At 45.4% G+C, this 56,416-nt stretch overlaps 3 protein-coding genes and 1 long non-coding RNA gene across 7 annotated transcripts in view; 1 reads left to right on the top strand and 3 right to left on the bottom strand.

Moving 5' to 3' along the window:
- Nucleotides 1-3,170: 3,170 nt before the first annotated feature.
- LOC104340225 (arylamine N-acetyltransferase, pineal gland isozyme NAT-3) lies at nucleotides 3,171-6,619 on the bottom strand. The gene is made up of 2 exons (XM_086469556.1): nucleotides 6,583-6,619; nucleotides 3,171-5,274 (listed from the first exon to the last, which is right to left on the bottom strand). The coding sequence occupies exon 2, from the start codon at nucleotides 5,265-5,267 to the stop codon at nucleotides 4,395-4,397; it is 873 nt and encodes a 290-aa protein (XP_086325682.1). The 5' UTR covers nucleotides 5,268-5,274; nucleotides 6,583-6,619; the 3' UTR covers nucleotides 3,171-4,394.
- A 7,620-nt stretch (nucleotides 6,620-14,239) lies between these two features.
- On the bottom strand, nucleotides 14,240-17,980 carry LOC104340115 (arylamine N-acetyltransferase, pineal gland isozyme NAT-3). Its single transcript, XM_086469558.1, has 2 exons — nucleotides 17,816-17,980; nucleotides 14,240-16,507 (listed from the first exon to the last, which is right to left on the bottom strand). Exon 2 carries the CDS (start codon nucleotides 16,498-16,500, stop codon nucleotides 15,628-15,630), a length of 873 nt encoding a protein of 290 aa, XP_086325684.1. The 5' UTR covers nucleotides 16,501-16,507; nucleotides 17,816-17,980; the 3' UTR covers nucleotides 14,240-15,627.
- Nucleotides 16,675-40,852, top strand: LOC147415019 (uncharacterized). Of its 4 annotated transcripts, none has more exons than XR_015183745.1 (7): nucleotides 16,675-17,320; nucleotides 18,468-18,618; nucleotides 18,893-19,120; nucleotides 20,248-21,224; nucleotides 32,678-32,810; nucleotides 33,441-33,634; nucleotides 38,665-40,852. It is a non-coding gene; the product is annotated as an uncharacterized LOC147415019 (long non-coding RNA). The 4 variants fall into 4 exon arrangements; XR_015183746.1 differs by lacking the exon at nucleotides 38,665-40,852 and having other exon boundaries at nucleotides 20,248-20,460; nucleotides 20,933-21,224; nucleotides 33,441-36,686; XR_015183744.1 differs by lacking the exon at nucleotides 38,665-40,852 and having other exon boundaries at nucleotides 20,248-21,221; nucleotides 33,441-36,686.
- Nucleotides 40,853-55,297: 14,445 nt separating this feature from the next.
- The window catches only part of HSD17B2 (hydroxysteroid 17-beta dehydrogenase 2), a 10,684-nt gene continuing 9,565 nt past the window's right edge, over nucleotides 55,298-56,416 (bottom strand). Inside the window, exon 5 of the mRNA XM_009948100.1 lies at nucleotides 55,298-55,656. Within this exon, the coding sequence (XP_009946402.1) occupies nucleotides 55,298-55,656 (359 nt within the window). The remainder of the gene's footprint in view (nucleotides 55,657-56,416) is intronic.

The following is a 56,416-nucleotide window of genomic DNA, read 5'->3' as shown; positions in this document are numbered from 1 at the left end:
GGCAGCCCGTGCCTCAGTTTCCCCTGCTGCCCCTTCTCTGGCCTCATCAAGTAAAAGCCGGTGTAGAGACGTCCTCGTGGTGGCTGACCAAATGGGCTCTCATCTCAATGAATACTTAGAGAGGCTTAAGGACAGTAACGCTGCAGTACAACATCTCTGGTGTGAAGGAGCGTTCATGTAAACCATCCCTCGCATTCCTGGAGGCAGCTTTTCTTCTTCTCACAACTGCTCCCACCGCAATAGCAACGGGGCTGCAGCAGCGAGCAAGCCCTCGCCTCGATGACTGTTTGTGTTCCAAAACCACCTGCCAAATATCTTAAGTGTCAGTCCAGACCTCAGCCTTGTTTACTTCTGCTCCTGCAGCAGCCGAGCTTTGTTCAGCATTCGTGCAGCTTGGTGGGTAGCGGCACTTAGGCGTGAGTTCTGACTGTCTGCGAGTGTCCCTGGGGATCACGGTCTCCTTTCATAATTAGGCTGGATAGCAGGAACAGTTACCTCATGAGAGGCTTCCAAGGCCGGATCCCCTTGCACACGCCTATACCTTTAGTTTGCTTTTACACTACACTGTGAGTCAGTAGCTGGGTTTTTAATATTCTCTGGCTCAGCAGAAAGGGGTTAATTAAGTCTCGAGCACTTGATCTTTGTGCTCCGGCAACCTCCTTGTCCTGCAACGCATGCTGTCCGCTGTCGGCCCTGGGGTTGCTGTAATTTCTATTTTGCTAATATGCCGATAGAGCTAAGCACATGCTATGCAGACCCACAGGGGTGGGCTTTTCCGAACAGGCTGACCCGCAGCTGCAGGACGAAGTTAAAGATCAGACACTGGAGTGCTTACCTCTCAGCCAGCGAGCTCAGGCTTTCTGCCCTGCTTTGCTCCAAAGTTCCCAGGGACAGTTGTACTGGGAACTGCTGCTCTTAAAGGTCCAGGCTGCCTTTACTGCCTGGCAGGGACGGTGTTATCCTCCAGCCGAGCAGGAAAAGAGGGGAAAGACTTTCTTCTTTCATAACATTTTATATTCTGATGATTTTCTTGGTTTTCCTGTCTTGGCAGAAGCATAGAAAGCCCTATTGTGCAATTCATTGTGTTAGGGGCTGTACAGAGAGCCCGAAAAGGATCTAGTCCCCAAATTGCTTACAAAACTGGGTAGATTTTAACCTCCCACATTACTGTTTGAGAACTGAAGCCCTTCAGGAATGCAAAGGAGACGTACACTATGGGTATCGGAAGCAACTTTTGTAGGTGGTTTTAGCCCCATCCTCACCCCCACAGGTCATGGTGCAAAGTTTGATACCGATTTTACATTGTTGACACTCCGTGTTCTGGATCCCTGTAGGAAGCAACTTATGATAGAGAGATAGCAATCCAAGCCAAGAAGTCACTGATTTATTGGTGGGGGATGGCAGACGTTGAATTAATCACACAGCGCTGAGCTATTTGTCGTGGCTGATACCCGACCACAAAAGCGACAAAGTCAGATTTGCCAAGTCATTTAGCTGTCCAGAAGCTTTTGGGTTCAAAGAGAAGCCCTGTCCTCTGGCAGCGAGGGTGCTGCTCCTGGAGAGGGCTGCGCTCCCTGAGTCTGCTATGCCTTTAAGGATTTGCCTCCAAAGTTAGTGATAAGGAAAAACAAAACTAGTGCAATCTGAAGAGCCTCTCTCTTTTTTTTTTTTTCTTCTAACACAGACATTGAGAGAGATCAATTAGTCACTGCTTCTGCTTCCAGTGTTGGTCCAGCCAATGGGGTGGGTGTGTCTCTGGTGCCTAGGAGCGCTCTTCTGTGTTTTCTTCTTTCTTCATATTTTGTGTGTCACTTCTCTGCCCTGTTATATTTGCCATATCAGTACAATGCACCCCACTATTTAGTTTCAGTTTTCCCCCCTCCTCAGATGCTGTGTATCTTGATCTGGATGGAGGGACAAGTTCTAATCTTCATTACCTTTGCAAAGGCCATTCATCAGATGCGATGGCCCTGTTGTCCTGAAAAGTGTGATCACACAAAAACCCGCCCAAGTTTGCACCCTGAGTTTGATCGGTTCTTGCTTCGCCCATCTCTGTTTAGAGTCACAGCACTCTTGGGATGGACAGCACATGCTCAGAGAGGGATGGGCAATGGTGAGTAGGGAGTTTCAATCAACTCCTGGTCGTGATCTCCCGCTGCCCCGTTTACTTTTTATCCAGTTACTGCAGATTTTGCTGATATCATGCCTCTTTCATAATCAGCCATCTCTCGGGCCTTCAGAGGCAGGATGTTCTCTTCTTCTCAGTCTGTCAGTGTTTCCTCACAGATGCTGTCACTGGTGAGGCGTGCACTGTTTATGCCAAGGAACCCGACCTCTACAATAGGACTATTTGTTAACCCGAGAAACAAACCAGTAGGCCCAGAGCAGAACCGCCCTGTCTCCACAGGGCTCCCTCCTCCAGCACATCCTGCTCTGTTCCAGCCCACAAGAGATAAGAAAGTGTTGGCCCTACCAGTGCCTTGAGCACAAGGTCTGCGTTACGCAGATCCTGCATCATCCACCCCGTGACTACAGTTTCGTTTTGAGGCTACATTGTGAGTGTTCCAGACACTTCTCAGGAAGGATGGGAGGGCCTCCCCTCCTCCCTCTCCCTTATCCCATCAGGATGCATTTGTTTGGGGGTGTTACAAGTCGGCTCCTACAGAGTTGTACTGGGAACTGCTGCTCTTAAAGGTCCAGGCTGCCTTTACTGCCTGGCAGGGAGGGCATTATCCTCCAGCCGAGCAGGAAAAGAGGGGAAAGACTTTCTTCTTTCATAACATTTTATATTCTGATGATTTTCTTGGTTTTCCTGTGTTGACAGAAGCATAGAAAGCCCTATTGTGCAACTCATTGTGTTAGGGGCTGTACAGAGAGCCCAAAAAGGATCCAGTCCCCAAATTGCATACGAAACTGAGTAGATTTTAACCTCCCACGTTATTGCATCATGCTCTAGAAGGGAGTAGTGCACACACATATAGATGCGTTTGACTCACGTTGGGAAGATGGGGATTTGGGGAACTCACTGTGTCTCTATGAAATAGAGACATACATTTTGAATGTGCAGAACAGCAGCAGCTTTTGTTAACTATAAATTGCTAGTTATAGAAAGCTGCACATCTTGCATAACAAATAGAAAAGGGTCAGGGAGTTATTGTATTTTTAAAAGCCTTGGCTGCAAAATAGTAGCACCTACAAATGATCAGGACAACAGCGGTGATTAATGAAATTTCTTACTTTGGGAAGACAGGTTGTCATTTGGGGAAAAAACAGCTGAGTACTTCTACCTCACTATTCCTGATTTTTTTATTTAATTGTAATTCACTTATGTAATTTACTTAATTATAAGTGCATATAAGTTGTAATGCTTCCATGATTTGTACATAAAGGAACATCAGGCATCATCTCAAAGGGCAAAGTGATTATATTTGAGTAATTTCTCATACTAAAAATCTTAGCCTTTAGGTATCTCATTAAGATTCATCGCTTCTCCTTGTATCAATATAATTAGTATCATTGCAAACACATCGTCAGTAGAACAGATCTGTTTCAGAAAAATACCTCCATGCATGTGTTTGAGTTCAGCCTCAACAGTTGGTGGGCAGTAACACTCGGAGAAGAGCAGTGCTCTTCTGGGAGGAGCGTGTACCCCCAGCAGTCCACTGCTGGGTGGGAGCAGGCAAAATGCACGGGAGATGCTTTCAGTTCAAAGCAATACTGCTGATATTGGTTATGTCACTGAGAGAAAGGGAGTTGTGTAAAGTCTGAAACGAGACAGAATTGTCCACTAATATTTCTCACCATCAGTTTTAGGCCATAAATAGCCAGTCGGTAAGTATCCGCAGAGTGCGGCACAGGCGTGGGATGCCCGACTGCTGCCTGCGAGGGTGCTGTGAATGCAGCAGCAAAAGGGACAGGCTTGTGGCTTACTGTAGCAAACTCAGCACTGGATGTCTTTGTTTTCTGGCTATTACATTCCGAAAATAATATGGTATTCGTTTAAGAGGCGGGTATGATTTTCCCCAGGTGGCATCGCAGAGTAATAAAGAGAGAGGCATACAGCTCCATCGCTCTGCCCTGGTGCTCTGGGTGTATTATTTGGGAAAGCTTTTAAGAGATGAAAGGAATAGGGAATGGGCAGAGTCTGCTTCCAGCTAAGCACAAATTGAAGGGGAGTGATTTGGTTGAGCTAGGAAGAAATTATTTGTGCCCAAACCAGAAGGAGATGCAGGAGCAGTTGTGAAAATCAATTTCTTTTCCAGATGCATGCTAATATGTTCTACCTTAGGCTGGTGTAGATGGAAAGAGAAAGCTTAACTTTTAGATGTTTGTCAGAAGTAGGGGGAAGGATTGCACGTAATGGCACTGGATTGAATTCTAATTCAGGCATTGAGTTAAGACAGAGGTAACCTGTTTTTATTGATGGGTACAAATTTCTTGTCTAGTGTAATATTGAATTTCTCTTTTAATGTTTTCTCCATTTCTTCATCTGCAATGATTGTGGTTTCCACCAGATCCATATTGTCCTTATAGTTGTACTTTATCTCAGAGAGTTTCCACCCCACTAGAGACCAGACACCGTCGGTGGTCTGCAGGCTGCAGATAGACTTTAGCACAAACACAGAGTCCGGCGCTGTCTGCAGCTGGGCATTGCAGACTCTGAACTCTTCAATGTCTCGTGGCTGAAGGGTAAAGACATAAATCCGACGGCAAATTTGTCTTTCCATGTCACTGCAAGTGGCAACGCTTGGATTGGGAACCCACTCCTTTCTTCTCACCTTCTCGAAGTACCAGACCCCGCTGTCCTCCAAGAAGCGAAAGACCCCGGGAGTCTGTGGCTGGTCTGTCCCTGAAATCAGCTCCATTGGCTCCCACATCTGGCAGTCCCTCCCAAACCCACCATCCACAATGTAGGATTTGTCGCCAAGCACCACTTGTAGCAGAAGATGATTAATTTCATCTGCATATGCATCATACTCTGGGACATAAACTTTTGATCCCAGAAATATGATGTCATAGCCAAGGGTTTTCAGGACCCACGATAAAAGGTAGTTGTTTTCCATGCACCAGCCCCCACGTTTCTTCCTCACTATCTTGTTGTAAGTCACTTCCAGGTCCAGCTCAATACTTTCCCCACAGTGGATGCTGAGGTTTTCAAAAGGGACCGCTCGGATGTGGTGCTGGAATATATCAGTCAAGGTAGCCAGGTCTGGGTTATTGTAGGAGCCCTGGTAAGAAATTCTGGCAAAATACTCCTTGATGTCCATCCTGCCTCTGAGAGAAGAGTGGAAAAAAATGACAGGTTGTGTCAGAAGTGACAGAAGGATCTTCCCCATCCCTTAGAATGGGGCACTCCTCAGCATGGGCAGCCTGCTCAGAAGAGGAGTGGGATTTGACTAATGGCCCGATCAAAGGCAGCTGAGCGCGAGTATTAGAGCCGAGGGAAGCCAATGGGACATTGCTGATGAGCACAAATGTTATTTTTAATTGTTTCTTTGACAGCTGTGACGAGAGGCTCCAGCTGTGCTAAGCACATTTCAGTAGAGGGTTCCTGCCCAGAAAGGCTACAAAACTCCGTAGGAAGGAACAAAACCATAGCAGCACTGTTTCCCTGCTAGAAATGATAGGAACTGAGACTCTCCAGATCTGAACTGCTTTACTTGTGGTTTGACTCAGCAAAGCAGACACAGAAAACAAACCCTCCCACTCTTGCAGAGCAATCCAGAGCCTCCCCTGCAGCCAAATCTGAAATAACTCTGCCCTGACGTGGTATTTCCTTCGTTATTTAGGCAGTCTGGCACGAGCTGGTCTCACCTGCTCCTGCTTGCCGTGCTGGCGGTAGCAGACACGGCCTGGAGTGCAAAGGCCATGGGAGGTTTTTTGCTGCATCTGCAGTGAGCCTCCTCCTCGCAGCACAGCTTAGCTCTGCAGCTCTGCTAATCGCAGCCCTACGCCAGCAGCAGGAGGAAACCAAGGCTGGAGCCAAAACTACAAGTTCCAGGAGGCCTCAGGTTTTCTGCCATCATTTTTAGGATGCATTTGCTCCTTCAGCTCATCGTCTCCCCAGTGGCAGGTGGCTGCCCACGGGTAAGGGACCAGGCATCGTCCTCCTGAGCACAGTAGAAGGGCTCAGTGGAGGCTGTGTTTCATGAGCACAGTGCTGGAAAGCAGCTCAAGCCAACTGTTCCATCAGCATTAAATTCTCACTGTGACCAGTATCACCAGAATGAGCTCTTTCTCCCTTTCTTTCACTTTGCCACAGCAGGCAAAACACGTATCGTAACTTTGACTTAAAGGGAAGACGTTGGTGTGGGGTTTTGCTGTCTGTCTGTCCGTCTCCTGCGGGTGTTTTAAGTCCTTTCAACTGTGGTATCTGAAATAAGTCAGATGGCACGAGTGCTCGATCTGCTTGAGGCTGATAACTGTGTAAATAAACCAGCGTATCTGTTACACCGAGCGGCTGAGCGTTCCCCGCTCTGCCATTACAGCATTTTCTGCTGTGTTTTGTCTTTAAATAGACGTAACTTCCTGGTTAGGTAGCGCACAGCTACCGGCATTCGGGGTTTAGAAAAACAGGCTTACCTGGAAGATCAGTTCAACACCAGTGGATCTCCGGGGGGCAGGGGGGTGGTTTTAGGCTAAAGCAAGTGGCTTGCCTGGCTGTCCTTGACCTAGCACAGACAGGGCTTGAGGACTGTTCTCCAGCTCCTCTTCAGGGGAATGTGTTTTCCCTTAACTTGCTTTCACCCGCCTCTGTCAGACTAAAGGCGAAAAAAAAAACAAAACTAAACCAGATGGGTGGAGCACTAGAGCGGTAGTGAGCAAGGCAAACCAGCAGCACTGAGCACTGACTCAACCCCCATGCAAAGCCTGATTGTTAGTAGAGCAGAGGCTGCTTTGTGTTTTCACTCATTTCGTGCTTTCTGAGGTGCTAGCTTGAGCTGTGATGAAAAGGGCACTTTGTTTCAGTAGCTAGCTGAACGCACTTGGGTAATATTTTTTTCCCCCAGGTATTAGGTTACTATTTGTTTGGAAGCGTGGGGAAGAAATCTCGCATGCATTCCACCTGAGGAGGCTTTTGCTCTGTTTCTGAAAAGCAGCAAGATTTCTCACAGTAATTTGCACCTGCAACCCCCTTGCCCCACTCAGCACCCACAAGAACTTCAGCGCTGCCTTGGCTCAATTTGCTCTCCTTGATTTACGTGTATTTTTTGTCACAGTAAATGTCATGGAATGTAAGCAAGCACTGGGACAGCGGTGTGCCTTCTGTGGTCTTTGCTCACAAGTAGCACCTGAGGATGTCGTGGTGAAGATGCTATTGCCCAAGTGATTCTTTCCTGTTAGTTCCCCAAGAGTAGTTCCAGTCCTTCACGTTTATTATCAATGGCAAGTTTCATTCAAACACCGATTTATTGGAATAATTAGCAGAGATAATAGATTAGGTCAATAAGAGATGTTTGTGGTAACCCATTACACAGCTCTACTCCCATATCAAAATTTGGCCTCTTATCAGCCCATCAGCAGCCGGTGTTTGACCCTGCGAGAACTGATGCCCAAGCTCAGAGGCACTGAAGGGAAGGGCTTCCATGCCCTAGTCGGGCTCCTCTGGGCAGATCCAACTTGGTAAAATGAGACAGTTCATATTCCTGTGTGGATCTTGCTGAATGTGGAATAATCCCTTCTCTTTCCACAGGCTAAGAGCCCCTCATTTGACAAAGAGAATCCAAAAGCCGAGCAGGCAGACCCGCAGTCCTGGTAAGAACGATACCGAAAGGAGCCCATGGAGCCATTGCTGTGCAGCGGGCATGCTGTGCAACGGGCAACAGACCCAGCCATGCTGCTTGCCCACAGTCATTTGGGACCACAGATACAGTCCCAGAAGAGGACACTTGCTGTGCTCCCTCAGGCAAACGTGTGAAGTGGTTGAGGATCTTTTCCAGGTAACTTTGGGGTCCCGTTAAGACACAATGTTTTCTAACCCATTTCTCCTGGCATTTGATGCTCAGCTTTTCTCAACTCCTCTCTCTATAGCATAGCTCTGATATTGAGCATTTTCTTCCCATGTCTTTCCAATTCTCACCCCAACTCACTATCCTATGCATTTATTCCTGCATCACTCTCTTTTTTCTTCCCATCCTCCACGTTTTGCTACTCAAACCATTCAAACCTCTAGCTTCCATTCTCTCCAGGCGTGCCCAAGGCCATGAGAGGGCAAAGCTCACTCAATGAAGGCTAAAGATAAGAAAAGGATGATCTTGACTCGGGAGCCTTGCCAGAGTCTGTTTGAATTTCAGATGTGTGCCACGTCAATGGGGCTAATTTCAGGCTTGCTGGGGCAATAAACTGCAATCACGGCTCCTGGGTATTGTGGGCATGATGTGCCTGCACCCATCCCCAAAAACAGCAAAAGGCAAAGACCAGCTGGGGCCAGCTGGGATGAAGGTGCAAGCAGGAATGTCCTTGGAAAGGATATTGCTGTCCACACAGACACTGTAACACTGTTTCCCAACCTTGGCAGGACCCAAAGCTGGTTGAGCGTTTTCCAGAAGACCCTCAATGTAATCACACTTGCTTTTATTTATCTATAAATTTAAACTGCCAACAGCATTTATTTTTTTACAGATAACCTTCTCTCATCCTAACTCTCTGGAGAGTCTGCATCAAATACCCCTCCCTCCCTGCTTTAACAGAGTATGATACGCTACAATATTTGCCTGAGGTAATAAAAGCATAGGCTGCCCTGTTTGGGGTAATAGTCAAGTGTCTGCTCACTGTTAAACATCTCCCCTCTATAATGACCTCTGTGATGGGCTATATAACAAGCACGGTATATTATATTATATTATATTATATTATATTATATTATATTATATTATATTATATGGATTCTTAATATACAAACTATATGGCATTCTACATAACTGTCTGGTTTTGGTGAGGAGGAGAGAAAAGAGATTTTTAAAGTAATAAAACAATTGAGGTTTTTTAAATGGTGTTAGTATAAAAACATCAATTCTCACACAAGCTCAGACTCTCCCATCCTGCTGAGCTCTGAGTGGCTGGAAAATGAAACGCTGCACACCCTGTGCTGAGTGGCTGGCGCTAGCCTTTCATTTCCAACGGGACTTTAGTAGATGTAGGCTGCCCTAATACAAGACTGGTGAATAGTATTCACAGGCTATAAACAAATTCATAATGACCAAACTCCCTCCTGCTTTATATTCATTTTTATTCAGAAAAACATTTTAAAGCTGAATAAAAACTTTTTTTCTTTTTGGTTAACAATTGTTGTTGAGCTAATTTAATGTAAAAAATTATGCTTAATAGAATCTGGTATAAAAAGTCACCTTCTTTTGTGCAGGCCACAGCTGTCCCCAAATATTCATTGACCGCGCTGACTTTTCCTGTTCAGTGTGCAATGAAGCCATCTGAAGCAATGTTAGGATGAAAACATCGTGGTTTATGGTCAAGTCAGTGCTCTGGGCCTATTGAAAAATGTCAGTGTGGTCTTGTCTCAAATCTTAGCAGTTCTCTGTATCCTGCCTTTCAACAAGAAACATTTCTTTCTCTTACTTCATCTCCCCAGCCAGAAGTCTAAGTTGCTCATCCTTAATGCTGACTCTCTGGAGAAAGAGGAATTTGTTAAATTGAAGCAAGCAGTGGCCGTTCTGTCATGGACACAAGAGGCTTTTTTTTTTTTCCTTTTCCTTTTTTTAACCACTCAGTGAAGCAAGACATGAAACTCAATTCTATAAAGAAAGAGCCTGTGTGTCTGCTGTATTTTGCATGTGATATATGAAGTATAATGCATATATCAAGAGCACCTCGTTAGGTATTCAAGATGGATAGCACATGGAAAGAGAAATACACTTTTAACCTAGTAAGGGGACCTCATACAGGTGGAAAGCCTGTGATTCATGGTCTGTGAGAGTTTTTCAGAGCTAATTAAATGCTACTGGTTCAATTACTTAAAACCTGATCATATATTATTGCGAGCTGAAAAGAAGTTAATGATGGCAAGGCGTTTTTCTTCCCATGGAAGATGTGACCTGAGCTAGGAAATGATTTATTGTTGGTCATCACAAGAAAAACTCCGAATATATCCCATTATTCTTTCTTGCTTATTAGTAGGAAAATGATTTCCCTCTATCCGAACACATTTCTTCAATGGAGAGAGAATTTCTGCCCAGGTGTGCCGGGTAGTTGAGGGGGGGGAAAGTGTGTTCTAGTGAAGCACCAGCAACCAGGAGGTGTCACTGCAATTGCACGCCCTGTGAGACGGGAGCGGAGAAGGTTCCAGTGGTGTCACGTGAAGGAGCTTTTGGGTGACTTTGATAACGACGAGTGGCTCAGATGAGCTCCGTGTGAAGTCGTTCCTTGGCAAGGCTCTGTGCAGAGAGCTCTCTCGCATTGCTGAGTCCTGTCAGTCCGTGGGGGTAATTTGGTGCAGTTGAAGGGCGGTCGGCCATACCTTGGTCCTTAACGTCATGTCATTTCTGAGGGGTGGCTGGAAGCGTGAGTGGCACGGCACGTGGGTAAGAGCGTGAGTGAACTCTGAACAGCTTCCTAGAAAATCCGTGGGTTTGGAATCTGGGAGGGGGGAAGGGTGGTGCTTCTGTGTCCTAAACGTGCCCCACGGCAACTGTGAAGTAATGCTAGGTTTTAGTTTATTGTCTTCAAATCTGGGGGCTCTGCTGTTCACCTTTAGCTGGTGGCTAGGTGAGCTGTTGAAATGCTACAGTAAGACCAAGAACAATTTTTTAGCGTAATCTCTTCATCATGGAGAGTTTGTAAGTGCACCTTTAAAAGCAGCATTTGTAGTGCCTTATTACGAGCAAGACTGAACTAATAATCAGCCCTACATGACTTTTTAAATGTGCTTTAAGTGCCCAAAGTTACAAGCAAGCATTTTATGATGGGATCTTCTCAAATACCCATCTATATTTCCAACCTCATAAATACACAGATTTATAAATACAGGTATGTATTTTAAGTCTGGCTCTAGCTCCCTAGCCAGGCTAGAAACATTGTGCTGTATGAAGTCTGTGCTTGAACTGCTCTTGACAGATGTCAGTGTAGTGGCGAAATATTCATAATGCGAGCCTACATTAATTCAAGCTTTCTTGGCTCTGACACAGGCTCAAATGCGGATGCATTTTCATGTGCAGCTTCCTAAGTTGTACAACCTTCCCGTGTGGTCGTGTTTCTGGATGAAAAGCATTTCTTCTTTCAGAACAAAAGCACGTTGGCATAGGTAGTAAGCATTTTTGTTACAGAAAGCGGCTACTTGCAAAATTTAATTGGTAATGAGTTACCAGACACCAGAAGTGTTTGTGCGTGTTACACTAAGGTACCTGTTCAAGTGAACAAAGCAAAGTGTGTGTTGTAGTTCGTGCTCAGTGACAGCTCACGGTGTGGAGTTTAAGCAAGTCTCCTGTCGGGTGAAATTCGTCCCTCCCTTTGACAGGCTGACAGTGTTTATTTCTGTAATAACTGCTGATGTATGAAACTTAGCAGTTTTGCATAGCCAGATAGAAACACCTTTTCTCTGTGACATTGTTGAGATGAGCGTCTGTGACCAGGAGGGCCCCAAAAGACACCCTTGGGCTGGTGGGTCTGATACGCTTGAAATTTGGTTTCAAGCAAAAACCAATCAGTCCCTGCGCTGGGCCAGCAGCAGAAGACCTGATGCCCTCCCTATAACCTCCCGAGTCTGGGTGTCCCCCTCGCCCCAGCGAGAGTGCGTCGTGTAACCAGCTCCCCTCTTCCAGCCATCAGCAACCTCCCCATTGAGGGCAGGGCCTCCACGGGGTGCTGGCAATGAGGCTGTGGGAAAAGATATTGTGGGAAATTGGCAGCCCGTGCCTCAGTTTCCCCTGCTGCCCCTTCTCTGACCTCATCAAGTAAAAGCCGGTGTAGAGACGTCCTCGTGGTGGCTGACCAAATGGGCTCTCATCTCAATGAATACTTAGAGAGGCTTAAGGACAATAACGCTGCAGTACAACATCTCTGGTGTGAAGGAGCGTTCATGTAAACCATCCCTCGCATTCCTGGAGGCAGCTTTTCTTCTTCTCACAACTGCTCCCACCGCAATAGCAACGGGGCTGCAGCAGCGAGCAAGCCCTCGCCTCAATGACTGTTTGTGTTCCAAAACCACCTGCCAAATATCTTAAGTGTCAGTCCAGACCTCAGCCTTGTTTACTTCTGCTCCTGCAGCAGCCGAGCTTTGTTCAGCATTCGTGCAGCTTGGTGGGTAGCGGCACTTAGGCGTGAGTTCTGACTGTCTGCGAGTGTCCCTGGGGATCACGGTCTCCTTTCATAATTAGGCTGGATAGCAGGAACAGTTACCTCATGAGAGGCTTCCAAGGCCGGATCCCCTTGCACACGCCTATACCTTTAGTTTGCTTTTACGCTACACTGTGAGTCAGTAGCTGGGTGTTTAATATTCTCTGGCTCAGCAGAAAGGGGTTAATTAAGTCTCGAGCACTTGATCTTTGTGCTCCGGCAACCTCCTTGTCCTGCAACGCATGCTGTCCGCTGTCGGCCCTGAGGTTGCTGTAATTTCTATTTTGCTAATATGCCGACAGAGCTAAGCACATGCTATGCAGACCCACAGGGGTGGGCTTTTCCGAACAGGCTGACCCGCAGCTGCAGGACGAAGTTAAAGATCAGACACTGGAGCGCTTACCTCTCAGCCAGCGAGCTCAGGCTTTCTGCCCTGCTTTGCTCCAAAGTTCCCAGGGACAGTTGTACTGGGAACTGCTGCTCTTAAAGGTCCAGGCTGCCTTTACTGCCTGGCAGGGACGGTGTTATCCTCCAGCCGAGCAGGAAAAGAGGGGAAAGACTTTCTTCTTTCATAACATTTTATATTCTGATGATTTTCTTGGTTTTCCTGTCTTGGCAGAAGCATAGAAAGCCCTATTGTGCAATTCATTGTGTTAGGGGCTGTACAGAGAGCCCGAAAAGGATCTAGTCCCCAAATTGCTTACAAAACTGGGTAGATTTTGACCTCCCACATTACTGATTGAGAACTGAAGCCCTTCAGGAATGCAAAGGAGACGTACACTATGGGTATCGGAAGCAACTTTTGTAGGTGGTTTTAGCCCCATCCTCACCCCCACAGGTCATGGTGCAAAGTTTGATACCGATTTTACATTGTTGACACTCCGTGTTCTGGATCCCTGTAGGAAGCAACTTATGATAGAGAGATAGCAATCCAAGCCAAGAAGTCACTGATTTATTGGTGGGGGATGGCAGACGTTGAATTAATCACACAGCGCTGAGCTATTTGTCGTGGCTGATACCCGACCACAAAAGCGACAAAGTCAGATTTGCCAAGTCATTTAGCTGTCCAGAAGCTTTTGGGTTCAAAGAGAAGCCCTGTCCTCTGGCAGCGAGGGTGCTGCTCCTGGAGAGGGCTGCGCTCCCTGAGTCTGCTATGCCTTTAAGGATTTGCCTCCAAAGTTAGTGATAAGGAAAAAGGAAACTAGTGTAATCTGAGGAGCCTTTTTTTTTTCCTCTTCCGACACAGAGCTTCATTTGATTGCTCAGCAATGAAGCCTGCCTCCTTGGGTGTGCTGAGCAGGAGGGACAGAAGGGCTGAGCTGTGCCGTGAAACGGGCAGCAGCCAGAGCAGGGATGGGGCCCGTGCTCAAGGAAATGGGTCAGCTGGAAGGAAAGTGTTTTTTCGCTATTATTGTTTGCCCTTCTCATGCTGAATCTCTGGGGCAATGGACATAAAGCCCTACTCCTTCCCCTGAGCCTATGAAATAGCCCAAAGCACAAGAAACACCCAGGCACCATGAGAGGAACAGGCACAGCCCTTTCGAGGTATTTCCCATGTCTCTTCCCACAAACGATGGAGCTTATGGCTCTGCATGGGCCTTCTTCTGCCCCACACATCTGCGAGGCCGAGCTGGGCTTTTACCGCTCTCCCAATACTCTGCCCCAGCTGCCAGGCTGCTACAAGGATAAACCCTCCGAGTTTAGCTCCTTTACCTCTTCCACTAACGTGGGGACCAAAGAAGGGTACAGCTTGCACATAAACCAGATGCTGGGACAGTTTCTTCTGACCATCTGTGTTGCAAGCTGCTGGTCCCCACTATAAGCAGCCCCTTTTTCTTCTGCAATCCCTTACTGGGTCAGTCATTAACATTTCATTTCCGTATAGGATGGGGGAGCATCGCGCTCTATAAGGGAGTATTGCACACACATATAAATGCGTTTGACTCACGTTGGGAAGATGGGGATTTGGGGAACTCACTGTGTCTCTATGAAATAGAGACATACATTTTGAATGTGCAGAACAGCAGCAGCTTTTGTTAACTATAAATTGCTAGTTATAGAAAGCTGCACATCTTGCATAACAAATAGAAAAGGGTCAGGGAGTTATTGTATTTTTAAAAGCCTTGGCTGCAAAATAGTAGCACCTTCAAATGATCAGGAGAACTGCAGTGATTAATGAAATTTCTTACTTTGGGAAGATATGTTGTTGTTCGGGGAAAAAACAGCTGAGTACGTCTACTTCACTATTCCTGATTTTTTTTATTTAATTGTAATTCACTTATGTAATTTATTAATTATAAGTGCATATAAGTTGTAATGCTTCCATGATTTGTACATAAAGGAACATCAGGCATCATCTCAAAGGGCAAAGTGATTATATTTGAGTAATTTCTCATACTAAAAATCTTAGCCTTTAGGTATCTCATTAAGATTCATCGCTTCTCCTTGTATCAATATAATTAGTATCATTGCAAACATATCGTCAGTAGAACAGATCTGTTTCAGAAAAATACCTCCGTGCATGTGTTTGAGTTCAGCCGCAACAGTTGGTGGGCAGTAACACTTGGAGAAGAGCAGTGCTCTTCTGGGAGGAGCGTGTACCCCCAGCAGTCCACTGCTGGGTGGGAGCAGGCAAAATGCATGGGAGATGCTTTCAGTTCAAAGCAATACTGCTGATATTGGTTATGTCACTGAGAGAAAGGGAGTTGTGTAAAGTCTGAAACGAGACAGAATTGTCCACTAATATTTCTCACCATCAGTTTTAGGCCATAAATAGCCAGTCGGTAAGTATCCGCAGAGTGCGGCACAGGCGTGGGATGCCCGACTGCTGCCTGCGAGGGTGCTGTGAATGCAGCAGCAAAAGGGACAGGCTTGTGGCTTACTGTAGCAAACTCAGCACTGGATGTCTTTGTTTTCTGGCTATTACATTCCAAAAATAATATGGTATTCGTTTAAGAGGCGAGTATGATTTTCCCCAGGTGGCATCGCAGAGTAATAAAGAGAGAGACATACAGCTCCATCGCTCTGCCCTGCTACTCCGAGTGTGTTTGGGAAAGCTTTTAAGAGATGAAAGGAATAGGGAATGGGCAGAGTCTGCTTCCAGCTAAGCACAAATTGAAGGGGAGTGATTTGGTTGAGCTAGGAAGAAATTATTTGTGCCCAAACCAGAAGGAGATGCAGGAGCAGTTGTGAAAATCAATTTCTTTTCCAGATGCATGCTAATATGTTCTACCTTAGGCTGGTGTAGATGGAAAGAGAAAGCTTAACCTTTAGATGTTTGTCAAAAGTAGGGGGAGGATTGCACGTAATGGCACTGGATTGAATTCTGATTCAGGCAGTGATTTAAAACAGAGACAACCTGCTTGTATTGATGGGTACAAATTTCTTGTCTAGTGTAATATTGAATTTCTCTTTCAATGTGTTCTCCATTTCTTCATCTGCAAGGATTCTGATTTCCACCAGATCCATATTATCCTTATAATTGTACTTTATCTCGGTGAGTTTCCACCCCACCAAAGCCCAGACACCGTCAGTGGTCTGCAGGCTGCAGATAGACTTTGTCACAAACAGCGAGTCCGGCGCTGTCTGCAGGTAGGCATTGCGGGCTCTGAACTCTTCAATGTCTCGTGGCTGAAGGGTAAAGAGATAAACCCGACGGCAAATTTCTTTTTCCACGTTATGGGAAGTGGAGATGCTTTGATTTGGAACCCACTGCTTCCTTTTCACCTTCTCAAGGTACCAGACCCCGCTGTCCTCCAGGAAGCGAAAGACCCCAGGAGTCTGCAGCTGGTCTGTCCCTGAAATCAGCTCCATTGGCTCCCACATCTGGTAGGCCATGCCAAACCCACCATCCACAATGTAGGATTTGTCGCCAAGCACCACTAGTAGCAGAAGATGATCGATTTCATCTGCATATGCGTCGTACTCTGGGACATAAACTTTTGATCCCAGAAGGGTAACGTTGTAGCCAAGGGTTTTTAGGACCCACGATAAAAGGTGGTTGTTTTCCATGCACCAGCCCCCACGTTTCTTCCTCACTATCTTGTTGTAAGTCACTTCCAGGTCCAGCTCAATACTTTCCCCACAGTGGATGCTGAGGTTTTCAAAAGGGACCGCTCGGATGTGGTGCTGGAATATATCAGTCAAGGTAGCCAGGTCTGGGTTATTGTAGGAGCCCTGGTAAGAAATTCTGGCAAAATACTCCTTGATGTCCATCCTGCCTCTGAGAGAAGAGTGGAAAAAAATGACAGGTTGTGTCAGAAGTGACAGAAGGATCTTCCCCATCCCTTAGAATGGGGCGCTCCTCAGCATGGGCAGCCTGCTCAGAAGAGGAGTGGGATTTGACTAATGGCCCGATCAAAGGCAGCTGAGCGCAAGTATTAGAGCCGAGGGAAGCCAATGGGACATTGCTGATGAGCACAAATGTTATTTTTAATTGTTTCTTTGACAGCTGTGACGAGAGGCTCCAGCTGTGCTAAGCACATTTCAGTAGAGGGTTCCTGCCCAGAAAGGCTACAAAACTCCGTAGGAAGGAACAAAACCATAGCAGCACTGTTTCCCTGCTAGAAATGATAGGAACTGAGACTCTCCAGATCTGAACTGCTTTACTTGTGGTTTGACTCAGCAAAGCAGACACAGAAAACAAACCCTCCCACTCTTGCAGAGCAATCCAGAGCCTCCCCTGCAGCCAAATCTGAAATAACTCTGCCCTGACGTGGTATTTCCTTCGTTATTTAGGCAGTCTGGCACGAGCTGGTCTCACCTGCTCCTGCTTGCCGTGCTGGCGGTAGCAGACACGACCTGGAGTGCAAAGGCCATGGGAGGTTTTTTGCTGCATCTGCAGTGAGCCTCCTCCTCGCAGCACAGCTTAGCTCTGCAGCTCTGCTAATCGCAGCCCTACGCCAGCAGCAGGAGGAAACCAAGGCTGGAGCCAAAACTACAAGTTCCAGGAGGCCTCAGGTTTTCTGCCATCATTTTTAGGATGCATTTGCTCCTTCAGCTCATCGTCTCCCCAGTGGCAGGTGGCTGCCCACGGGTAAGGGACCAGGCATCGTCCTCCTGAGCACAGTAGAAGGGCTCAGTGGAGGCTGTGTTTCACGAGCACGGTGCTGGAAAGCAGCTCAAGCCAACTGTTCCATCAGCATTAAATTCTCACTGTGACCAGTATCACCAGAATGAGCTCTTTCTCCCTTTCTTTCACTTTGCCACAGCAGGCAAAACACGTATCGTAACTTTGACTTAAAGGGAAGACGTTGGTGTGGGGTTTTGCTGTCTGTCTGTCCGTCTCTTGCGGGTGTTTTAAGTCCTTTCAACTGTGGTATCTGAAATAAGTCAGATGGCACGAGTGCTCGATCTGCTTGAGGCTGATAACTGTGTAAATAAACCAGCGTATCTGTTACACCGAGCGGCTGAGCGTTCCCCGCTCTGCCATTACAGCATTTTCTGCTGTGTTTTGTCTTTAAATAGACGTAACTTCCTGGTTAGGGAGCGCACAGCTACCGGCATTCGGGGTTTAGAAAAACAGGCTTACCTGGAAGATCAGGTCAACCACCAGTGGATCTCCGGGGGGCAGGGGGGTGGTTTTAGGCTAAAGCAAGTGGCTTGCCTGGCTGTCCTTGACCTAGCGCAGACAGGGCTTGAGGACTGTTCTCCAGCTCCTCTTCAGGGGAATGTGTTTTCCCTTAACTTGCTTTCACCCGCCTCTGTTCAGATTGCAAAATCTGAAAAAAAAAAAAAGAAAGAAAAAAAAAAAACAGAAGGGTGGAGCACTAGAGCGGTAGTGAGCAAGGCAAACCAGCAGCACTGAGCACTGACTCAACCCCCATGCAAAGCCTGATTGTTAGTAGAGCAGAGGCTGCTTTGTGTTTTCACTCATTTCGTGCTTTCTGAGGTGCTAGCTTGAGCTGTGATGAAAAGGGCACTTTGTTTCAGTAGCTAGCTGAACACACTTGGGTAATATTTTTTTCCCCCAGGTATTAGGTTACTATTTGTTTGGAAACATGGGGAAGAAATCTCGCATGCATTCCACCTGAGGAGGTTTTTGCTCTGTTTCTGAAAAGCAGCAAGATTTCTCACAGTAATTTGCACCTGCAACCCCCTTGCCCCACTCAGCACCCACAAGAACTTCAGCGCTGCCTTGGCTCAATTTGCTCTCTTTGATTTACGTGTATTTTTTATCACAGTAAATGTCATGGAATGTAAGCAAGCACTGGGACAGCAGTGTGCCTTCTGTGCTCTTTGCTCACGACTAGCACCTGAGGATGTCGTGGTGAAGATGCTGTTGGCCAAGCGATGACTATGGAGTGCTAACACGTTGGAAGCGCCATCCTTTTGGTGTGTTTCGTACTGCTTTTGTAGCTACCAATTTTGCTTGCATTTTGCCAAGCTAAGGCAAATTCGTTCCCTCATATATACAGCTGGATTCTTTCCTGTTAGTTCCCCAAGAGTAGTTCCAGTCCTTCATGTTTAGTATCAATGGCAAGTTTCATTCAAACACTGATTTATTGGAATAATTAGCAGAGATAATAGATCAAACAGAGATGTCTGTGGTAACCCATTACACAGCTCTACTCCCATATCAAAATTTGGCCTCTTATCATCCCATCAGCGGCCAGTGTTTGACCCTGCAAGCAAGAACTGATGCCCAAGCTGAGAGGCACTCAAGGGAACAGGTTACTGAAAAGAATCCCATGGACCCATCGCAGTGCGATGGACGAGCAGCCCCAGCCATGCTCCTTGCCCAGAGTCATTTGGGACCACAGATATGGTTCCAGAAGAGGACTCTTGCCGTGCTTATCCTGTGTAAACGTGTGAAGTGGTTGAGGATTTTTTCCAGGTAACTTTAGAGTCCTGTTAAAAACAATGTTTTCTAACCATGTAGGAGCAAAACCCACTTCTCCTGGTATTTGATGCTCACCTTTTCTCAATTCCTGTCCCTATAACGTAGCTCTGATATTGAGCATTTTCTTCCCGTGTCTTTCAAATTCTCACCGCAACTCACTATGCTATACCTTCATTCCTGCACCACTCTCCTTTTACTTCCCATGATGTACCTGCACCCAACCCCAAAAGCAGCAAAAGGCAAAGACCAGCTGGGGCCAGCTGGGATGAAGGTGCAAGCAGGAATGTCCTTGGAAAGGATATTGCTGTCCACACAGACACTGTAACACTGTTTCCCAACCTTGGCAGGACCCAAAGCTGGTTGAGCTTTTTCCAGAAGACCCTCAATGTAATCGCACTCGCTTTTATTTATCTATAAATTTAAACTGCCAACAGCATTTATGTTTTTACGGATAACCTTCTCTCATCCTAACTCTCTGGAGAGGCTGCATCAAATACCCCTCCCTCCCCGCTTTAACAGAGTGTGATATGCTACAATATTTGCCTGAGGAAATAAAAGCATAGGCTGCCCTGTTTGGGGTAATAGTCAAGTGTCTGCTCACTGTTAAACAGCTCCCCTCTATAATGACCTCTGTGATGGGCGATATAACAAGCACGGTATATTATATTATATTATATTGTATTATATTATATTATATTACATTATGTTACATTATGTTACATTATATTATCATTATATTGATGCTTAATATACAAACTTTACTGTCTGGTTTTGGTGGGGAGGAGGGAAGGATGACTTTTAAAGTAATAAAACAATTGAGGTTTTTTAAATGGTGTTAGTATAAAAACATCAATTCTCACACAAGCTCAGACTCTCCCATCCTGCTGAGCTCTGAGTGGCTGGAAAAGGAAACGCTGCACACCCTGTGCTGAGTGGCTGGCGCTAGCCTTTCATTTCCAACGGGACTTTAGTAGATGTAGGCTGCCCTAATACAAGACTGGTGAATAGTATTCACAGGCTATAAACAAATTCATAATGACAGAACTCCCTCCTGCTTTATATTCATTGCCCTTCTTATGTTATTATAGATATCAAATAGCTGTGGCTACATATCTTTCCAGATTTTACACCCGCAGCATCCATCACGTGCAGTTTTGGTGACGTCCACCCCACCAGCGAAAGGATGGGCCTGCAACAATGGCATTGGCTTTTGCCCATGGGACTACAGAAGGAGCAGCCATGCTGCTGGACATTGTTTGGCTTTTTCTCAGTGAAGAAGAGACCAGATCTCAATTTTAGTGTTTCCACTATCTGAGGCATCTTTCTGAGGGCTGGTGAGTGTCAAATATTATCTCCTCTGCTTATCTTTCCCCTACCAATATGAGTTTTTTCATACAAGCCAACTCCAAGAGTGTTAATGCAGACTGAGGAGACCAAGTTGGTCTGTAGGGCCTTCCAGTCCTGAGGGTTTCAGCATAAATCTCTTACATGTAAGTGGTCGTAATTCAGTTAAATTCCATTACAAGGGGAACAATCGGCTTTTCTACATGAATGACTATATCTCATAGAGGTTTTGAAGCAAAAAAAACCCTTTTAAGTAACTGCTTTGATGAAAAATGTGCCTATACATCTGGCTGTTATTTTCCCATGAATCGTGACAGCTGCAGTGGGACGGACACATCAGGGTGGGATCCTTGTTGAAGCGTGGTTATAGCACCGTGAGGACACCCTATAGCTGCTTCTGCCACCCAAGTGCAAGGCTCCGGGGTGCATATTAGAAAGGAGAAGTTGTCTTCCATCTCACAGGCAATAATCACGCCCTCAACGTGCTGTTACTGTTTCCATCCCATGGGCCACCTCTTCTGGAGATGCCAGCAGTGTTGTTGAACTATGACAATGTTGAGGAGAAAGTCCTGCAGATTGGAAAGCAGAGAGTCATGCTGGTTTCTCTGAATGTGCTGGTAGCTGGGCCTGTGAGGACTGGCGGGCATCTGGGGAGGCTGCAAACCACAGTAGCAGTGGCTTTTCTATCTTCTGGAGATGAGGAGCAGTGGAGAGCACTGAAGAGGAGGATGAAGAAGACAAGGAGAATGAGGTGGTGTGTATGCATGAACGCTGCTTGTCCTGGTAGCTGGGGAAGGGACTGGAGGAGAAGCCAGCAGCCTGGTTAACAGCCTGGGAGCTTTTTGTAACTGATTGCCCAGCTTGCCCAGGGCTGCTGCAGCCAGTGAACGCTTTACCAAACATTTTGGGTATCTCAGGCTTTTGCAGCAGCTCTTTGGCCAGCTTTGCCCTGTCCCCATTAGCTCCTTCATGAGAGAAATGCTGCCCTACCTGGGCTCACATAATTTTCCTGTTGCCCGCCTTGTACACCCACAGTTCCCCTGGCCATGGACTCCTCTGTTTTTTCCTTCTGAAGGGTCTGGTTCAACTGATCAGCAGTTAGCAGAGGTCTCCTCTGTGCTCAGGGGTGTGCAGGTACTGATCCTGGAAGCAAAATAAACCAAAGCTCACTCTGCCACACTCGGACACGTTTTTCTCCTGCAGCAGTTGGACATGCTGATAAGGCAGCACCAGGAGGTTAACTTGTATGGGTGGGCAAGGAGGGGGTCCCCCATCCCAGGCAGGGAAGGGAGCTCATGCAAACGGCCAGCAGACTCCAACTCTTTCCATGCTGAGTGTTTGGAACAATGCCCATCTGCAAGACACAGCTGCAGTTTGCACTCGTTTCTTCCATGTCTGATTTTCCCCCTCCTCAGCTCCCGCAAGTGCTGCCCAAAATGCACCTTACCAGACCAGAGGAAACACAGCATCAGCAGGGTCACATGTAAGTGGTTTTGAACAAGAAATTCAGCTTGGCAGGAACAGGATCAGAAACCTACCCCCCTTCCCAGGACCCCAGGGCAGAGCCAGCAGCTCCCTTCCCGGCCCGGGGTACCTCTGGCTGCCGCTGCCCTCAGCAGCCATGGGGCTGCCCCCAGTCAGGGCACCCTCCTGGCGAGCAGGAGATGGTTCTGTGATTCATCTCCACCATGAATGTCAGCAAATGGTGGGGTTTTCTTCCCCCTTCCTGAAAGTTCAAACCACCACGTTATCACGCAGCACCGCTGCTTCCTGCAACGCTTGGCAGAGCGGGTCCGTCCCACCGCAGGGCATGGGGCTTCGGCTCCCTCACAAAATCATCAGGGAGGTAGGGATTGCCTCTCAGCAGCCTCCCAGGGAGCTCAGACACCCAGCATTTGTTTGTGCCTGAGATTTTACTTCTGCAACTTAACTTTGCAAGAAGTGCACACCCTCCCTCCTTCTCTCTGCTTCTGACCATTGCACACATTGCCGCAAAAATAGTCTGGTGCTTCGCAAATCGCTATGTAATGTGCACCCAGAGCACCTTTGGAGACCCAGGACGTTAATCTGTCTCTCTTCATTCCCATGTCCTATCTAGAAATTGGATATATTCCATTTCACTGGCTTTTTGTGCAGATAAATGCTCCCATGATTAACCAGTTAATAATTACCATCATGTTACGCTGTCATTGCCGAAGGGAAGTACGACAACATAATATGTAATGGGGCATTGGCATTGCTGGCTGGATCCTGAGACAGTTTCATTTCACGCTTTCTAATGAGAGCTGTCCATCATGCTGTCAAAAGCCTACTTTGGACGTTTTCCAAATGGTAAAATTTGGAAATTTGAAAAAACGTGGGGCTGAAGTGCTGTTACAGAGGTGCAACCGGGCAAAATAAGCATCCACAGCAGAGCCTGCATACAAAGCAGATGGTCTATGGGGAAATACTCAGTTGTTAAAGATCAGTTTATACTTCTCTTTAATTTTGTCACATTTGCACCATTATGGGTAGCTGCTCAGTAATAGTAGAGCAATGCGTTTTCCTGTGCAGGGACAGAAAGGCCTCATTTGATAAAAAAAAAGGTGTTAAGTTGGTGTAGTCCAAAAGTCAACATAAGGCAGCCTGTTAAAATTAATTAGCTGATCATCTGCAAAAATTCTGTAGAGTTGCTAAACAAATACATAAAATAGCCTGTGACCTGGACACGTGTAATTCCACCCATTTAGGTATGACCTGCCTGCACAAAGAGGACTCACAAGTCAACAGTCTCTATCACTGTCAGGCACATAAATGGCTGGGTATTCAAACCTGTGTACCATCTCCAAAAAATATTGTTGCAAGGCATTTTAAGAGGAAATTATTCCCAGCTAACTAAGAGGTGCACTGACTAAAGGAGAGTTATATATGTGCATGAATACAGGGCAGGGAAATGAGAGTTCACTCGGCCCTCTGAAAGTCCTTTGGTGAGCTCACATTTGGGATAGCAGAGAGGTGCTGGTGAAACACTTGCAATATTTCTGTAACTGGGATATGAAGCAACAGAAAGAAAATCTCAAAGGGAAATATTCCTTATTTTTCTTAAACGGAAAATACCTTGACTTTATGATTCATATGTTCTCCATATAGTGATCTAATTTATATTACTGGACAATTTCTGTGTTTATATATACACATATATATTACCTCTGAAAAAAAAAAATCTTTGCACAAGCGCCTAAATGCAGCTGCAGACACCATTTATGAGCAGTGAAACTACTGAGCCCCATCCTCAGCGGGATTAAATTGTCCTTATTCCACCGAAGCCGCAGAGCAATTCTACTTGCACTCACCTGGCTTTGAGCCTGCTCCTCCAAAAACCTCCTCCAAAACCAAACTGCTGTTGCAGTGAAAAGGCTCTCACGGACTTCAGTAGGAATTCAGCCCTAATTCAGGCAATCAGCCTGGAAACATACAAAGCAGGAGCAATTATGCGAGTTCTGTCATTCCCATTACTCAGGTGGTTTTTTTTTTTTCTTGAGTTAGGTGGGAGGGAATATTTTATCTCAGTGAAGAGCAGGAAACAGAGAGTTACAGAGACAGCAATGACAAAAAAAAACAACTGCACCTTCGGCACACACGTATTCATTACAATGCACTAACACGCATCACAAAAATAATATACATTTGCAATGACAACATATTCCCTCCATGCCATTGCTGAATCAGGAGTGCCACTGGGGAAAAGAAAGGAGAGATGATCTGGATTCAAAATACTCCTCCAGACTTACCTTTATTGGCATTTTTTTGGTTGTGTCGTGGAGGGTCTGGAAGTTGCGGGAAGAATCAGAAGAAAGAAGATGGTTGTGTGGGGCTCTTCATTGATTCTTGGCAATAAATAGCCCTACCACTAATATTATCAGCATCAGACGTGTCCATGGAGCTGGGTGTTTACAGAGCGAAAGGTTTTTCCCGATGTAAAAGCTGAAGGCAGTAGAGCAAGGGTTACTGTGGCAACCTGGACTCTGGAGCTCTTGGCTTTCCTCCCTGCTACGCACTGGTGGGGGACACTGGTGTGACTTCTAAGTGTCACTGCAGGGACTTGTGGACACGTAAAGAGACCCTTTTCACATGTTTTTTTTTTTTTCTGCTTCCCAAGCACCCACAGCTGGTATGTGTAGGACAAAGTAATGTGCCCCACATAGAGGTGTATGGGAAAGAAGAGAGACACAGTATTCACACCTGGAGCAGGAGGGGAGCAAATGGAGCTGGGAGAAATCACCCACGGTTTTGCTGGCTGGCACCCTGCACACTGCCATACCCAAGGGTGGATGGAAGGAGGAAGTCAGCCCTCCAGGGGTTTGGGAGGAACTGAAAGCTGGGAAGCAGATTTTAGATATGGTCAGCGCAAGGAGTTGTATTCTGGAGAGCAGAGTGGGGAAAGAAATTCACTGTTGACAAGGTAAATGGTCATAACTGGTGAGATCTAAAATCACATCCACTTCTGCATTGCTCAGCTGGGAACTGAGTGATTCTTGTAAAAAAAAAAAAATCAAGTTAGTGAATCTAATCATCTTCCAGGAATCAAGCTATGCCAAGAAGCAGCCCTTCCAAAAGCCAGCTCCGTGCCTGTTGTGCTGCCCCAGGGCTGATACACACAATGCTATTATTTTTTTTCCAGCAAGCATCAGTTTGATCCTTGATCATCTGAACTGTCAAAGGGGCTTTGCAGTAGGATGATGACCCTGATTAAAGTGACATCGACCCTGTGCGTTTTCATCCCATAAAGTAAAAGGCAACTCATTTCCATGCAACAGCGACGGTTTCTTTTCCTCATCACACCATTGCAAATTGATGCTGCATCCAGATCAGTGTTTCCTCTCAGACAGATGCTGAGGATGCTGTCAGGCTGGAAGATTGTCATCTGCCTTTCCAAACCTTTATTTAATAGCAACTGGTAGTATGGCTTTAATAGGAGGAGTGGTATGAAATTGTGGTGAAATAGTCCTTGAAAAGTAACCACCTGATATTTAAGTGGCTGGAGGCGTATCTCTGCTGCTCCCCTATTTAAAATAAATAGACCTATCATGGAGAAAAGCCTACGGTTCAGCCGCACACCATAAAGCCCCACTGAGACCAAACCCAACGCTAAATTTGTCGGTTCACACTAATGTTATTTTTAATTGCTTTCTTGGCAGCTGTGCTCCCAGCCTGCCTAGCACTGGGCGCTGCGCCTCGTGTTTCGTCCACAGCTCCAGCCCAGCGCAGCTCGTGATCCCCCCAGGCCAGAGCAGAGACAAATATAATGGTGACAAATACACTGTTGTCACTGGGGCTGGAGACTGGGACCCTGAACCTGGGCAGGCAATGGAGGAAAGTGCCTTCAACTCACGATAGCTTTCTGCTAACATGTGCAAACCCTTTTGGAAATTTCTGAGATGTAGCGGCCGGCCAGGCAAGCAAAGGGGCTGCAATGCCCTCTTTCCTCCAATTTCCAGCTTTCATGAGAGGCACCAGGTGCTCCCCAGCCCTGCAAGGAAGACGGAGTGAGCAGGTCTGTAAATCCTTCAGTGAGTGAACCCTACCCCCATTGTCACCCATGAAAGCACTAAGAAACTTCACCAAAAGCAATCGCCAGTCCTCTCTCAGCTATCTTTTGCCAGGTCCTTACCCACCCACTTTGCAATTATTCTAATTCCTGCCTATGCCAGGGTAGCTAGTAATTTTCCAAATAGTTGTGTATTGAAAGCTTTACTGAAATGCAGCACCTGAAGTCCCACTACATAATTCTTCCTTTTAGAAAATCGCCTACTTAATCATAGAAGCCCAGTAGTTAATTTGGGCTACCATTTTTAATAAACTCCTATTCTGTTGTTATTGCTCACAACAGTCAGGGGCAGCCATAGCATCTGATGTGCCTGAATCTGTCTCTCTCTTATGCATGTATCTGAGACATATTCTCCAGCGGTATCTGAAATCAGACGGTGGGAATGTATATTCTGCTTTCAGCTAATAATTGAGAGACTAAACCTGCCTGGCTGCTAGGGACTCAAGGGAAGGGCTTGGAAATTGGCTGGGAGCTTCCTTCTCAACTTTTATCGAAGCAGCTCCTGAATATTTCATCATAAGAAAATTTGACTGCATATTTATATAGCCACAAAGATACCCGGTTTAAAATCGCAAAATCAATTCACCAGCTGCATCGGTTATCTCTCGCTGGTGTTACTCCAGCTAACCTGGCTGATTTGGTTTTCATCACTTTGCACAATGAAGACATGAATAGGCAATGCCCTGCCCCATCCTCATCAGAGAGTTTCTCTTAATCATTTGCTAAGTAACATACCATTTGCTCATACCTAAGCCTTCAGCGACAGCGGGGTACTTCAGCAGGACAGCAGAATTTAAGCCTAGCCTGATCAAGCGGGCATGACGTGGTCCTGACATTCACCTGACGTTCAAAACCAGAAGAAAAATCCTTTTCTTTTAAAACTATGTCATCGGCCAATCAGTAACCTGGACTAGAAAACACTCCATCTAAACATCAGAAAACCCGTCAGCTCCTACTGCTGCCGAATGCAAATCCAAATGCTGCTTTGATTCAAGAGGCAAACCTGAATTGTAGCTTTGATGCCCAGTAGGTATTCTCTCTCTATTTGCTTTTTTCTTGAGTGTTGGTCCAGCACTCAGGCAGAGCTGCTGTGGTGCCGCATATTCCTACCACAGAATAGGGTTCATTTTGCTTTTCTCTCCCTGGGGACTAGGACAATACTTCTCAAAGCTGCACATCATTTTATTAGTTCTATTCCCAGTCTCCAAAATGTCGAGCTTCTTTTATATGAATGTGCTGCAATTTAGTACCATCAGCAAACTCTGCTGAAACAGTGAGAAATACAGAGCTAGCAAAGATCCCTGCGGAAACCCACCCACAGCCCTTCCCCAGCTCCAGCACTTTGCTCTGTATCATCCCCGCAGCACTTTAATTGACATAATCTACCCACATTTGTAACCCACCTCATTCCCTGGCCTCTGTTAATGATCTGATTTTGTGTTTTATGTGTTTAAAATGCTAACAATAAATGTTTAATTTTTTCACTGGTAGCACCTTTGTGAAATATTTATGATCACTAGATGTCACTGTCATTTTACTCTGTCTCCAGCTCTACTGAACCAACATGATTCCTGGGCTCTAGTGAGCTCGCTTTAAAATCCTTTTAAAGAATTTATTAGTAATCAGAAACATATCCAGCTGCTGTCCTGATGGAGGGTTTCCTGGGGTGGGAAGGGAGAAATGGCCTTGCTCCGGGCTTTGGCTGAGTTTTTATGGGCAGTTGTTAGGCTGTGGCGGTGTGAATAATGCAAAACCATGCAACTTTGGAGCCAAGCCCTCCCATATGCGTATGTGTACATACCTTGCTTGTGGCTGCACACGTAGGTTTCTGCTCAACTCATGAAAGTCCTGTTAATTTTATGGTGAGTTATTAAATCCCTCCAGTGCATGCATGCAGCAAAATGTGTGCGCAGACACATACTGCCCTAGGCTGTCTGTGGTTCACCGGGGCTGGCACATCCGTAAGGCCACTGTTTGACTGCAAATTTCCCTATGGCTTTAATAACAAAATGCCCTTAAAATTTTGCTGCTGTTCTTTAATAATGCCCCCACTTCTCTCCTAAACACAGCCTGAATTCCTTCACTGTCATCTGAGCACTCACATCTCCTTCCTTTTCATCTGATCGTCCCATTCCTACTGTAATTTAAGTTAATCACTCAGGTTTTAGGACTCAGAAATCTCTATAGAAGTATCTTGCCTCTTTCATCTGCCTCAAAAGATTTTACAGAATGTATTTCTTCAAGGCCAACTCAAATCCACACGCCCTATTTCCTGAATTGTTGATTTCTCCGTTGTACTCAGCCTTTGGGATATGGCAATTTAAATATTATAGACCACACTTCTGCATAGGCACACACGGGATTAATTTTTTTTTAATTGGAAAAAATTCACCACTGAAATTAGCGGAAACGCCTGCTTAAAAATCATTTGCATCCATCTGACAACATTATCCAGATCAGCAGAATATGTCTTCACTCTGTACTCCAGGTCCCGCTGGGGAATATGCCAAAAGCAGGTCCTTCAAGAAAAATCAGTTATCAGGGTATGCAGCACAGAGGCTCCTAATGCAGCGCTGGCAGCTGAGCCCGAGGAACCAAAGCTCTTTGCTGGCATCTTTTGGTGAGCAAGGAGAAAGGACCGAGAGCCACGGCTGTCTCCATGTGCCTGCAGTGGCAAGGGATGGATGGCAGAACCTGGCCACGTCCAAGGGAGCTTCTCAGCTGGGGAAAATAAGATCTGCTGAGAAGCAGTTACACAGAGCCACAACAGTTGTGTGCTGGGTAGAAGTTAATTGCAATGTCTGCAGCGACATATTTCCCTTTGAACCAGTCCACGTGGACCTTGTAGCAGGCTAGTCTGGTGGCAGCAGGTTTTTAAGGCTCAGGGGTGCTTGCTGCTCCTGCAAGCGGCAGCGAGAGGTGGGCTGTCTGGGCAGGGGGTAACGCCGCAAATGAAAGTCACCTTCTGGCTTGCTACTGTCACCCAAATTATACAGCCTGTCCACCTCTATTAATCCCAACATCTCAGCTGCTCTAACACATTACATTCTGGTATTGACACCATCTTGCTTTTGATGAGCCTTTTTATTCAGGATTCATTAAAAAGAGCCTAAATGAGCAATAATGCTTCTGGACAAGTACTTTGTTTTTCTATGGAGCCACCAGAGGAGCTTTGTTGGTTCCCACGAGGTCAAAAGCCTTTCATCTTCTGTTCCAGCCACAGCCTAAAAAGGCCTAAATTTCTTTTGAATTCTGTTGATTAGCTGCAGCGGCACAGTCCTCTCTTTAGAAACTCTCCCCCACATGTCGCCCAACAGGGCGCACCACATTCACCTAATGAGTGACAGCAACACACAAACCAGAAGGTAAAGAGACTTTTAAAAGTTTTGCCACTGAATTTAGACAAATGTTAGGGCTATGCTGCTAATCCTGAAACATGACTGGGAACCTTGTTAATACAACCGCATCTGTTAGACAGAAGTATCTCCTTGTTAATTGGATAGCCATTAGTCCTGGGTTAAAGTTAATACAGAGTCACTGGTGCTTTGCCTGGGGCAGGAGGAGTGGCATTGGGGTGTGCTGGGCTCAGCACTCCAGCTTGGCATGCACCCACTCGTCAAGCTGGGCCCTGAGGGCCGATGTCCGTGATGGACACTTGCAATCATGCCAGCTCTCTCCTTGGGTTCCTCTGCCAGGAGCAGCGCCGAAAGCTCTTTCATCAACAACTGGTAAAAAGTTAAGAAGGGTCAGAGAAACCAAAGGACTAAAGCAAGTAACTAATGAAAATGACATCCTGGACCTGTTTTTATATATATAGCAGACTGTTCTTAAGGAATTACATGAATTTTCTTATTTGTTTTGAAGAGTTATAAATCACCTAGGAGCCTGATTGTGCATACATAAAGCGTGTGAAACAGTTCAATCACCGGTGTGACGACTTTAAGCCCCATTTGAACATGGGGAACTCTCTATACACAGAATCTCTCTCCAGGTCATTGGCTTATTTCAACATAATTCAACTCAGACAGGAACCCTTTCAGCGAAACCCAACATAAACCATTGCCTATCCAAAGCGAGGGGCTACATAATAAGAGTTAGCACACATGTAATTTCATCAGCTGAAAAACAGATTAGTATTAAATGGAAAACTGTTCAAAATGAGACTAAAGTTATGTGGAACACCCTTACATAAACATTCCTGCAAATTGTATTTTTAAACCGATTTAATCTTTGTTTACCCAGAAATACCCCAGAAGACTAACTTGAACAGTACAGGGCTATGAATTCGTAGCACAGATTAGTTAAAGCAGATGGTGAGCCCGTGTGGATGCGCTCGGTCAGAGAAAATGTAGCCATAATTGGATTTATTTTAATTCACTTCTACTTTGACTACAGGAGAAATGCTGGTGAAGTTCCTCATGCAGAAAAGCCCTGAGGTTAGGGCTTTGAGGGAGCTGCTGGTTTCCTTGCTCTCAACTCTGTTTTGAAAATTAGACTTAAATGCAAAAATAACATTAGATGCTTATAAATGAGAGTGAATCCCTAGTCTTAAAACCTTTATTCATGGTCAGACCCTGCCTCCTTAATTCACTCTGACTAGCACTTTATGCAAGCAGCCCTGAATGAAATGGTACTCTTCATAAACAGCATCTCACTTATCAAACTGTTTTGCACAGACCAGGCTAATGCTGGGCGTGGGAGGGCATATCACTCACCACCAGCAGTTTCAATTTTCACATGTTTTGCGGCAGAGGAAGGAGGCAAGTTCCTGTCAGGCAGTGCCATCCATGCCACACAATGCAGAGCCAGGGGAAGGCAGGCGACAGCCTGCTCCAGCCGCATCTTCTGCTGCCACCTTGGATGTGCTGCATTCCCACCTCCGCAGCCTGCCTCCCTTTGGGGATTTTCTTTCCTTCTCTTGATTTGTAGGCTTCTTGTATTCCCGCACAGCCTAGCTGCTGCCTGGATGGTACCTAATCATCACTTTTAACCTGGGTTCTAGTTAAAAAGAAGAAAGCTTGCTTTTTCCTCCTAGAAAGGAGCTGGTCGTCTGAGGCCTGACTTGCTGGAGGATGTGTGCAGTGGCTTCGAGTGCTGTGCCCCAGCCAGAAAGGGGAAAGGGGTTCACTTCTCACAGTACTGAGCTGTAATGAGTGTAAATATATACAGTAATTACAGGCATATTGCTGTGCAAACACATAATAAATGCAACCCTCATTTCCTTACGAAAATTACACATAATGGGCCACCCACATCACTGGCTGGACCACATGTTGCATTGACTGCCCGCACTGAAACCTGCCAACCGCATCATCACAAGCCTCAGTTTCCCTTATAATTTCCCAAATGGTCTCTCTTTCAAACCGCCCCAGCAAATCGTAAGCTCAGGTTGGGCGCGAGCTGCTGACCGGCTGCCAGCGACCCGCAGCCAAGCCGGCTGGATGGCCACGGGAGCACGGGGGTATGTGTGACTGCAGAGGCAGATGGTGAGGAACAACCTGCCTGTAGATACACCTCTGATATCCATTTATTTCGCCACATTTAATTGATGCTCGCTCTTTTGTGTGTGTGCTTTTTCTATGTTTCCATCAGAAATACTGGCTGGGTGAGGCAGTGCTCAGTTAACGAAAGGCTATGTTTGCATGCTGAAGCATGGAGAGCACACCGTCAGAAATACAGTCCTGCCACACGTGCCAACCTTGTCCCTAGATCAGTCACTCTGAAATTGTTGCCAATTTGTTTGAGCAGAACCCAAATACAATTTCACTCATCACTACAAAAATCAAAATATGTTTCCTGATGCAAGGCGCAGAGTGGAGAGCAATGGGAAAAGACCAACCTGGCATCTGTGCTCAGCCTTACCATGTGGGTAACCCTTCCCTGAGCCTGCCCTGGGGGAAAACAGCTGCCAAGAGCCCTCAATACACAGATGCTGCTTCCTTTCTGCATTGTTTTTTTTCAAACATTTCCTCAGCCATACTTATCTATGTACCTCTGATATATATTGGCAGCAGCCTGTTCTCGCAGGCTGCACAGCCTATGTGTTTAGACAAGAAACACTGATGTGATTTGAGTTTAAGTTTAAGCCAATTCTACTTGGCACGAAATCAGTCTATATTCTAGCACACCACCCCAAAACTTTTGGCTTCACAAAATATTTATTTTTGTATTTGTTAATTAACACATAATGCCATATTACTTTGCTTGCAATTGGCTTCTCAAAATATTTCTGTAATTGGGCTAAATTTCTCTCACTAGATGTCTGCAAACTAATCATCCTGTGTTACATCTCAGCAAACAGGGAGTCCATGGGTGCTGGTGCATCGCCCACAGGGAGCGGGGCGGTGGGACGTGGGAAGCTGTCCTAAAGGAAAGCAGGATTTGGGGGACGAAAGGCTGCTTTGGTGACGTTACCTATTTGTGATCTCTCCAAAGCATCCCAGGTGCTGGGCATGACCAGGAACATGGGGACAGCAGGGGACCGTGATGGGACTGCTTGGACAGCTGTGCAGCAATATTCCAGCAATATTGTCCTGGAGCAAGATGGGGAGGTCGCCACATTCCGGTTGTGTAAGTCTGTTGGCCTTGAAAGGCTCAATGCTTCCGTCTGTTTTGTGCAGAGCATGCTCAGCCGGCCAGAGCGAAGGCATTCTCACCTCCAACACCAACCGAGAATTCCCAGCAGCCACTAGATGTCACCGCGATTTTACTTGCTCTCTTGGCTGTACCCAGCTGGGGATCATAAGAACACAGGTAAATAATTGATCATTAATAATAAAAAATTACTCACCTATTACAATGAACACAGAGCTCAGAGAAGGGGAAAAAGTGACCGGACTCCTACTTTTTGTGTGTGCCATCTCTGAGATTTAGACAGAGCACATATAGGCATGGATACAACTTTTAATTTGTCTCTTGATGGCAGGAGGACAGTTTGATATCATAATGATCGAGTTTCTCCAGCTAGAGAACAAACTTACTTTTGTTAATGAGTTTATCAGACCCCTATATAGTTCTCCAGCCTTGCTAGCTTTAAAGTTATCACCCCCGCTTGGTAATCCTGCCTGAAGAGAAGCAGCTGACAGAGAGCAGCATCACCTGGGCAGTAAAGTGGACAAGGAAAGATTTGGGGATGAGATGAGCCAAATGGCTCCACATGGCAAACAAATCAAAGCCATTTCTGGGAATATCTCTGTCTCCAGAATGTGTGAAGCCATCGGAAAACAAAGGGCTCCAGTGATCAGTGCAGCAGACACATTAATTATCATTAACCTTCTCTGGTTAATTATTAACCTGTAACTACGCCTTTCATAATCTGGAGGATAAAGATTAGAAATTGTGTTCATAATCCCACAAGGCTCCACTTTATCTCTCACCTCACAGGCACAAAGTCATGTAAACGCGGCCACAGGCAGAGGTGGGGTTTTGGCAGCCCACTGCAGGCTCGGTGAGATCTGGAGCCAAATCACAGTGTCCCAACTTCTATATCTGTGCCAGCATAAAACGCAGGAAACCTCCCCAGATATGTCCTCAAACACGTGATGCACAAAGCAAGTTGTATGTACAAATCCTACCAGGTACGTGCTGAAGCCTCCCATGGTGGTGGCACAGCCCATGCTGAAGCCTTTGGTGATTCTTTCTCTCTCTCTAACACTAAGGAACTGGTGCTTGTTCACTTGTCTGTCCATTTATATAGTGAACTTAAGGTCCGGCTTTTAAGATACTTAGATACTGAATTGAGCAGAATTCTTTACTTTTTCTTAAAATACCTGGTCTTCAACTGTTGGGATTTTTTTACATAGATATTTTCATAATCCTATCCCACTGGCCTAATACTAGCACAAGCCCTAATGTCTGCCTGTTCCTCTTTGGCTGTTAAATTCTCCATCTGGCTCATCTCTTTAATCAGACCATCCTTGTCCTGTTGTTCTGCTTCTTTGGGTCCAAGTAGATGTCTGTGCATGTTCGTCCCCCTCACGCAACATAAAAGTCCTCCAAAAGGAACCGAGGTCAGTACTTCATTTCCTAATCATGCAGTAATTCAACAGATCCCTGTGAGACTGTTTGGCTTTGGATAAGTCCCAAATGGCATAAACCACTGTAAACAGGGGTCGCTTTCTGAGGACATTCCCTTCAAGATTTCCATAGTCAACCCTTAGCAGGATGAAGGTGTCTGTCCCCCTGTCAGCCCCTGTTACAGCCCATTTCTCTGCTCAGGACTAAAGGTATATACCCCACAGCAACAACTACTGGAGGTGCCCATGTCTGCTTGAAGGGTCATTCTGGGTCTCCTACAGCACATATTCTTTCAATCTGAAGTCCTTTGTCTTCCAAGAAAAGTCAAACAAAACAGACTTTACAGCTCTGTCTGAAGACAGCTTTTTAAATTAAGTCCAGGGTTATTTTAATTTTGCTTCACGACACATAATATATTTAATACAAAAGAAAATATGTCTGGCTCAGAACTTCAGCCAAAGATGACAAGTCCAAAATTATCTCAACTTAGAAATATTACAACCCAGGTTATTAGTCTGAGGTTTGGTTTATGTGGTTTATGATCACTTCTTCCTGCAGTGCTGCTACACTTGGAATTAATTGCAGCTTGTGTACTTTCTGTGGAGAAGAAGGTGAAACAGAGTATGCATTTTATCACTACTTATTGCACAAATATAAAAAGAGCAAAGGTTGCTTATTTTAATTTCTTTCATGCAAGTATATCTGTAGTTTTGTCACTTGTAGCCTGCTACTGGTTACGAAGTCGATGTAGGTTATCTTTCATTTCAGCCTTCCTTAGGAACTAAGTGTCCCTCTTTTAGGATTAAGAGATTCATTTAAATTTCAAATTGCCTTTTTTGACAAAATATCTGCAGTTCGCTCTGATAGTAAAACATGTATAATACCCAACGGGACTGGCCAGATCTCACTTCCATAAGAAAGACAAAAAGAAGTGCATATCTATCTTTCATGCCTCGTTTCCCATAATATTCTTCTCTCTTCCTGCTTCCCACGCCACCCTGCTCAACACATAAAAGATCCACCTGACAGGCAGGGGTGGTGATCCTGTAACTCATGCCTGCCCACCCAGAGACACAGCTCCCACCCGTGATAACCCCTCACAGAAACAGAGTCACGAGGTCTCTGCTCAGAAATCAGGTATTGCTCAAAATCCCCAGATTTGGGCACTGAGATTTGCTTTTTTCTTTTTTGACCAAGTAGATACATTATTCCAGGGCTATAGTTTCTTAAGAGGTGGGAAAAAACTAACATTTTGTTCCTTATCTCTAACAAGAGATGACGGATCCTCCCTATATATTGAATACACCATTGGGTAAGGGTGGCCACCATTGGGGTAACCGATGCCTCAAGCAATGATGCTGCCAGCATCACCAGAAGCCCCAGGACATGGTCACCTCAGCAATCTGCTATGAACTCTAATTCACAATCAACGTGTCAAAAAAAATACAGCTGCAATGGCCACAGACAGGTAATTCCTTCTCTAGTAAATCACCCAGCCAAAAGCCTAGTGTCTCAGTGCCAGGTAGCGATAAAAGCATTTGGGGGCCAAACTTTCTGTGACAGACCCAGTCCCTTTAACAGTTTGATCCTCCTGAAGCAAGTACCAAAGCGAGTGACGGATGCTGGGGAGGCAGCTGGTGTAGAGGACCTACCGCTGTCATGAATAATGCAACAGAGCAATGGCGTCTCGCTATTTCTCAGCCTTGTTAGTTTAATATCACTTATTTAACTTGTCTATTTGCATTAAGCCCAACACTTTGGATGCCCCGATGTATTTTGTGATACCTTCTTGCTGTTGCTTTTGATGGTCTTATTTGCGATTCAGCAAATAGGACCTAAGTAATCAATATTCTGTCTGGGTGGACATTTTATTTATCTACAGAGCCACCATATGAATTCAGTCGCTTTACTAGAGGTCAAACACTTTTCATCTTCTCCATGAGCCAAAGAAAATTGAAAGATTTAAACTCCCTTTGAATTTCTTTGATCAACTCAAGGAAAATATCTCACTTCTTTTTTTTTCAAACTCAGAAGCAGAATTGTCTTCACTAAAAATCTACCTCATTTTGATACATTGATCTTTGCATGATGGGCAACATCAAGTGTTGAGGCATAAACTGGAAAAGAAAGGAAGCTGTAGAAGAGTTACGAATGATGCTGTTATCAATTATCATCCATACACACACACCTTCTTTGGGTTGGATTTAAAAAAAAAAAACAAACGACCACATAAAATCAACAAGAGCTGTATAACTAGCTGTGAGGGAACAAGGGCTGGGAATTGCACCCTTGTGGGACAAAGCACCCCCGCTGTAGCAGCAAATGGTACATCAGTGTTACGTACTTACATCAGTATCATCCCCTCAGTCGGACCAAATCCAGATTGCACAAGTGCATGCAATGCCACTGCTTTCATCACGCTGTTTTATAAAGAAAGCAGAAAGCAATTATGTTTCAGACACGTGGAGGAAAAGAGACGCTGAAGACCAGATTTCAGATCCTTCGTGCCTCCCTTGTGCTACCCTGCAGAGCCCCAGCTTGCAGGGCTGAAAGGGACAGAGAAGCACAGTGACTAAACCTACTGAATAATAAAAACAACATCCTGGATCTCTCTCCTATGCTTTTTTACTGGCTTCCATGATTATTTTTTTTTTAATTTGTGAGTTTTTAAGAGTCAAATTTTTAAGAATGCTTAAATAATCCAAGCCTTTTCACATGAAAGTTGCATCATTTTAAATAGAAGCATGACTTAAAACCCATTTAGTTAAATAAGGAAATCCCTATACAGGCACACATATATCACTTCTGGTGATTTGTTCATAGTGATTGCATTTGAACTGGTTTAAGATTAATTAAAATAACCCATTCTCCCAATACACTGCAACTTGCGTTCACTTAACTGAACTAATATGAAGAGTGGAGTCAGGTTAAGCAAGCACAGATTCTTCACGTTGACAGGACTTAAAGGTGATTCTCAGTGCGATTTAGATGCTATTGCCCAGTGTCTCCATTCAGCCTGTACCCGGGGCTAAACTGTAACAGTCGCTCTGTCACCCAACAACCCCTCACCAGCCAGGGAGGGAATTGGGGAAAAAGGAGAGCAGACCCTGGGTGGAAGTGAGAACAGATTTAATTAAATACCACCAACACAGACATACAGAGTTATACTCAGGCAAATGAACATCCAGTTGTCACAATCAACAGGAAAGCAGTCCTCAGGAGGAGCCAGAGGAGAAGCAGGAGAAACCTCATCAGGATCCCCACAGGAGCTCCCTTCCTCAGCAAACCCTCCCCTTTTATAATGGCCATGACATTCTGGTGTGGGCTACCCCTGTAGCTGACTCAGGTCAGCCGCCCTGGCTGACCCCAAACTGCTAACGGCCTGTCCAGCATGGCTGGGCTGGGAGTCTGTCCCAGCCAAACCAGGACACCCAGGATCACAGAAACTTCAAATACACTTAGTTTAATCAGCTTGTACTTTATGCAAAGCAAGATTTGACTTCTTCCAGTACAATCACGGCCTGAGGACCCAGGCAAAACATCCAGAAGTTTGCCTCGGGTGGTTTTCAGAGGTTCAGATCTGAGATGATGAGAGTCCCAGGGATGCAAGATGTGATGGGACAGCAAAAGCTGCTGAGGTCCCACCTGCTGCACTAGGGCAGATTCAAGTAGACCATTCCTGCACTGTGCAGGAGAAGAATTAAAGAAATCCTTCGCATCGCAATGCCAAATCCCAGGTTTGGCACAAGGAGCCGAAGAGCTGCCTCACCCCTGTATCTCCCGCCCCACCATCCCCAGCTGCTGCTGCGCCAGTTTCCCCCTGCTCCCGGTCGGCTCACCGCTTGCCTCCAGTCATCTCAGATAAAAAAAGTTTGTTATCCCTCCTCAGCCATCTGCCTTGTGGACTAAACAAACCCTGTTCTAGCCACAGTTTCTGATAAGGGAATTCTTTTTTAGAAAGCTTGAATTATTTTTGTTGGGTTTCCTCTGGGGTCCTTTCTCCCCCTCAGTGCACCCCCTCCTTTGCTGATGTGCAACAACACTGGTCACATCTTTGCCTCTAAATCACTGCAGTGCTTGGACCATTATTCACTGCTCTTTGTAAACAGTCTTTCAGTTTTCATGTATCCAGCTTGTCACAAATTTTTTTAGCCTGTAAACCTCTACTGGTTTAAAGCAATGTCACAGGCACAGCATCAAAAGTCCTGTGAAGATAAAGACAGATCAACATATACTGCAGCTCCATCTTAGAAATAAATCAGACTGGCTTGGAAGTATTTGTTCTCAGAAATCTGTTTAGCAGTGTATTTTCCTGTAGACATTTATATGTTGTTCAATAATATTTTCTAGCAACATGCTTGGTACCAATAAGGAAAAAGAAAGAATATATGGGAATAAAAGTCATGCAGGTGAACCAGCGGAGACAGGAGCTGAAGGGTGAGGAAATGTGTGGACAACCCTCCATGGTTCCCTACGTCGTTTCAACGGTGTTCTTCAGTTCTTGCTTCATTCAGCATAAGCAATGCTTTTATGCACGTTGGGTGTATTTTTCTAGAGCACTGACATGTGTTTTGACCTTTGGCTCCAACAGGCAGACGGACGCGTGCACATCCCCAAAACGCCGTCCCGCGGCGCTCCACCTTTGGGCTCGTTTCCATTCTCTGCGCAAACTTCCTCACGCTTCATTGGTGTCGCCAAATATTTACGAGAGGCAGCAGCGATTTCGGCTGCGGTTAGCGGGGAGTTATGCATTTGCAGCATCTGTCAGGGTGTTTGTTTTCGTTCCTGTGCTGCTGGCTGAGTGAGCACCCACGCTGCCTCCCGCTCCGGTGGAGAACCAACCATTTCCTCATGGCCATCGTGGCAAACAGTTTTCATAAGTTATGCCTAAGAAAATAAGGGTGCTGAATCCTTATTGGACTTCACCTCAGTGGGGAAGAAACATCAGCTCTTGGCTTTCATGTCTCCATTGAAACACTGCGTGACCCTGCTGCCCACGCAAACATTTCTGGTTTGCGTAGCGGCGATGGAGAGGAGTCTCGCTGGAGCACAGAAGCTGTAGAAATGAAATACATGTGTCAATACCACAGCAGTAACAGGAGGTTGCCACAAGGTCAAGATAAAAGTGTCCAAAATAGGTGTAACAAGCTGGCAGTGAGCAGCAAGGGAGGCCGCTGCGGCCGGCAGGAACCGTCAGAGCCGTGCAGGATGCAGCCCCTGGCTCTCTGTGAATGACAAGGCTTCACAGGGCTTTTTTCTGTCCTTAGAAAACTCGAGTGAATGAGCTTCCATTTCCAACCAACTGTCAGGTAATAACAATTTGTTTACCACCAACCATCTGACACAGAGGTGCTTGGCAGCGCTGCACAAGAATACCAGGGCTTTTCCTTCTGTCAGACCCCAAGCTAAAAAGAGATGATCTGCCTCAGTCCAAACTGGCGACAAAACGCTTGTGAGGCATTCACAGCAGCCCTGGCCTGTGGACAATTTGGCTCTGAAGACCTTCAATAGTGTTTCTGGCCACCTGATTTTCTGCAACTGGGATAAGATGACTGGCTGGTGGTCAAGGGGAGGAAAAATCTAGAGAGGACTGAAGCAACTTGTGGGTGGTGATGAATCCCATCTCAGTGAGCAGAACAAGGTGACCTTCATCTTAGTAGCCTGAATGACGGTTTGCGTTTTTTTTTAAGGGATGATCCTTTACCATGTTGAAATAGTCTTCCGCTGAACCCTTAAAAAACATCTCCTGGTGAGCTGACTCATGGCTCCATGAATCATCAGACGCTCAATCAATCATTGACTTTTGTTTTTTGTAAAGTAGCTATTGATGTTGTATGTTATTAGTTTCTTGGCACCCTATACTAGGCTTTCATCAAAGCAAAATGCTGATGCAATTAGCAAAGGATATCAATTTATGCAGCAATTCGCATTATCCCTCAAAGCTTCATTAGCCTCAGAAGCTAAGGCACTGGAGAGGAAATTTGGGAAAGTGCTCTGTTACCTTCTGCAGCTCAGCCCATCTGCGCTGCTGCAGCGCTCCCCCCATTACGCTGCCCTTCGTGGCCGGGAAAGGGAGATTTGGCAGCACCCGGCTCCGCAGCACAGGGAGAGGACGACAACTGCCTCCATCCAGCCCTGTGCAGCCTGAGGTCCTACTCACACATTTCGCACAGGTCAAAGCTATTGTGTGGGACTGAGCAGGTTTTGACAGCCAAGAGTCAGAGCAGCTGGGGGCGTTATTTGCAAGGAAAAAATAAAAATAAAATTCAGGTTTCCTGTCCTAGAGACACCCTGGAGCTCCTGCCAGTGGGTGATGCTCTGCCGCCGTGGCGGTGTGCCCTGATCAACTTGTGCTTCTCCTCTTGTTCCCTACAAACACTCCTGAGGTCAACAAGGCGTAATTGCCCCATTATTTCACAGAAAAGCCACCGACGTCAGCAGGAAGCAGCTGCCGGTGGGATGGAAACCTCACTTAGTGGCTCTTTTACTGGGAGGGTAATTTGGTCTTTACAACTCCAGACACAACCATCTCTCTATACCTGTTTCACTGCATTTACCAGCAAATATTTGGTCTCCAGGTTTTTGGTGCAATATTTTTTTTCTTTTTCTTTCAGCTGAGTAATTTTTATTATGTTGATCCACATTGTCGTCTGCCTCTCCGCAATTCTGAATACAAGCCTTGCCCTTGACTGCACAACACAATGAAAGCCTTCAGGTCACAGCTTTTAGAACACTTGATATTGTTTTTTCTTTCTGGAAAGAATAAATAATGTTAACCACTCTGTTAGCATAGAGGAAAAATGAAAAGGAAAAGGCTATCAGAGGCATGTCAAACGGACAGGTATTGGGCTTGGATGATTCTAAACCCACTGACCAGTTGGCACATCTTGACACAAAAACTAACTCATCTCCCAATTAGTCAGATAACTAAAGCACATCATCAGATTTCCAGTCACATGCTGTAGACAGATTTACTGGGGCAGCCATGGCCAACAACATTTTTCTTTTCCCTGCACATCGCGGCTGGAGCTGCCTTGTACAAAACACAGGTGCTGCCCCAGCGCTGTACCTGGAGCGAAGGCTCAGGGAGTGGGGGGGCAGGTGGGGGCACAGCTCAGGCTGCAGCTTGCAGCACAGCAGGCTCCATCTCTGGACATCTTCACATTGGGAGAGGTGAGTATGTTTTGGTCATGCACAATCGTTTCTCTCAACGAAAAGGACCTGATGAATGATGCTGTCAGCAGGACACACACACTACACTATTTAGTGATCTGTAGAAAGCTTAAGTGTCTATGGATTTATAGAAAATTACAGAAAGTGACAGAATTTAGGAAGTGACTTGTTCACATCTGGTATAAAGGCAGCACTGGATTGTACCGGAGGGCATTTGGCTGAAAGCATCTTGTATAAATCCAGTCCTGAAGACCACCAGGAGCTCCCCCACCTTGCAGGGATCCCGAGCCCAGCAGCAAAAGGCATTTGTGCAAGGTTGGCTCGCTCTGGCAGCACCGCTGTCCTGCGTTCAGATCATTGGCATTTTACACTAACATCTGTGCAGCTGGAGGTAAGAGTGCAAACACAGGCAACAGGCTACAGCCCTCTTCTCCAGCTGCGTTCTTCTGGAGCTGCAGCCCACGTGGCCAAAGGCAGGCAACGCTACTCATTTGAAGAACCCCTTATCAAAGGGATGGGGATGGCAAGCGCACTCCTTTGAGAAGGTGCCATCCTGTTTCCTGGAGCTCACGTCATGCTTTGCAGGAGCAGGAGGAACATCTCATGCCTTCCTGGGATGGTAAATTCAATTCCCATCTGGCAAAAGCTGTAACAGTCCTGAGCACAATAAATTGTACAGCTGAGAACAACTTTGTTTTCTTACCCCCTCTTACCTACTACCCGAGCAGCCTTCCCTTTCAAGAGAACCTAGACAAGCAAAAAGAAAATGCTCTATATGGAGATGTCTGATATGTCCCACTAAAACAATAAATCCATTCTGAGGCAAATCCTACCTCTTAATTATTCTCTTTCACATCTTTTTATCTAGTTTTAAACCTTCTTGCAATTTTGCAAGATGAAAGAGTTCAAAAAAATTAAAATGCAATTAATTGTGCTATTTTACTTGATTACAACTGCACAAATTATGATCTTTTTAATTTTTTTTAGCAGCTTGGAAAACAGCAGGAACTAGCAAAGGGTTTTTTAAGCGAAGCAGTCCATTTAAATTGACTGCATTATCCTGCTTCCTACTGACTTCATGGTTGAAAATGCAGGCAAGCCCAGCTGCTAGAACAGTGTCGTTGCTGTGCTGGAGGTGAGAACAGCCTGGTGGCAGAGACATTAGCACAGGACTTTGAAGAAGTGCACGCAGTTCCAGCTCACATGATGGGTGTATCATGTGAGCTCAGGTACCTCTTGTGCAGCCGAACTTTTAGAAGCAGGCACGTGCCTGATGGTGCGGATGGGCACCCCGCAGGACTCGTGGGCAGGAACTGGGCCTTTGCCACTCTGGGGGGCTCAATTGCAGGCTCCCAAGTCACACTAACGTTAATTCAAAACTTTGGCAGGCACAGAGCTTTAAATTAATTGGATCTTAAATTTCATTAAAAGACCGCTTTAGAAGACCAAGTAGGAAGAGCCCGGTGTGCCCCAGTGCACGCCACAAAGACTTAATGTCTGCGGCACGGCCAGATCATCCCTTCAGCTGCCTGGGACTCGAAGTCCCAGAAGAAAAATAAATCCCACTCTCTACACTTTGCAGGGGACATGCTGGAGTGGCTATGCACTTTTCTGAATCTCACAGCCAGGACAGGAGACATAGCTTAGCTCTGCCAGGACTTCTAGGAGCTGTCCCGTTTCTGGTTTTTCTAAGTAGGTGTTTCAGTGGCGTCTACTGGCACAGTTTTACACCTAATTCACTCTCCTGATCCAGCTGAGGGTCTCTGTATGATATAAAGCAAAGATTACTTTGCTCTGAAGTCCAAGACGCTTCCTCAAACTAGTGGCTAGGCTGGCTTTGCAAGAATTGCTGCGCCTAATAAGATTATCTTGGTGCTATCTTCAGTTCTCCCTTCCCTTTGCACCCTGCCCATTTGATCCGTGACAAGATCATGTACTTCCAGACGCAGAAAGGCTGAGCCTCTCCTGCAGCCATCTGGGGAGTAACTTCGGGAACAGCCCATACCATTCATGAGCACACAGACAGCCAACCATCCTTCGCTGACCACCATATGGCCATCTTCACAGACATCCATCACTTTTGGCCAACCACAATTTTACCTCATTGAAGCCGAGTGGTATTTCTGCAGGTTGAAGAGGATACCATGCACTGCAAGGATGCAGCCATGCTGTAAATTCCACCCATTCTGCCTTTTCAGCTGTATTTTCATGACAGACAGCAGATTGTGACACAACTATAGCAACTCCTGCTTAACTGCAGACCAACTTGCCCTTCTGGCTGCATAAACTCCATCATTGTACAAGTCCTTGGTGGCAGCTGCTGTGAAATCATGGAATATTAAGAGGCTGTCATTCATATTTCTCTGAATCTCTGCAGAACTGATAAAAATTGTATTTCTGGATGAGGCTGGAAAGAATAAAAGCATCTAATTAAGAAGCACGGCCAGGCAGTCACGTAGATAAAGAAGAAGCAAAAGAAGAAAAATTTAATCTGCCTTGATGGACCTAAGAGAGGGGTGTAAGGGCTCCGAAGAGAGAGATACACCTTAATTACTGCTGTCTGATGGGGGCCACTACCCAGATACAGCCTGACGGGTATTATGGGCACAAAGAGAGAAACCAAGAGCCCACTGTCAGGAAAGGATTAGGTGAGAAGGAGGAGAGAGCTCTCTCAAGTTTAACCTTAGTGTTAGTAAACTGAGAGAGTTTTTCTCATTTCTTCATGTTTTGTCTAATTCATACCTATGTTATCTAGTCAGACGTTATGAACACAGAGTTAAGTCCTGCTGAGGGGCTGACAGACTTCAAACCTTTTGTGCATCCCACGTGAACATTAGACGACCACAAGAAAAGAGGTTGCTGGTGCTGGTGCTTGGCTTCCTCCCCTTAAAATGCCTTGTGCTTAGAATAAACAAACGAGGAGCCCTGGCAAGACTCAGGACAGCCAGCTGCATGCACATGAAACTGCAGTGGTTCTCAGGTCTCGGAAGATTTCACAGTTTCTTCTGAATCGTGCAGGAAATATGATTTCATTTGCAAATTCAAGCCTGGTACTTTTTTTTCCTTGGCTTTTTTTGTTTGCAAGGATCCAGATTTTAATCAGAACATCCTGCAAATCCCATTCTAAGTGTTTCTGGCAGTAAGCATTTACTCAGGATGAGAATACCGGTTGCCTCAGCTCAGCGAGTTTAGCTAAAGGAGGGGAGGCTGTGTGACTGCAAGGAGGTTGAATCGTTGGCACTTGTCTCTTTCCTGAGCCCAGAAAGAAAATTTGCAGACTTAATTTCTGTTAGAACAAATTAAGGCTTTAAGTTGGGACAGTGTGTACCGTGCACCTGATTGCAAAACACCTCCGTAGTTCATTCAGGTTGGCTCCCACTGTTTTTATCACCAGGTTTATGTTCATGGAGTACACAAACATGGGGGTTTTTTGAAAAGAAAAAGAAGCCCAAACTTGCTCATTGCAAACAGCTTCCTGTAGACCCATGGAGAAAGTGAGCATCACCTAACGCTGTAATATCAGCAACTGGACACATGTCCAGTCCCAAAAATGCCTATGAGGGCAACAATGCTGATTTAATAAAAACAGCAAAATCTTTCTACAAAATGCATGACCTCGAAGCTGCCAGGTCAGAGACCTTCCTCTGCTTTCTAGAGCTGTAGGGTCATTGCACCAGTAAGAACTAGTCTGGTCTGGGGGGCGGGTGCGGTTCAGTGTTACCAAGTTAAGCCTTTGTGCCCCCCTGCCCATGGGGGTTGTGCTGCCCAGGCCAAGGCCGTCCCCTGGCGCCTTGGAAAGGCAGCGTTCGGTTTGATGGAGAAGCCCTGCAGCTCACTCAATTTACTGCCCCTGGGGCTCGGGATGCCGCCTGAGCTCGCTCCTGCCAGCCCCTCGCCACACGCCAGGGTGCATTCCCTCGCTCCTCATCATTTTCACCTCTATCATTTGGAGACCGGAACCTGTCCCTCTCGGCAGCGCACATCGAGGTGACATGTCCCCAAAACACCAGTCTCCCCAGATGCAGCTCAGCCCCCTGCTTTCCTTCATATGCTCCAGGTGGTTGCCTTCACTCCACTCCAGCCTGATTTTCCTTTTCATCTACCACTACAGCAGAAAAACAGCTAAATCATCTGCTTGTCTCCCTGTTACATCTTGCAACGACTAGATTATTGGAGTTGAAGAGACCACAGCTCAACCACAGAGATGTTTATGTTGGGTAAAACTAGCACGACTTTTAGGAATTCTTGGGATTATTTTTTTTTCAGTATGTTGCCTCTTTCCTCACAGCCCAAGCATCTCTGTATGCAAGAGGACTTGTTGCTAAAATTCAAGTGTAAATATGCTGTAAATATTTAGCAAAGGTTAGTAAATTGTCTAGTTAATATGCTGGCAAAGAGCTGCTGGCTCTGATTGCTGTCTAAACAGAGTTACCTGAGCAGTCAGTCGAGCAGGCAGCAGCACGTTTTACTGTCTGAAGGGGGATTTTTACCAACGAGTGTTGGTCAGCAAGGTCCTACCCCCAGGTCCCCATGAGCACGAGCACAGAGGTGCCAGCAACATTCCTCCATCTAGTCCACACAAGAGATGGGTTGTGCCCCAGCAGCACCTATTTTTCACTTTTACCACTGGTCCCTAATCATACTGCAGTCTCTGAATAAATCAGGTCAGGAACAAAGAGGAACTTTGGCTGGTTTAGGTTAGAAGTGGGTAGAAAGTTGCTCAAGGGAAAAATTAGCAACCAACTTCACTGCCTAAAGGAGCAAAAATCACACAAAAAAATCACCCAAAATCACACAAGCAGAAAGCAAACGGCTCGATGGCAGGGAGGGGTCACAGGAGAAACAAACTGCTGTCACTATTGCTTCCCAAAGATACCAGTGATATTTGCAATAGAGAGATTTCTATGATGCTGAAACAGCTTGTGTGGCAGCCCATGGGGAATTCCAGTTCATTAGTGTAAGAATTAAGACACCTGACTTAAATGCTTTGGTATTGAAAATCTAATTAGTGCACCAGGAGTTTGTTACATGCAGAAACCACCCATTAAGGACCAGGAACAACCCAGGTTACAAAAGGGCTTCAAAAGGTTCAAGAAACCAAGCCTGAAGAGCTTTAATTTCTTTGTGGAAGTAGTTGCTTTATCTCTAGGGGCTCCTGAAACAGCGGCATGCATGGGATGCTGCCCTCAGCCATCCCGCTGCAGAAGCCCAGGGACCCTGCAGGTGTTCCTGGCGCTTTGGCAGCGTTCCTGCCAAGCTGCATGCATGGCAGTGACATACTGATGGACATAATCGAACTGCCCATTCCCCGTTGGAGAGCCAACATTTATCTTCACTCCCAGTGACTCCACTCCTAGAGATAAATACGCTCAGGAGCTGCCAGGTGGAGGCAGCTGTAACATAGCTCTGATGTGCAAGTGCTGTCCTGCTTGAGCAAACATGAGTAATGTCACTCTGGAAAGAAAAAGGCCTGTGTAGGTATATCACACATTCAGGTAGGACCCTGCCAGGTACCTCACAGCTGCCACAAGCTGTAGTGGAGCCAGGATCAGTCTTAGAGCAGCTGTCCCTTCACGTTAGCTGTAGCAATACTGCTTCCACTAGATGTATTGCTGCATGCCAAACAGCAAAGGAGCAAGGACTTTTCAAGACCAGCCCAAATCAAGGCTAAGCAGAGGCTCTGAGGGACCAGTTTCCATGGTGGCATATGTGACCCCAGGAACACGAGACCATCGGACCTCAACAGAGGGGCAACCACGGCAAACCCTATTTCATGACCCCTGTTTTCCCTTCTTACCTAGATACACACACTGCCGGAACAGCATCCTCTTAAGCTGATCAAGCACTGTGGAGTTAGAAGAGAAAACCAAAAGCGATGCCTACTTTCAGGGGATACCAGGAGGTTGTGCAAGTGCTTACATGGAAGATTAACTCTTCCAGAGGCATCGGGCACTTCTAAGCCAATTCCCTCAAAACGGTTGGGGCTGAGTATTTTCTGCAGGCACTGGGTATTTTTATTGCAGCAAGATACATGAAAGGTCGGACAGCCTGCCTCTCAGCTCACAGTCAGAAACTTCCCCGTAATCTTTTCCTCGTAGAAAGAAACATTCACCTCTTAAGTCACTAATCCCTTGAAAGACAGACAGCGGGGTGCAGACACTGCATATTGCGATTAAAAGTCTCCGATAACTTTAGGGCGAAACCCCACATTTCCTTGCTTCCCCACAGAGGAAATCTCCGATGCTTAGCAACGCTTTCAAGAGACTTCAAACCAACAAACCAAAACCAAAAAATCCACTTTGGGCAGCTCCCTGGCCCTCGGTGCAGCACTCCCCACTGCTGCACCACAGCACCGGCGAGGACACAACCTCTCCCAGACCAGGAGCTCCCTTTATCTCCATTGCACAAAGCCAGTTTGCCAGATTCTAGCTTTAAGCTCTACCTGGTCTGTGGCACATCCATCACGTTGCCCTCATTCACGCTTAGGCACCCTTTGCTGCCTGACCCTCAAATCCAGCTGACACCACTGCTGTGCCACCAGCCCTTGGACGCAGCCATCCATTACAGTGCACGTGGGTCTACGTCCCATTTGCTTCTCCACACCATATGTTAAACCAGTAGGCTGAGCAGAATCATTTATCTTCTTGTTTTTAGTATCTACCTTTTTTTGTTATTACTATTAGGCTTTTCCTATCCTTAAGAACACTTGAAAAATGCGGAGGGAGCAATGGCATGGCCTAAAGTCATGGGTTTGGGTCACTGCTGGTGAGTAGGTGTGTTTTGGGGGATGTTTTTGTGGTGCTTTTTTTTTCTTTTCACTTGCCACTCTAACATCTAAGGCAAGATGTTTGCAATCGTAGTGACAACATTTGGGGTGAAGGGATATAAACAACACTACACTATTGCATGAACATGTGATTCAAATCAGACTATGAAACAGCCAGATCCCAACATGAACTTTTAGCACAATTCTACATGATAAAACATTTTTAAAAAATTGTTAAGTTTTTTAAGCCCCTCATTCCCTGAATTCATCTATGCCAAGCATGCAACATGATTACATTGCTGTCTATACATTAAAACATAATAATTCGATCATGTTTGCTCTGTTTTCCCTCATTCATCTTTTTAATTAAATTAGCCCTTTAAGATTTTGTCCTTCAGGCAGTGAATTGCATGCACTTGAGAAATTGAAGGCATTACGATGCTTTCCGAGATATGCAGAAGCTGTAACAGTGATTTCTAACCCTTTTCTGAAAAGGTGGGATTTGCCCACGCAGCCGGTGAATAAATCACCCATGGGCTGTTCTCAGCTGCACATCTTCATCTTGTTTGTTTTGTTCTCTGTGTCACACACGCATCAGAGACTCCCACATGCGCTGGCGGATTGGTGTCAGCGCTTGCTGCTGACAGCGCGTGCCCACAGGACACCCGGGACAGACGACGCTGCCTACTCCCACAGATTGCTGCTATGGAAATTACTATGGCTGAAGGGCAATCCTTTTATTTCCCATTATGAAACAAAGTACAGTGTGATATTCTTTCCCCCAAAGAAAGAGAGCAAAGAAGTCAGCATTGCCAGATTTGTGCAGGTTTAGTGTGGGAGTGCTGATGTGCACTGTCGCCCTGCCAACATCTTCTCCCGTTACCACCCAAAGCCATTGAGAGCAGGTCAAGCTTGGAGCATCCACCCCTGTCCTTACCACAACACCTCCCGGCAGAACAGGTCACCCCCATCCCAGGGTTTTGTGGGATGGGATGCCACAAAACCAAGAAACACAAGCAAGGCTTCAAAGCAAGTAATTTTATCACAGTTCACAGCCTCTTAAAAAGAGGCTTTTATAACCCCTTATTAAAGTCAGGTGTTGAAGGAGGTGGGGAAGACAGCGGGTAGGTTAACATGACCGAGAGCGTGACATGCCAAGAGAGCTGAACCTGCTCAAACCCATTTCCTGAGCATCACTGTGCTTCCTTCCTTCCACCACCTCCTTCGCAGTCTGCCGTTTATGCCACTGCTGTCAGCAATTGCTGCTTTAGATCTTTCATTCTCGCATCCCTTGATCTTTCCTTCATCTTTCAGCTCGTATTCTGAAGTTTGAAACGAGTCCTTTTATTCCACAAGAGGAAAGTCCCAAATGCAGATGGGCTGGGTGCAAACATGGCCAGAACGTGAAACTCTTGGAAGAAAAATAATGAAGAGGTCATTTCTGAAAGGCTCTGTAGGAAGAGCTACACACTCTGCTGATTCATCAGACTAGCAGCAAAGGCTGAGCTGGCTCCGCTAGGATTTGAGAGCCATCCTTTGACCCCTGAGCTGTCCTTGCTTTTCTCCCTCATGGCCGTTGGCAAAACCCAAATTCTTAGCCCACAGGATTAGTTTCCAGCTCGTTCAGTGCTCTTTCCAAAGCTAAAGGCAACAAGACGAACAGGGATATAAACTCAGATTGTTTAACCTACATATTCCAGGCATTAAACCTGTGGAGACTGTTTATAGCACTGTAATTACTTTCATACAGGTTGTTAAAGTCAGATTCATTAGCTTAGGTTACAATGACCTATACAACATGCTTAAAACCCATTTATCCTATTAAAGAGATTTAAAACTTGCCTCCTTTCGTGAGATGTCAATGATTCTTGATTTACAATTTGGTCATGCTTTAAAAATAAAAGCAATTACCTCTCTTCCTATGGTAAAAGCCCACTGCCTCAAGGTTGCCACAATACATCTATAATTGAACAGCAACGGCTCTAATGTTCAGCTTGGATGACAAAAGCATTGGCTATTGAAATAGTGCCTACGATGGTGCCTGCGTCCCAGGGAGCACTACATCAGCTGGCAAGTTTCAGCAGGAATGATTGCGCCCCAGGCATCTCAGGATCCAATGTGCCGGGTGTTTCCTGGCAGTGGCAATAATTTCCACTTATGCATCCTAACATTTTTAAGAAATGGAAAAAAAAAAAACCACCCCAACAAACCATCCTCCTGTTAATTTCCTTGCAAGAGCCAAGATCTTTTGTTTGAATGCTTTTCATTTGAAGCCTGCATTAATTTTATTTCAAAGGATTTTTCTTTGAGCATTCCTAGAAATATGACTCCATGATGGACAATACGCTTGGGTGTCGCATCGTTTTGTGAATCCAGCTGGCTTCCAAAACACAGCCATAAAAGGGCTAAACCAGGCAACGTTTTGTCCCAGGAAGGATCCCAGAACAAGTCTTTTTTTTTTCCTAAAGAGCAAACTAATATATTTGTCCCAAACTTGCTGTAAATATTACTCGTGCACAGGTGGGTGCTGATGGCTAGGTGTGGGGACACTGATTCAAGCAAATGAAATGCAACCCTTTTTAGTTGTGCCTCTGCAATGCTGCGCCCGGACTAGTTAATTCACAGCAAAACCAGTGTAGTTTGACATCACCGAGATCAGACAGTTCCCTGGAAGAATCCTCTTGAAGCAAAGAAGACACACAAACATTACAAGGACTTTTCTTATGCAACTATAAACAAAAAGATCCTATCTCATGCATGCATGGCACACACTCATAGGAACACGAAAATTATTCCCGCAACCAGCAAAATCTAGAGAATCTCTAATATTCATGTACGTTTTAAGAGTAAGAAGTCATTTTAACAGTCACATAGTCAAATTTTAAATAATTTCATTTAGAAATAACTAAGCTTCTGTTCATTCTCATTAAAGTAGAAAAGGTGACTATTCCTTTTCTCCCCATCCCTGTTTTTGGCCTCCGCTGGTGAAAAATGGGCCTTGATGTTACTGTATGTATTTGATGCTATATTGTTGGCTTGGGCTTGAACAACAAAGCCCAAAACTCAGTCAGAGCTCTCATTCAAACTTAGTGGTCAACACGCAGCTGAACGTGAGCCAGCAGTGTGCCCAGGTGGCCAAGAAGGCCAACAGCATCCTGGCCTGTATCAGCCATGGTGTGGCCAGCAGGAGCAGGGAGGTGATCGTGCCCCTGTACTGGGCACTGGTGAGGCCGCTCCTCGAATGCTGGGTGCAGTTTTGGGCCCCTCACTGCCAGAAGGACATTGAGGTGCTGGAGCGTGTCCAGAGAAGGGCAATGAAGCTGGTGAAGGGTCTGGGGAACAGGTCTGGTGAGGAGCGGCTGAGGGACCTGGGGGTGTTTAGTCTGGAGGAGGCTGAGGGGAGACCTCATCGCTCTCTACAACTGCCTGAGAGGAGGTTGTAGTGAGGTGGGGTCAGTCTCTTCTCCCAGGTATCTAGTGATAGGACAAGAGGAAACTGCTTCAAGTTGCTCCAGGGGAGGTTTAGATTGGACATGAGGAAAAATTTCTTTACTGAAAGAGTGGTCAAACACTGGAACAGGCTGCCCAGGGAAGTGGTGGAGTCACCGTCCCTGGAGGTATTTAAAAGACGTGTAGACATGGCGCTTAGTGACATGGTTTAGTGGTGCACTTGGCAGTGTTAGGTTAATGGTTGAACTCTATGATCTTAAAGGTCTTTTCCAAGCTAAATGATTCTATGATTCACAGCCCTTTTCCTTACCTCCAGCCACACGGACATTTCTTTGGCAGGTGGCCACTAAAACTTCCCCACCGATGTTTTTCTGCCATGGGCAGCCAGTGACACAACCACAAAAACGCCTGATATTTTACCTCTCTTCCCCAGCCTGCAGTGCTAGAAGCGTGCATCAGATATGGCTGTCATCAGGGGCTTCATAAAGAGGGCAAATGGATCCAGAATTTTTAAAAGTTTAAAACCAAATTACTTTATAACTCACCTTTTGTCTCACAAAGCCCCATATCTTAAAATCAATTGTTCATATGAAGTAAGAACAGATGTCAGCCACAGTAATAAATGCAGAATAAGAGAGTGGGAGCCCCAGGACACCAGCCAGGGATTTGTTTGGTAAAAAGCACCCGACAGCATTTACGTCTTGGTCACATCCTGCATTCCAGAGCCTGGATTAGAGGGATGTGTATAAAACCTACTCTTTAATCATAATTTCTGCAGCATATAACCCCTTTTAAACTATACACTTGTGGTTTTAATATATATACACACTTGATGAGTGTGGGGCATTAAGCAACATCTTAGAGTATTATTTATTAGCCCTTTCCTAGCGCTACAGCCACTTTCTTCAATTTCTCAGATGTTTTTCTTCATGCCATATGCTTTTTGTTAGAAATGTTGTCTTTGAAAATAGGCCCAAATCACAGTGGTTAGTTTGGTTTTTATAATAGATCAGTTTCCTCTGCTAGAACTAAACATCCTCTCTTCCCACCCCTAAAATAGCTTTGCATTAGATCAGCCTTTTCAGTAACCAAAGGAGCACAGCACCTAGACAGTGGTCCTTGAGAGCACGAACTAGCATCAGCTTTAACACCCAAATGGGTGTGTTGGTCACAAACACCCACAACTTATTCTGCAGTTCTCCCAGCCCCACAGTTTGTATTATTTGCAATGCAAGCTATTAGGAAAAGAAATGTAAATACTACAGCCCATTAAGCGACACATAATTCAACAATGTCTTACGACAATTATCTTTAAAACACAAAGTAAGATCCCTGTAGGAACAAAACAGGAACAATCTTTGATACCACAATTATTTGAGACTTGCTACAATATCTTTGTAGTTAGGTGAAGAGATGTAAAATGACTATTTAGAACACAAACTTCCTGGCAAATACAAGTAAAATTAAATCAAATCTTCCATGTAGATGCCTGGTTTAATATGTCTGAAATGTGCAAGATAATATTCCTATTAAGCAGAGGGGAGAAAAAAAATACATTTTATAACCACAGCCAAATAACAAAGCAACAATTAAAGATTGTTATAAAGATTGCCACGCAACACAGCTAACTGGCTGCTAAGAGAAATTTTGATTGTATAATGCACCTAAGGGCAAAATTCCAGCCCACCTAAGTTACACCTAAGTTGGATGTTAAGTGAAAAACAGTCACCTCCATTCAAGATGGTGATGGAGACAGGCTGACTGGCAGCAAGTTCCCTCACCCTGAAGGCAGCCAAAATTCAGAGGTTGCTGCTCAGCATGCCCCCAGCTCTGCTCCCCATTGCACCCTCCTTTCCTTTCAGCTCACATTTGAGTCATTTGGGATTGTATCCTCCCAAAACAGGGCCCCAACTGCCGTCTTGTCCCTTTTCCCTGGAGAAGGTCCCCACCATCTTCCTCCTCAGTGCTCTCCTACTATGGGAACAGGGGCAGCCCAGGAAGGGAGGGGCTGTAGCACTGGTCCCCAAAAATCACAAAGGGTCAGAGGAGACAGAAAAAAGAGTTACAATAATCCAGTTACTAAATATTATTTTTTTATTATGCACTTTTGCTGACAAATAAAAAATTTAGGAAATAGGTAAAGGAAGAAATGGGCAGAGACATAGAAATAGTCCCAGATTTTTCTGAGTGAAAACCAGGTTTGGTCACACTTTCTCAAAGGAAAGCAAAAGTCTGTAATCAGGGAATGATATAAACCCACAAAGAGATAAGCCTCATCAGCAAAAGCAGGAATCATGATAAAATGTATAGGACAGGAGGATTTCCACACTGGGGCACAAATTTAATCGGTGTGCCATGTCTGCTGAGCATCCTCTGTGCACTTACAGGAGTCTTGCATTGATAGAAAAGATGCAGGAAGGAGATGGAAGAAATACTGCAGATGAAAATTAAATTGTGATTTTGTTCAGTTGACTGCAAGAGTACATGAGCAGGATTATGACAGAAGACTAGAAGTTGCTCAGAAAGACAAAAGTGCATCAACATTTAAAGCCCAGAATATAATGACTTTTAATTTTTCATCATCAGAAAAGAAATGCATCTTGTCAAACCAAGGTACAGGACAGATGGCCAAACCAGGGAACTCGGGGTGTAAGGGTTTCTTTCAAAATATCACAGCCCTTCAGAGCCGGAGGATGTGATGGGCAACGGAAAAATGGAGTGGGGTAGGAAAATTACAGGCGAGCTGTCCAACTTCTTGGCATTGGTGAGGGTTTTATGCTATAGGGTGCAAGGACAACCAGCAGTAGTGAAGGCACCTGATGTTCCTAGAATGAATTTAGAGAAGGGGAGCAACCAAACTCTGTCAGAAGATGGACACTGGACTCCAGTAAAGCCAACCCGAAGGCTGTCTGATCTTAGAAGAGTGAGCACAAACTCTCCTCACAGCAGAGGGTGACACAGGAAGGTGTCAGGAGAAATGGGCAAAACCAGGAGTTCTTCATAAACTCAGAACTGAGTAAGGAATTGTACAAAAAGCAGAAGTGAGATCAGAGTTTACTAATCATTAAAGAAGCACAGGCATATACAGGCAATGCACAGAATGATCAAGACAGTCATATCAAATTAGCGACTGATAATACTTACTATTACATTTTCTAATACAGTAGGAAGGAGATTGTTTTCTTCTGCACGAAGGTCTTCATCTGTCTTTGCTCATTTTTCCCCCAACTAATTTATGTTGCTTAGTCTAGCAAAGAGGACACATTACAAACATCACAGCTATACTTCACAAAACTTAGCAGGGAAAAAAGGTCAATCATTTCTCAGGTCCAACAGCAACAGAACAAAAAAAAAAAGCCCAACCAAACACATATCAGGCTGAAGATGTACTGAGAAAGATTTGCATTAGACATTTCTAAATCTCTCCAATAACAGGAATATATGCAACTCCTTATAATGTTTAAGAAGGTTGTTGACTCTCAAAGATTTTTTTGTTTTGTTTTAAAAAACCGGTTATACACCTGTCTGTGCGTTGGCAGTGCCTTTTGAAGCAGACAAGAACTATATAACCTCATGAGATACCTCACACAGAAGGCAAGATACAAAGACATCAAGAAAACATTGAAATTCCTCCAAACAATGCCCCATCTGGGGATAGATTTCTATTTCTGTTTACCCACTGCTTTTCCTGAACATTACTCTTAACACAAAGATTTATTTCTGTTTGCAAGGCAGTGTAAATGCAATTTAACAAAGACAGTACAATAAAAAGCAGTGTCTTAAAATAGAGTTTTTTCCCAGTTACCATCAAGACAGACAAACGCTGATGGATACCTTAGAGATTCTTGCTTTCAGCTTCTGATGTTCTCAGCGCCCTTGGGACAGACTCAGTGCTTAGCATCTTACTAATGAAAAAGTCATAGAACCAGAGAGGAAAGTGGCAGAAGATGCAGAGGAGCAGGTAAGCCCCTTTGCCAGGGGTGTACAAGCCCTGTGGTCTCTTGGCCAGCAAAGCGTGCAGGACAGCGCTCAGCACAGGGGAGAGGTCGGCGGCGCAGTACGCGGGTATGTGCACAAGGTAGCTCTTCAGCCCCAGGAGGTAGTCCTCACCGTAGTCTTGCCTTGTGTCTGCTGGAAGGTTCTCCATCAGATCCTTTTCTTGCTTATCCCACAGGTCGGATGTGCCTTGTATACCTGCAGCAGCAACATCACAGGATAGCAAGTAGGTTAAGGGCTGAATTAAAAAAAAAAAAAAATCATCTACAATTAATAGTCAATAAGTTGTTCACCACCACCCCGATTCACAGTTGTTCTAAACTGGGTCAGTGAAGAACAGACAAAACAGCTGGTTAGCTGCAACTGCTTTTACCTGGAAGAGAAGGGAAAACACGAAGCACGGACTACACAAAAAGCATGGGGTTCATGCATCATTTGGTTCGCAGCTCTACCTAAAAACGCTCTCTCACAGCCAAAATCAGCATTTTTTCTTCCCCCCCTCCCCTTTGCCATTCTGTCTTCATTAATTTTGTGGGTGTTTCTAATCAGTATTTATTAACTGATGTGAGTGACTGAGGAAATGCAGGAAAACTAAGATGAACCACACTCACTTGAGTTGGTCAAGTGCTAAGCTTCTCTTTTACAAGCGACATTGGTATTTCTATAACTAGTTTTAGGAAGGATAAGGCTTGTATTAGGCCAGATTTAAAAAAAAAAAAATAATAATAATAATCTATTTTAGCCCCCATCTGCATCATTTAGGAATGAAAGCAGTTGCTTTCCCAATGCATTTATTGCCTAACTATCACGAATCAAGCATTGCAAATAAAGGAAAACCTTGAAATAAATATTTAATTCTCAAATACTGAGACTTGGTTTGATGCATTAAGTTTTCATCTGGAAGTCTGACGACAGCTAAGCAGGGCCCTGAAGGCAGAACCTCAGGCAGGTACTGCTG

This window comes from Leptosomus discolor, chromosome 8 (assembly GCF_034619465.1).
Source record: "Leptosomus discolor isolate bLepDis1 chromosome 8, bLepDis1.hap2, whole genome shotgun sequence".
NCBI lineage: Eukaryota > Metazoa > Chordata > Aves > Leptosomiformes > Leptosomidae > Leptosomus > Leptosomus discolor.
Note: the sequence above shows the minus strand (reverse complement) of the source record. Positions and strands in the feature narration are given on the sequence as shown.

What these genes read in the sequence shown, in the direction of transcription:
- LOC104340225 (XM_086469556.1), bottom strand. Translation starts at nt 5,267, where the DNA reads ATGGACATCAAGGAGTATTTTGCCAGAATTTCTTACCAGGGCTCCTAC.
- LOC104340115 (XM_086469558.1), bottom strand. Translation starts at nt 16,500, where the DNA reads ATGGACATCAAGGAGTATTTTGCCAGAATTTCTTACCAGGGCTCCTAC.